Genomic DNA, 72,089 nt, shown 5'->3' with positions numbered 1-72,089 from the left:
ATACATAAATGAAGAAGATAAATAAACCCAATTAGCTTTTAAAAAACACCATATGAAAGAGGACTTGGAAAAATGATACCAGATTGTAAAAGTGAAATTAAAAGTTTAGGAGCTGTTGAAGTCTCCTTTTCAGGCATTTACCACAATAATGTTCATGGAATGTTTTCCTCTTTTCTAACTTAGAGAAATCTCACTGGTATTAGCAAAGGCCAATAAAAGCTATTTTTATTGGGAGTGAAGAGACACTGCTGCCTCACATCATTAGAAACAATTTCTAGTCTCCCAGAAGACACAGTTTAATTGATAAAACATTAGTGTGATAGAGAACATTTGTCAAAAGTTAGACTTGTGAACTTACTAGAGCTTTGAAAATGAGCTGAAGTTTTCTGTTTAAGTTTTTAAGCTAGTGCTTCTTTAAAAAGAAGTTTTATTTTTATTTTTTATATTTTTTATTATCTGTAGTGTTTTTGTGTTTTAAAATGGGAAATAACAAAAGTTGGATTTGATGCATTGGTTTTTATCCAGTAGTGTATGTAATTTAGCTTTTTATTATGAGCAATCCCTTTGGTAGTTCTCTCTGGTTTTCTAATGAAGTGTTAGTATGGATATGATTTGATTTTAACTTCTGTAATTATTTTCTCAGACATTATTGCTTCTCTGCATAACATTACAGCCTTCAGGTTTATAACATGTTCTTCTCACACATTTTGATTCACCTTTGAATGTGAAGTAAGGCTCCATGGCCACCCTCAATGCAGCAATCAAAGACCATATTATATCTTTCTACAAAAAGATGCCTGTGAGGTATAATTACAGAATTACAAAATCACAGAAATGTCAGATAGAGGAAAATATGAAAGAGTTATTTATGTATTAGAAACCATGGAAATGCCTGAGAACAGTCACATAGGAATGAGGGCTTCTTCCCCTAAGCAGGTGGTGGGGTCTGTCACCCAGCTGAAGTGCATCTAACAGCAATACATGTAGTTTGGGCAGTAAGCAGGAGGTGGAAAGCACCAAGTGCACCCTCAGTCAGTTTGCAGACTGTGCCAAGTTGGGAAGGAATGTTGTTCTGTTGGAAGGCAGGAAGGCTCTGCAGAAGGATCTGGACAGGCTGGATCAATCTACTGAGGCCAGTCATAAAAGGTTCAGCAAAGCCAAATGCCAGATCCTGCCCTTGGGTCACAGCAGCCCTTGCAGTGCTATGGGCTGGGGAAGAGTGACTGTAAAGTTTCCCAGCTGAAAAGGACCTGGAAGTGCTGATCAACAGCACCTGAACCTGAGTCAGAATGTGCCAGGTAACCAAGAAAACCAGTGCAATCCTGGCCTGTATCAGCAATGGTGTGGCCAACTAGGGAAAAAATTGTCCCTGTGCACTTAGCATTCGTGAGGCTGCACCTTGAGCCCTGTGTTCAGTTCTGGGGCTGTGACACTGAGGAGTTGGATGAAGTCCAGAGAACAGAAACAGAGCTGGTGAAGGGTCTGGAGCATAAGTCTTATAGAGGAGTAGCTGAGGGAGATGAGAGGAGGTCCCTTTCCCAAAGTAATGAGCAATAGGAAGAGAGGAAGCAGACTCAAGCTGTGCCAGAGGAGATTTAAACTGGATATCAGGAAACATTTCTACACTGGTTTGTCAGGCTTTGGAAAAGGCTGCCCAGGTTGTGGTCTCTGGAGGTATTTTAAAGATGTGTAGATGTGGTACTTAGGGATGTGGCTTAATGGTGGCCTTAGAAGTGTTAGTTTATGATTGGACTTGATCACCTTAAAGGTCTTTTCAACCCTAGGTTATTAAATGATTCTAGAAATTCTAAAATCCTTACTTCCTTAGGAATTTGCATTGAATACAAAAGATGTCCCCAGTTATCTAGAAGGAGAACCAATGTTGTTTTTTTTTATTCCAAAACTCCTCCTAATGAATTCCAAGTTACAAGACTGAACTGACAAGAGATTAGGTTTTAAAACCTTTCCTTTTAAACCACTGTGCAGACACTCTCTTTTAATACTCAGAATCGTGGTACAGAAGGACACTTATACAAAGTTCCTGTGATGCAACAAGGCTCTGCAAATGTTCAGCCTTATAGTATAGAACAATTTATCATGGAAACTGTAGTATAAACTTGCATTGACATTTTCCCATACATAATATTTCTGTAATTATTCTCATCAGAAAGAACTAAAGCTTCAAGATAGATAAATTAGATCAGATACTTCTAACCATGAAAGGAACCCTACTTAATACAGAAAACTACACCCTGAACTCTTCAAGTTGATCTCCAGAATAATGACTGAATTTGCAATACTCTAAATCACATTATCAATGTAATCAACACTGAGCAAATGAAAAGGAGGAGCTCTCATGCTCAATAAAATGACTGGCCCCCCTACTTAGCAATACTTGATCACTGTACTTTGCAAGAGATGAGATTCCTTCTGCCATTATTTGTGTTATAGGCAAACACACATGCTACTTACACCAAAAGCTACTTTACAGTCATTTTATTTTAATAATTTTTTTCCCCTCTTATGGCTTCCTTTTTATTACACAAGCTACCAAGAAATAAAATAACTTTTCATCTAATTTTTATGTCTTATATAAAATTCCCTCACTGATCTCAATAGAATTTTTGTCTAAGACATGAATAAAAGCAAAGTAATGACTATCATTTGCCCTGCTCTTTAGGCTTCTGATCTGAGGGTAAAAGTATCACACTTAAATAAATTTGTATTGATTTTAGGTGGTCTGAAACCAAAGACCTTGGCTGGGTTATTTGATGTTTTTGGTTTGAGTTTTTTGTTTAATTTCTTCTCTGAGGTTCAGATGCATGCTCATTTAAGATATGTTTACAACATTGTTGTTTTGCTGCTAACTTAAAGCACTGCAGTCAAAGAGCAGTTACCATTTTTGAAATATCCCATATTACATAAAGCTTCCCATGAAGTATTTATAGTATTTATTTTATTTTTTTTATATTTCTATTTTGTATTACCTGAATAACAGAAAATATTTATTTTTATTGGCTTAGGTACATTTTGTCTTCCATTTTGACTTCTTTACCCAAAAATTCTTTGTCCATTAGGTTATGCTAGTTACTTGTAAGATAGTACAATGAAGAGACAGTTCCACCTAATGCTACTATTTAGAAGAACAGAAATTATTTTTCCTGACCATAGTTTTAATATAGTGAAAATTTATTTTTGATGTACTGCTTTGTGTCTTAGTCTGCCAATACTTAAGTCTAAGAATTTAGTTTTCTGTTCTAGGCTTCTCCCCCTCTTCTAGGGTCCTGTAACAGCGTTCACTCACATTGGGACAGCCTGAGTTTTCCATTTATATTTTACTCAGCTGTCTGCTCATCTCTCCATGTTTCAGCTGTCTTCAAAGACAAATAAGTCATTAATCTGACTTGTATTTCAGAGCCTCTTTTCAGATAGGATAAATTTCTCTAGTGTGTCTATTTTCCTCCCCATTGTTTTTTGAGGAATCCTTTGGTAACTCCAATGATATCTTAACACCAGAGACTTGACACTGTCAAAAGAAACCCACTCCTTGTCTCCCCATTTTACCTGCTGAGCTTTCCCCAGCATTTCACTGCAAATCTGCAGATAATCAGTCACTGTCTAAAACCAGAACTGAAGCTCAGCCTCAGAACTGGGGTTATGATCAGGTCCATCGGGAAGGTCATGGCCATGCTTGAATGAAGGGCATGGACAGATGCAGGGGTAAGGGCCAGAGCTGAAACACAGTTCCCAGGTGGAGGATGGCCCTGTGGACTCCTCACCACGCTGGCTCACACAGCTCATCTCATTTCATCCTGACCCCAGCTTTGGGGCACCACCCTGCATCTCCATCCTGGAGCACAGGCAGACAAATCCCCATGGAGCTGGGTTCTAATTCAGCGTCCCATGCCTCTCACTGGGAAACACTCAGGACTGCAGCTTGTGTTTGCTGAATTCCATGCTTCCACTTCTCTTAGGAATCTAATGACCCCTCACCACTGTTGGTATCATCTTTTCCACAGACTTTTTCTCATAGTTGCTGGTATTAACATCAGCTAGCAATGTACAGTCTATGCCTAATAAATGGGGCATAAAACACCCTCCAATATTTCCCAAAGGTAAAGTCACAATTTCATTTTTCATTTTCAAGCTATTTTTTGTCTTACCAGTTTTAGCTTGCCCATATATGCTCCTTGAAGGCTTTCACTCCTTCATTATTACTACTATTTGGGAGAAACACAAATCCCATATTCCATGATGCTGTCCTCACAGAGGTGCAATTAAGGCCTGTCAGCAGTACAAATGGAAATGTTACCGATGGACTATAAATACAAAAACATCACAAGAATAATGCTCCACAATGTTGGCTCTCACGCCTCAGTGACAAAGCACTCTAACAATAATTATATACAGAGATTTATTCTCTACTCCAGTGAGTTAACAAATTCTAACCTACAGACCCTAAAATAGAAGAATAAAAAGCAATTTTTCTCCATCTGTTGGACTTTCCTCTCCTGCTCTAGTGACTCTTCATTAGTTTTGAAACAACCATTCTCATTGCATCTGATAGAAATACATCCGCAAATATTACTACTCTGTGTGCTGTTTTAGAACTATCCAAAGTATATTTATTGCCAAGTTAATAGTAAATGATATTAAAATCTTGTTCAGAAATAAAATTAGCATCAGTGTCAAAATCTCATTTTACATCTTTGTTTTAAATTAGCACATTCTAGTAATTAGTGATATGCAGTGTAACTAAACAAGGAAACTCATATTGAGTAACAAGTTCAGATATGAAAATAATACACTTTTCTGCTTGTTAATTAGTTTATAAATCAAATAATCTTCAGAGAAGAAATTAATTTTTTAAAGAGATTAAATAATAATGTAAAAATAAACACAAAAAATATATTGAATTATATTGTGCATCAAAAATTTTGAAATTCATTGTGCAACGTGACATAGTGGTTTGGACATTCTGCATCACATTTTCTGAGAAAAAATTCAGGATGGTGGAAACTGTAAAGGTGTCAAAAAGGTGTTTCAGGGATAAATCTACCAAAGTCGACATGATGATCTATACTGACCTTTTATCAGACTAAAAAGACTTTAAAAGACTGTGAGATAACATCATGACTGAATGTAAATAACCTCACTCATAAAAGAAAATTACATAACAAGGGCTATAACATCTCTTAGGAAAGAGGAAATAAATACCAGAAACTTAAACTGAGTATTCTGAATTAGAGAGGTTGATGATGATCTTTTTAAAACACAAGAATAATAGATAATTGCAATAAATTAGCAAGGAAATTGTTAGATCCTCGCTATATTCTGATGCCTCAAGAACAGGATTTATTTCCAATGGATATGCTTTAGACCAAAAAAATGGCAAATTCCAAGACATGTAATATACAGAGGAGGAGAGACAGAATTCCTGGTGTTCTTTATTGTGCTTTGCCTTTATGCATCTTGTTGAGTAGAGCCCTGCAAGATGCAGAAATCTATTTATGAAACTAGCTGTAGGAATGAGACCTATAGGAAATACAGAAAAGAGAGACAGAAAACACAGTGAGTAGAAAGTTAACAATCCTACTTTTATTTATGTTTTGAGTGTTGCAATTTACCTTGCATAAGTAAACAAGGTTGCAATATCAAGGAACATCAGTTATACATGCCTGAGCATACTTTTGTCCCTAATGTATATTTGGTATGATGTATTTAATAGCATTATCATACATTTATTTTCAAAAGATTCATTCACAGTGCACAGAGAATTGTGAATGAAGTAACAGAGCAAAATTTAATTTAATTCTATTTAATGGGTTGTTCTCTGTCTTGTGTATAGTTTATCAGCAAATCCACATGCATAACACTTAGAGCTGTTCTCAGTAAAATTTTTGGTCTTAAGTGTTTATCACATCTCGTTTACATCTTTATTATAAGAAATGCAAATATAATTTGGACAAAAGATTTAACATAAACTGATGAATTGACTTTATTGCATAAGATTGTAAACAAATACGAAGGTGACATTTTGGGGAACAATTTAGAAATATCTATTTATTGCCTGAACTTACACATGACAGCTGGTCTAAATAACGAGAAGGAGAGAAAAATACTGAAACACAGGGATTGACATGGATTTATTGTAGGAAAACCGTGTCTGACAAAACTAAAAAATAGAATGACTATTTTTATGAATGTGGAGAAAAGAGGAGATGCTGGTAACTGTCTCACAGGACCAGTATGGTTTGAATAAGTTCACTGTGTGATGGATAGACCACTGGCTGTTGCAGTTGCCATAAAGAAACTGAAGTTCTGAGGTATCTCATGGAAGGCTTACTGGTTCCAGAAATTACTTTCTTTATGAGAAATTATACACTTTTTATGAGAAGCTCCAAGCTCTGATCAAGAATAATTTTTTCTTCTTTTTTTAATATTCTTTTTTTTTTCTCTCTATTCACAAGTTCATATGTATTCTGAACAGGTTTTTATATAAAGGAATTGAGTAGAAAAACTGTTATAGTGAACACAAGAAAACTTGAGAAAATTATGATCTGCTTAGTAGTTCTTAATGAGTTCAATAAAAGAGAAAATAAAACAAGGATAAACTAATACTCGAGTGTCATGCAAGCCTCAGCATTTTTAATAATGAAAAATGAAATATAATGTTGCTGTCCTTAAACAGGACTTTGCAGAATAAGCCTTTAAAATAGAAATGCATTGTTTTTTGCTATGATACATTCCAAGGTGATGCTTGTGTTTCTCTACCTTCAAGTTGCCAGGCTATTTAATCCATTGGTCTGTAGAGATTCAGAATATATTCTTCTCCATAGTATTAATTCAAAACTAGATTACCAGAGAATAAAGCACTATAGTTTCACAGCTGCTGCAACAGTACTAAGCAGAAGTATTAATAAGATGGATTTCTGTGGTTAGAATACATGACACCTTGGAAATTAACACCTAAATTAATTTTACTGACTATGAAAGCATCAACTGATAACCAACAGTGTTGCTGCTCTCTGTATTGAATAATGAGAGAGAAGTACTGCAAGAACTGGATTCCTCACAACTCTCCAAAATGGCCCAAGGAAAGATGAATAATGTTGTTCTGTTTAAAAATAAAGTCGTTTTCTATTTACTTGCAAATCATACATGTGAAGACTTACTTCCTGAACAGCAGAGGAGTAAAAGATTCTAATCCATAATTTTTACCAACTTCTAGCCAAAACTTTAATACAATTTTAAAATGCCTTCACTAAATGCTTTATATAATAAACTTGTTACTCAGTCTCTGGCTAAACTTCTCAAGGGTTCTTTTTGATCATCTTTGATTACCTTTTAAAATAAAAAATATAGTAAAATATTTCTTGAAGATCTGCACTTGAAGACTACATTCCATGATGCTGTGTAGGATTCTTTATCCATTTTGGAAAGAAAAATCTGAAAAATTATTGACAAGCACCGGAGAAAGGTCAGAACTATTGTTACTATTAACTGACAGGCACTCCACAGTGGGATAAACACTACAGGAATTACAAACCCTCTCCTCAGGCTTCAAACTGCCGATGTGTGACCATCATTGGAATGTGCAGCAAGGAACAGTATGGTGGGACACCACAGTTTCTGTATGTTTTAGCTGGAATTCTGAGCTAAAACTTTGAAAACAGATTTAAGGGTGTTCTCCCAACATGACTGAAACAGACATGCCATCTAAAGTGAGATAGAGATGAAATAGAGATGTACAAATAATTTGTTGTTTTTGACTTGCAGAACAGTGCTCTGTGGGTATGATTCCTATGTTATCCTTTTAAAGAGTACACATGCTGATAACAAATTTGAGAAGAAAATTCCTGCCATGACTTTCTTCACTTTTTTGACAAAATGAAAGAAAAGGCCAAGCTGAGTCCAGATCAATTTTTTGTTAAAAATATTACAACTAAAAATGAAATATATTGAAGTGGCAAGGCTTCAGAAAACAAGCTCAGAGACTGATTTATTATTTACATATTTCAGGTAATAATATAAGACTAAGGTTTGTAGACATAGAGAAAAGTAAATATTTTAAATGTCCTGTATACTGTATTCTAAAATATACCTGTTTGTGAGTGTGTGTTGTGTTCATACCTTGACAGGCATCATTTATTTTATCAAATTTTAGCCACTTAAAAGACTGATAGTCAAGCTTCTTATATGGCTGGGAATTGTCTTCTGGCATGGTATGGAGTTTCTAGACAGTGCAGTACATTCCATTAGCCCAGACAACTCTCCTAAGAAGACACTGATGGTCTTCAACCATTTTCTTCCACCAAGCACTGAGGAAACCTAGGATAATCTTTCTGTAACGTCTTGAAACCTGTTGCTCCTTTTCTTTCCTAAATTTCCTCTCTCTATTCTGTGTTCATATCAAGACACCTTCATACAAAGCATTTCAAGACATCTGTATACAATGTGCCATCCATACTGTGCCATCCAAATGTGACATCTCTATTAGCTGATGACACAGAGCTGTGGCACAGGTACAACCCTGGTCTGCAGCCATCCAAGCAGTTAAGTTTTTAACACAGTCTTGACTCGTGCTGACTTTCCCCCAGATAGCACCCAATGCTGCAGGGGTGGCATGATGCATACTTAGCATACTTACAGAAGAAAAATAACATATTTGGAGACTTAATCAATTTAAATGAATGTTTGCAGTACATTTGCAACACAGCATTTCTAATTTTAATGATACATTTCAATTAGTGTAACTCAATCAGAAATTGAAAGTTTTCTGTGGGAAAAGAAAAAAGTAAAATAAATCAAGCCCATATAAACCCCTTTAAAGAGCACCACAACATGAAAATGAGTGTACTTTTATAGCTTGTTAAATAACATAACCATGCCAAATTGAAAATCCCTTTTAGTAATGAGCAATCTGTTTCAAAAAAAAATAATCTTCAGCATGAATTTTTAAGATGTCTGCTTTTGGCTTTCAGGTTTGTTTGTTTGCCTGTGATTTCAGAAAATACAAACATGTACTGACACGTAACACTGAAACACTTCAAAAAAACTGAGGTGCAGGCTCAGAATGGAAAATTTGAACCAGGTGGTTTAGTTTGGAAAATGTAATGAAATGTAATGTAAATGTAATGAAAATATAATGAAAACTCAGTAAAATGAATTTTGATTAGTAATAAACCATAATGTAATAGGATGTGGTGCTGTCAGGTGATACACTTGTAAATTCAAATAATGACAAATGACTTAAATTTGGGGAAACTTTATAGCAATCTCTTAAACAGCAACTATCTGACAGGAAAGAATATTGTCAATTCACAATCTACATTTTAAACAGAGTTGTTACATCAAGTTTAATAATTTGTGTTCAGCCTCCATTAATTTCTACAGTTCAGATTATTTGTAATGAAAATAAAAGAAGTGTGTTGTTAGTAATAGTAAAATGATGCAGAGAATTCTCTGAACTGCTGTTGAACTCTGTTGTGGCTCTGAAAAAGTGGACATTATACTTACTGTACATGGTAGTGTCAGTGAAATAATAAATATTAAATGTCCCTGCAGGGAAAGAGAAGACTTTTCTTTAATATGAGCTAAGTACCTGGGGTTATTAAAGTATTGTCTTCTTATCAGCTTTGAGAAGCAGAGTAAAAATTAAAGTTGCCATAAAAGTACTGAATTAAATTAAGGAAAGCCTTTTTGCTGAAGAAGCTTATAAATATTGGTGAATTAGAATATTGTAGCAATACAACAAATTCATCAGAGCACATAAAAGACAATTCTGATTAGAAGTAATGGATAATGTAATAAGATGTGGTGCTGTACAGTATTGCATTTGTACATTCATGACAAATGACATAATTTTGGGGAAACTTTATAATAATCTCTTAAACTGCAACTGTCCGAGGGGAAAGAATATTCTCAATTCATAATCTATCTACATTTAAAATAGATTTTGCATTACATTTAATCATTTATGTTTAGCCTGCACAAATTTCTGTGGTTCAAACTACTTGAGATGCAAATAAAATGTGTGATGACTAGTGAAATTTTAAACCAACACCTTTGACTCTCCAAATTTAGTTAATATTTATTAATATTATTGATATTATTGATATTATTAATTATTGTTATTGTTATTCTACCTCTGTATGTATAAATCTGAGTAAATTCTGAGTTTCATTTTTCTGTCAGATTATTACTGGTGTCACTTGATAAAATATTTCTATTCTCTAAAGTCTGTGGAAAACAATCATCTGCAAGTCTTCTGAAATTCATATTTAGAAATCAAAAATAATATGCTCTTGAAGACAAAAAAAAAATGTTATGGGATAATGACACAGAGGTTTTAGTACAAATATATCAAATATATCAGCTTCACTTACCATGTGGAGGACTGTAACCCAAAGTAAATGTGTTTATTTGTATACCCATATTATCTATTGCTACAGGTTTGAATTCCCAGCTTTAAACATTCTGGAAGTGGAGAATAGTTCAGCAGTGTATCTGTAGGATTATGAGGTCTTTTCTACCTCAGCATCTGTTTGCATGCAGCCAGGGAATTCCAGTGTCTCTGACTTCTTCACAGCTACCACAAGGGAGACCGTCTTTCACTCATGGTGAGTTAATTATGATGTTTTTGGGTTTTTTTATATACACCAATTATTTTGCATCTTGAAAGTGTGGTGGTGTTTGGGGTTTTTTTGTCTTATTTTTAGGTGGCTTGTATTTTGGTTTTGTTTTTGCTTGTTTCTTGTTTGGATTTCTAGGGAGGATTTTTTAAGGTTTTTTTGTGCTTTTTCGTTCCAGATATTTTTTCTTCTGTTATTTGTTGAATGTCTTCAATACATCTCATGGATTTCAAGCACTTTGTTTTTCACTAGTGGTGGTGATTTCTTCAAAGCACAGCATCTCACCTATCTGTGATGCATAAAACATTTTACCACTCAAATTTGTTTTTAACCCACATGCCCAAGGAGAATTGTATGAGGCAAAGCAGTGCAAAGTCCCCAGGCAGGTGCAAAGGAGAGCTGCTTTATTGCAAAACCAGCCCTTTTTAAGCAGTTAGCCCATCATCAATTACATTTTGTTTAAGTCTAACAAATGTCATTCAACCAACCACCATAAACCATAATATGAGCATGTAATGGTTATATAACTTGTTTTTCTACCTCCAGTTCAGCTGAGCCCTTTTCTGCTTTCCCAAAGTAGCAGACCTGAGCCATGATTTTACAGGGGGAACAAGGCCCTCATTTTCTAAGGCTTTACCTATATGCAGCAGAGAATGACTGACAGATGAAGACATGTCACTGAAACCTGAAGAAAGATTAAATCCTCCTGAGCATTTTGCGTATTTTTTTCCTTTTATACTGGAAGATCTAGGTAATTTCAGAGGAAAACACAACTCCTCATCCAGAACTGGGACTTCTAAGGATTTGGATACTTCAGAAAAAAAAATACACAGGTGGGCATGCCAACTTGACTGTATTTGCCTCTGTGAGAAAATGATGAAGGAGAAACCCTTAGTCAGAACAAAGGTGTAATCCAGCTCCAAGCAACAGTTTCTTTGCTATGTTTCTAGTTATACCATTGGCAGAAGAAATTCTTCTAGATCTTTAGCAAAATAAATACTGTAGGATTCTCCTTTGGGTGACTCTTGTAGAATACTAGTGCTTTTAATCAGAATAAAGAATCACTCAATGAGAAAAAACCCCACCCAAACCAAAACCCACAACCATTTCTTCTTTGTTCAGAGGTATTCTGTATAGCTGTTTACACAGTCCCTACTTCCTTTCTGTCCAGCTCCCTAAGGATCTGAAAAATCTGAGCTTGAGAGGTGCTTTGAAGGACACTTCACTCTTTTCTATGAACAGAAATTTGGAAGTATACTGTACTGTCTTTTGACTTAAACTATGTTAGAGCTAAATATCTTCCTAGTAGCTGTGGTATAGTGCTGTGCTTTGGATTTAGGATGTGAATATATTGATAATATAGTGATGTTTAACTTCCACTATGTTTTCAGCTTCAAGGTGTTTTCAGCTTCTCATGCTGCCAGCTGTCATGTCAGACATCCACAAGAATCTGGGAGGGGATGCAGTTGGGACCAGCTGACCCTGACTTGCCAAAGGGATGTTCCATTCTGTGTGCTGTCAGCTGAACAAAAACACCAGGGTGTGGCAGCCACTGCTTAAGGCTGGACTGAGCATCTGGCAGCCTGTGCTGGGCAATTGCATTGTGCATCTCTTGTTTTCCAGATTCTTTTGTCATTATTTTTTCTTAATTTTCTGTCCTGTTCAATTTTATTTATCACAACTACCTGTTTTGCTTTCTATCCAATTCCCTCCCCTATCCCACCATGAGAGTGTTAATGAACAGCACTGTGGTTTTTAGCTGCCTGCCAGGTTAAACCACAACATACACATGTGAAATTACACCATGGATGCAGCTAGATCAGCTCTCACCTCTCAAAAAGGCATTCAGCTTCCTCCTACCTCTGCATTATATTTGTATGTGCTGTGTGTACATAAACTGTGTAGGGAATTTTATAGATCAGGCCCAGATAAATTATCCCCCTTTAAATTACCTGCCATCTTATCCCAGGTACTATACAAAAAAAAAAAAAACAACAAAAAAAAAACCTTAAAACAAAGAAAATAAATGTCAAAGTTGTGAAAAAATGCATTGGTAAAACTCTATGACTAGATTGATTGATTGATTGATTGATTGAAAATGTTTCCTTCCAGGTTCACCCCACCTGTGCTTCTGAACTGACTTATTTTCTCTAAGTTGTGAGAACTTTATGATTTGCCATGGCTCAACGTGGCACAGCATCACGTGCAAAACGCAATGTTCATCTCTTTGGTGGATTGATTTTTGGTCTTGACAGCTAGTCTGATAAAGATAGATTTCAAGACTCTTTTTGGACATTGGGTGTAACCAGTATGTTAATTTGTAAGGTCAAAGGTGCATTTCCTGATCTTTGTCTAATATGTTTTCAATGTAGATCACAATCCTTTATTTCTGTGTTTGACCAAAGCTTTGCAATGCTTATTTTACTGCCAAAGTAAATGTCATTAATAGAAATGAAGTAGAATAATATTGTTCTTTTGAGTAGATGCTCATTATAAATGTCTACAATACACTTGCCAGTTGAAGGATGATATATTGATTTATTTTCTAATTTCAGCTGTACAACTGCAAGACAGCTAGCTGGGTTAGCATTTTCAAATTCAAAATGTGTTCCCTCTGTGAAAGAAATAGATTTTCTTATTCTCTCTGATGGAGCAATTGTTCTGACTACATTAAAAACATGCTACTGCAGTTTATAGTTTTTCAACACTACTGTACATATCTGTCTAAATTTAAACATGCTATATCAAGGCAAAACCCAATTATTTATATTCAGGTTTGGATATTAATCAAAAAATGTTCATCTTGACTTTGTTAAGGTTAAAAAGACAATATAAAATAGTGCATCACAGCAGTGTATGTAAAATAATAGTTAGACTTTACAGAAAGGGTTGTGAAAATAATTATAATTCTTAACTTCGGCAAACATGACATTTAGGATTCTGTTCTTGTTTCTAAAACAATTTTTCCATATGGATTTTCTCAAAAGTATTGAATGATGATTCATCATACCCAAATTTAACTCTGAAAAATGAGATATTTAATGCATACTCCCTTTCTCTTCCAAGGAGAGGGATACATACTCGGGACAGCAACTCATGTAGTCTTGGGCATGGGGAAATAAGCTAACAGATTATTGAGTCTGTTGTAGTAAACATGTTTGCTGTTAGTGCTGCAGCTTACTTTTCATGGATCCTGACAAGAAGGAACAACATAATGCTATTCATTCTGTAGATAAGCCATAACTTGATAACTGTTTGTGATAAATTGTCTTTGCAGGTTGTATTGGCCAGAAGAAGAGAATAAATGTATCCATGTCTCCTCTGTCCTTTAAATTCTGAACTCTTGCCATTTTGGAAAAAGGAATTCTGCTTACTATAAAATCAATCGCTGCCAATCTGGGCCAATGACAAAATATCAAAAAACTAAAAGTCTTTGATTAAGGAGAATCCAAACTGCAACAGCTGAAAAAGTCTACTGAAAATTAAACATGATTGTGCTAGTCTGTGCTGGGTTCAGAGGCATTCACAGAGGAGCAGGAAATAATAGGTCAATTTTACTATTCCAGCTTCTGAGAAGCACTGATATTTCCTGTAATCAAACTTTTCCTTTGCAAAAACATGAGTCTCAAAGTCAGTGCATTGAAAAGGCACTGTCATGGGAAATGACTATAGGTGTGCAGAAATCCTAAAAATAAGATACTGATTATGAGTTTGCTTTTCAATGGAGAGATTAAAAGATATGTCAGAATTTTGAGAGGAGGTGTTATATGCATTTATAAATTTAACACCTCTTTCATGAATTTACATTTTTACTAGGTATTGAACCAACATTTATTTGGTACTTCTGCTCACACATATACACACATTTTGATGAAAAAAGAATGACGTAAGTCAGAATTTCTTAGATACTTATATTTAATTATTATGATCTCACTCATATTTCAGCCAATCTCACTCTAAGAACAACCCATAATATATTGTGTGCATTTCAAAGAAGGCAAAAGTCCTCCTAGATACATATAAAGATGTGCCTTCAGTTTCCAGAACACGTGTGTCTTAGATAGCTGTTTTTCCACATGCTATCATATCAAGTAACTGTTGTCTCTACATTATTATGATGACTGCAAAGGTCTTGCTGTTATAGTTCACAGATAAGTTTGTAACAACCCCCACATTTGTCTCAGGGTTCTGTACCAGATTTTGAAACTGACATTATTACAGAGAAAGAAAAACAGAAATTTATTCTACTAACTACTGTTAATTAAACACACAAATAATCAAATTATTAAAATTTTATCAGATGAAGAGTTTTGTTCTGAAGACTCTGCTGTCAGTATTAGAATGAATTTCCCTCAAGGCAACCCAGGTTCAATATAATTCTTAGATGATGGTTTTTCATCTATGGCAAGCCTGCCATTTGATAATTATTTATAATTATTTATATATATTCTCAGGATGAAGGTTTTTCAATGATAATGTTTTCTCATTCATCTGAACAGTGCAGTCCTTTGTCCAGTCTTGCTCCCTAATTACCTGGCAACAGAAAACAAGGTGGTTCAGCCATCTCATTAGTCTGAAAGACTCCATAATACATTTTTTAAAAAAAATTCTGATCTATGTTTTTTAAAGTAAGATTGGGATTTTTTTTCTATTTTGTTCCCTGCCAAACACTGGACTCAGTTTCAACATCTTGCTCAGTATCTCTAATGTCCATATGCTTTCCTAGGTGAAACAATGCACACTGACAATGCAAGTTGCAAGCTGGAAACAACAAAATTGTCAATTTATTTTTAGATCACTTCCCTGATATTACTGTATATCTTTATGTCTGTGTTGCTTTCCTCCTCTTCTCTTTACATATGAACATTTGAAAAAGATTTTAAAAGAAAATTTAAAATATTTGTGAAGTAAAACTTGAATTAGAGAGAAAATTAATGGGTTTTTGATCACCAAAAACAAGGCACTGATTTTTAAACAGAGAATTTAGAGCCCTTCATTTAGAAACTACAGTTTTATCCTGGAAATAAAAGGCTGCTGTAAATCTCTCTCAACACTGGAATTGGTGGTCTTAAAGTAGACCTCTTACACTCTTGACAACTTGCAATAAAAACTATAAAACAGTTCCATAACCACACAGTAACAGATCATTTTTAAAACCTTGCAAAACAACCAAAAATAAAAATGGACTTTTAAAAACTCTTTCTTTTGAAAGTTACTCTTTTTTTTTTTTAGCCCTAAGTTTATATGTAACAGCTTCTGACTGTGAGTCACACATGTTCTTGCTCTCTCCATACTTCTGACTCTATCAGAAAGCTTAATTCAAACTCTCCTCCCAAATTTTTATCATTGTGGCAGAGAGAGCCTTACACCATGAAAAACATTATGGGGAGCTGCCAAATTCCCCAGACACCTGGACCTGGCAATTCCTTCTGTCTGTGTGCTGGAGCCCATCTGGGCATGGATGTTTTCCTGGCTCATGTTTTTGTTTGCACTTTCAACCACTAGCAAAGTTGAGTGGGATGGATGGAGGGAGGGAGGGAGGGAGGGAGGGAGGGAGGGAGGGAGGGAGGGAGGGAGGGAGGGAGGGAGGGAGGGAGGGAGGGAGGGAGGGAGGGAGGGAGGGAGGAAGGGGGACTGTGTGTTTTTGCTAGAAAAGACAAAAAAAATCAATACTACTACTACTACTACTAGTGGTGGTGAAGTGACCATTCAGACTTTTAAACTAATTAAACAGATGTTTACTCGCTTTTGAACCTTAAAATTAATTTAGAAATGACAATTATATTTTTTTCCATTGGATATTAGCAGGCTTTTTTTTCTGGTAGATAGGAATGCTCATGACACTACAAGGATAATAAGCTAAGCACAAAATGACATTTATATGGATACATGAAAATACATTTCATGGAAATCTACAACCAGCACAAAATTTTCCATTAGAAAAAATCAGGTACTCTGTGAAAAGTGCATTTTTAAGAATCCTGTCAGAGTCCATACAGAACCCTATTAATTGAAGTAGTTTGGCTTGCAAGGGCATAGTCAGCTGGAGCTTGTTTTTAGAGGCAAAACAGGAAATAATTCAGCTGATGGACACCACAAGACAAAAATCTACTCCATCACACATAAAGTCTGTTAGCACAGCATGGCTAAAAAAGTTCTAAAAATTCATTCTTGTCACTAGGCAGATAAGAGTTGAAGAGTAGATTTATTGATTAAGAAGGTGACAGTCACTTTCCAGATTATAATGTCACTCTAACCACTATTGCAATACTGTTTTTCCAAGGAGATTCTAAGGAAACAGAAACCTCCAGGAAAAAACTATTTCAGATATGAAAAGGATTTTAAAAAGGATGCATTCTAATCAATATTTAGTCATCTAGTAATATCAGATATACAAAGCTTAAAAAAATAGCCTTCTAGCTATATTGACAATTGTTATCTAGGAAAATATTCCTTCAGGTGCTTTGTTTGTGCTTTAGCACTTTACATAAATATATATTTCTTTTTATCAGTATAAATTAAAAGGGTTGTGGAGTGTGAATTTTACATTTTTTGTCTGTTTTCACATTTTCTTGCTAATGGTTTTGATTATAATGGCCAAGTATTTAGGTGGTTGTCATTATGATTTTTTTTTTTCATTCTATATCTTATCACAAATTAAAAGGCCTTTTTGGACAAATCATTGTGCTTTCTGACACAAGTATAATTCCTGAATGCTTAGAAGCACAAAAAAGGATCCCAGTTTGAGATACAATGTACCAATTCACAATAACAAAAGTAAGCCTTAGTCCATACCCTCCAACAATTCTGTGTGATTTGAACGGTTCACTACAAGTAAAAAATACTTATATTTGTAGAATTAAATAAATACTTCAAACAGATTTCAAATGGTCTGAACTGGAATATTTCTAAAATTGACAGAAATAGTAACCAGTAACAGGTTTGTCCTTATGACCTATTTTATTAACAATTTTCTTAAATAAGTCTAAAGAAATATACAGATTGTTAGAAACTTTACTTTTTAGTTTTGCAGATTTCTTTATCCAAGGATAAACATACTCCCTTTCACTTTTTCTTTTATGTGGACTTGATCATGCCTAGGAAGTAAAAACATTTATACTCAAAATTTTAATTTGCATTTAAATTAAATCATTAAAACATGGACATGCTCATTTTTTGCCTCAAAAGCAATAACTATTTCTAGGGTCGGAAAAATCAAACATTAAATTATTAAAACAACTTAAAAGAGTGAATGATTATGTCACAGTGACACATTTAATTCAGTAGCTGAAGTAAAGAATAGAGACTTAGCTGAGATAAACAAAAGTTGCATGATTAGGTGAGCCTGTGAGAAGAAATATTTCTATATTTTACTTCTGAGGACAGAAAAATCATAACAATTTTACCCAAAATGGGTAAAGATAACACTAAAGGTTCTGAGATAGCCCTTCCTCAGGATGGGTTTAATTTCTGTGATCCTAAATGACATTTTAAAAATACAAATTTTCTTTAAAATGTTTTACCTGCAAACCTTTGATGAGTAGGAGAAATATGATATTTTCACCTTTGGCCAACTGATGAAACAGAAATTTATGAGCCAAGTAAAATCTACAAGGGTTTTCATATTCTAATTTAATTTGTTTTAGAAGGGAAAAAAAAGAAAAGAAAACTAAAAAGAAAAAAAGCAGCCAGAAACCTCCATTGGCATGATTTTAAGAATCATTTCAGCTGCATAATTTGTATTTCAGAATCAGGGGAATTATCTTTTTCTACTTTAGACTATGCATTGTATTTTGAATGTGAAACTGACAAAACCTTGTATACCTAGTACTTAACCAGATTTGACAGCCCTTGTTTAATTTAACAAACCCCCTCCATGAACATTAGTCTCAACAACCCCCAGCAGGTTTGGGGAAGAGTGTTTGGAAAGTGACTCAGGGGAAAAGGAGCTGGGAGTGCTGGTCAACAGCAGATGAACACAAGCCAGTGCATGCCCAGGTTGCCAAGAAGGCCAGTGGCATCCTGGCCTGGATCAGGAGTAGAGTGGCCAGCAGGACCAGGCCAGGATCATCCTCCTGTACTTGGCACTGCGAGGCCACACCTCAAGTCCTGTGCCCAGTTCTGGGCCCTCAATGAGAGACATTGAGGTGTTGGAGAAAGCCCACCAACAGAGCTGGTGAAGGGTCTGGAGCACAGGTCATAGTTAGGGACATTTAGCCTGGAGAAAAGGAGGCCCAGGGGACACCTTATCACTCTGCAGCTTCCTGAAATGAGGTAGGACCTGGGTGGAGGTAGGGCTCTTCTCCCAGGCAACAAATGATAGCTCAAGAGTAAATGGCCTCAAGTTGTACCAAAGGAGGTTCAGCTTGGACATTAGGAAGAATTCCTTGACTGAAAGGCTTGCCAAGAATCGGAACCGACTGCTCAGGGAGGTGGTGGACTCACCATCCCTGGGGGTGTTCAAGAACTGGCTGGATGTGACACTTAAGTGGTGGTGATTGGACAAAGGTTGGAACCAATGATCTTAGAGGTCTTTTCTAACCTAAATGGTTCTGTGATTCCATAATTCTATAATAAAAATATCTATCCTTTAATAGATAATAACAATACTTGTGCTTTTCTGATAAAGCAGATAGGTTTTTTTGGGTTTTCTTTTTGAGGAGTTTTGCAGTTTTTTTGTAAAATAAGGATGTCTCACTAACAACTGATGGAGAGGAGAGGAGAGAACCAAAAAAAGGAAATTATAGAAATTATATCAGAAACAGAGAGCTTGTTAGACAAATGACAAAGACTCCAAGTTGGGAGAAAGAGAAATACCAAACTTCCAGTTTGGAACCATCAACATAGCAAGAGATGGATATGGAGTCAAGAAGATTTGTTTGAACAAGGGAAAACAAGTTGAAATATTCACTAAGGTTTTCAACTGTTAGGTACTCTTAAATGTTTATGAATCCAGTTGTCCACAGAACTGATGCTTTAAGAAAGCATACACTTAATCTGCTGATGAGCTGAAATAAGCCTTGAGATTTTAGATGAACCAGGGGACACTTTTTTTTGGTGATCATTATTGCTCTAAAGTAAGTAAGGCTCAGAGGGAATAAAGAGGGAAGTTGAACATATGAAGAAGGCAGGGGTAAGGTGCAATTTTTAAAATTTGTTCTCATTTCTCCATAGCTTGTTCTGTTTGATTGGTAAGAAATTGATTTCCCCAAGTCGATTTTGTTTTGCCTGTGACGGTGATTGCTAAGTGCTCTCCCTGTCCTTATCTTGACCCTCAAATATTTCATCATTTTTGCCCTCCATCCTTTTGAGGAAGAAATGTGACAGAGTGGGTTGGTGGGCCCTTGGAAGGTCAATCTACCACCCTCCCTCTCTGCATCTTCTCTCCTATACCGAAGATTAAAGAAGTTATCTTCCTCTCATCTGACACTCCTCAGCCCCATATAAAGGGACACATAAAACAGAATAAAGGTGTGAAGTTTTAGTAGTTTCTTTAAAAACAAGAATCAGAGATTTTACAAAATCAAATACCTCCTCCTTGGACACGTTTCTCATCTTGTATTTTCAGATGATGTGAAGATCACAGCTGGTTCCTAGAGGCTATAATTTCCTTTCCCTTGTTTTTCAGTTTCAAAACTTAATTGCCTATGGAATGCAAGGTTGGGAAGGGAGGGTGGGAAAGAGAGAGCTGCAGAGAAATGAGGTGGTAAAAAAAAGAAAGATGGAAAGAAGAAAAAGAAACTTGACTTTGATTTAAATATCATCTTCAGAAGTCAATGCCAGGGAAAAAATATTTACAAGTTTGGTATTCCAAAATTAAGAAATGTAATAATTAGCATCACTATTCATCTTCATCTTAATTCCCGTGTTTTCATAAATTTTGAAAAACTGTGTAGTAATATGAATATATTTTAATAAGACCACTTTCTCACCTGGCCAGATATGACAGTTATTTTTCAGCTGATATAATATGCACTCACAAGACAACCATCTGCCAGGGAGCTGAGTGCCCTTCCAAACCTTACTGTCCCTGACTATCCCCCTGGGACTTTTTCTTTCTTTAATGAAAGGATAGGCTTGACCATAGCAAGCATATGCTGTAATCTGGACTGTGCCCAGTCTGGCTTTCTGCTGTCCCAGCTGATCTTGGACCAGTGCAATAGGTCACATTGTTTTCAGTCTCTGGACCTGCCTGATGGATGGCCTCAAGACATGGCTCATTTCTATACCTTCTCTGTGACTGTAGGTAGAACTTGTCACTGTCACCAACCTGGTACAGCTCAGATCATGCAAAACTGTGCCCAGGACACTGCCCTGCTAGTCACCTTTAGCTCCTTGTGCATCTCCCTCATGGACCAGTCATGCTCCTGCTGATGCCTTTAAAATGAAGCTTGTTTCAATGATTCTTTTTGTATTTCTCATGCATCTTATTCAAATCATGCTTTTAATATAGAATTACAAACCCCAAGTTATACTGAAATATCACTATAATACTCATGCATGTGAACATATATGCTTCCACAACACTGCTATGAGGAAGAAGGGTGTAGGAAGACTTCTTCTCAAGGGTGTAGGAAGAAAGCCTCTAGAAGGCCTCAGTAAAATTTTCCTTTGTACAAAGTAGAATTTTAACATTGGATAAAAATGTTATCTACAGATGTCCACTATGAAATAATTGCAACTTGATTTTTCAAAGAACTCAGGACTACATAGAATCATATAATCATTTAGGCTGGAAAAGACCTTTTAAGATCATTAAGTCTAAGCAGTAATCTAATGCTGCTAAGTCCACCACTAAACCATGTCCCTATCTCACATCTAAACACAAATCTTCACATCTGCACAATTCCATAGTTTCAAAGTATGGTTCCTTTTAGTATGAAGCTACAGACTCTTATCATGTCTACCTATCAGACTTTTAATTCATAGACTATGTACTCCTAAGGAACATGAAAATGTAATAAAAGTTCATTCAGCTACAAAGAAATACTAGAGGGCTTGCTTCTGAGGAAGCTTCTGTTTCCTAATGCCTTCTTCCTAGGGTAACTTAATTCTACCCATGCTTTCTGGGCTGAATACATCGTATTTTGGCTTGCCAAACTTTTAATTGGTAATATTACTTTAACACTTATTGCATGTTTATCTGTTAGTGAAAAAAATGTAAAAAAAGAATCTTTAGAATTAGAATCAGAAAATCTGTTTGCATCACACTATGTTAAATATTGCTAAAGAGTTAACAGGATCAGCTTTCAGCACAAGGCCCAAGAAAGGTTTTATAGCAGTGTCCCAAGACATTTCTTAAAAGCTGTATAACATCTTAGTCAGGAACACGGGCAGTGGGACTGAGGGTGCCCTCAGCAAGTTCACTGATTCCACCAAGCTGTGTGATGGAGTAACACACTGGAGGGAAGGGATGCTGTCAAGAGAGACCTGGACAAGCTGAAGAATTGGGCCATGATAATCTCATGAAGTTCAACAAGGCCAAGGGAAAGGTCCTGAGCCTGGATTAGGGCAATTCCAAGCACAAATGCAGGCTGGGTGGAGAATAGATTGAGAGCAGCCCCTGAGGAGAAGGATGTGGGGCTGTTGGCAGAAAATAAATTCTACCTGAGCCAGCAATGTGCACTCAGCCCAGAAAGCCAGATCCACCTTTGGCTGTATCAAAAGAAGCATGGCCAGCAGGTTGAGGGAGGTGATTCTAACCCTCTTCTCTGGTGAGAGCCCACCTGGAGTTCTGCATCCAGGTCTGGGGACCCCGAACATAAGGACACAGATCCATTGGGGCGAGTCCCAGGAAGAGCTCTGATGATCAATGGGCTGGAGCATCTCTGCTATGGAGACAGGCTGTGGGAGTTGGGTCTGGTAAGCCTGGAGAAGGCCCAGAGAAGGTCTTTTAGCACCTTCCAGTAACTGAAGGGAGTCTGGAAGAGAGCTGGAGAGCAACTTTTCACAAAACATTAGTAGTAGGGCAGCAAGAGGACAAGAGCTTATGGCATCAAACTGAAAGAGGGCAGGTTTTTATTATAAATAAGGAAGAAATTCTTTATAGTCAGGGTAGTGAGGCACTGGATAAGCTTACCCAACAAGCTGTGAATGCCCAATCCCTGGAAGTGTTCAAACAAGATTCAATGGGGCCTTGAGTAATCTAGTCTAGTGAGAAGTGTTCTTGCCAATGGCAGGGGGTTTGCAACTAGGGGAACTTTAAGAATTTTTTTCCAAGTTAAACCACTCTACGATTCAATGATCTATGATGGTGTGATCTGGCCCTGACAAGATTTTCAGTCCTCTGCCTTGAAAGTTTCAAGACCCATCCAGATAAAGCCCTGAGCAGCCAGGTCTAATCTCATAAATGACTCTGTTTTAAACAGGAGATTGAGCTGGAGACCTCCTGAGGTATTTTCTAACCTAAATTATTACATAATTTTATGATGCTAAAAAGAAGTCCAAACCTCCAGTTACCTGAAATGAAATGATCTCTCCTTTTTTTTTTTTTTTTTTTTCCTTACAATGCTCCAAGTACTGTCACTTTTAGTATTTTCTGGACTGTGAGTGGGAGAGCCATGGAAACCAGACTTAAGTGCATTTCGAAGCAATTAAGCTGTTAGAACATTTAGTACTGCTGGGTTTTCTGGCTGGAACTAAACAAATATAACCTTAAAACACACTAAACATGCATGGTGAATGATCCACATGAACATTCTAATATCTTCATTTTGAATGCTATTTCTTTCCTGTCTCGTGAACGAATACCATTTAAAAGGCATCGTCTTTCTCGAAATTACTCAGATATGTGTTGATCTTTCCTGTTTAATAACTGCAACAAATTGCAGTGAAGGAAAACATACTTGTGGTTTTTGTTATTTAATATGTTTTATTATATTATGTTATTATAATATTTTTTGTTATTATATAGATGTGTAATAATGAGGCACTGATTAATCAATTGCTTAATTTTAGCTATTTAGAAGCAAGTACCTTCCTCTAGCTGAAGAACACAAAAGAATATCACAGAGGAAAATAAGTTGTTTTTTTTTTAAATCAGGTTATTAAACCTTCTCCAACTTTGCCCCTATTTAATTTATAAAACATTTCTGTGAATGTTACCTGAACCTTGGCTTTACCTTTACATTGCCAGAGATCAATGTCGTTGTAACCAACAATAAAGAGCCAGCATTATTTATTCTCCTCTTTTGAGAGGTCCTTCAGCTTCATTCCCTTTGTTCATCTACTGCAATTACTGTGCAGCACAGAATGTTAAGATCAACCTTTTTTCTTTGAGCCACTTGAACAGGACTGAAAGGAAGCACAAATCTATAGTTTTTGTTAGCAAGTACTGCTGTTTTGCCCTTTTTTTTTTCTCCTCGGACATGAAGACAACTAAACACCAGTCAACACAAAAATTTTTAGAGGTCAGAGAAAAATGTAAAATTAAACATAAGAAAGGTTTTTTTAATTTATGCATGTATTTGCTATTCTTCAAAGAGTCAGTTTTCCCTTTTTCTTAGGGAAAAATGGAAGCAGCTTTCTTTTCCTTAAAGCAATGTTTTCCCATTACTGATTTTGTTGTATGTGACCTAATTCCCTAGGCAGTATGCCACACAGTTGTGCTACACTTACTTTCACAATCTGACTTTTCATGCATATCTGCACCCCTATGATATGCACTCATGTTCCACATATATTTTTTACCAGTTATCTACACTTGCAATAGTTTTTCAAACTCATCTCTTTCCCTTAAGAATAGCTTATTGAAGATACAAGATCCTTAATGATGATTTATGGTTCCTTTCCAAAAGCTTAACAACCAATCTTTTGTGATCCCATTTCACAGATCCGTGTACAATCCTCATGACCTTGCTAGTATTTGTTTTACCCTTTCACAGAGATGTTTTCTTTAACACTAGCTACCACTGTTGTAAGTTCTATACAATTTGTTATGGAGCATAAATTCAGCAAAGAAATCCTGAACCTCTGTCACAGTCTTGATGGCCACTTTTTCTTTCCCTTTCCCTTTCCCTTTCCCTTTCCCTTTCCCTTTCCCTTTCCCTTTCCCTTTCCCTTTCCCTTTCCCTTTCCCTTTCCCTTTCCCTTTCCCTTTCCCTTTCCCTTTCCCTTTCCCTTTCCCTTTCCCTTTCCCTTTCCCTTTCCCTTTCCCTTTCCCTTTCCCTTTCCCTTTCCCTTCCCCTTCCCCTTCCCCTTCCCCTTCCCCTTCCCCTTCCCCTTCCCCTTCCCCTTCCCATTCATAACTATATTTTCTGTGTATTCTCACAAGGCTACAGGAATGGGAGGCAGTTGCTTTTGCTGATCCATGGTTTGTTGACCATAATGTCACAGCCAGTGCATGTCTGGCCCTGTGATCTTTCTGTTGAAGCAGAATTTTACTCTCCTGTGAGGAGTTTGTGCAGTGGGACATTTTCAGGCAATGTGCTGTGCTCCATTTCTGATGCAGATGGCCATGGCTTCACAAAACATGCATAAACCATGGTACGTATGCTGTGACAAATTCTGAAGTACTTATTCTATCTCTCTACCTAAGACTATGGTCACAATAAGACCATTTTACTCTGTCAAAAACCAAAGCAAAGTAAATCAAGAAGAAAACCCACAGAATATAGACAAAAATGCAGCCAATGACAAAGAAACCCTGCAGTCTGTGATATATATGCTATAATATGGCTGAAATACAGTTAATCCATTAACACCAAACTACAAACCTAAAAGTGAGGAAACAAAGTGAAGGTGTGGAAAGTTTCCAGTGTGGCTGCACAGCTTGATGTGAACTCAGTGAGGTCAAACATCAATTTTGCAACAGCAGCACTTCCTTGATGAGAAAATCTATTTACTGTTTTCATGTGCTTTAAGGTAGTAGAGATTATTGATATATCTTTTAGCTTTTGAACCTCATGTAAAAAACACATAAGAAATGTCAGGCCATAACTTCTTTTGTCTTTGTAGTTATGTATTATTTGTTTTAGTGTTTTTCTCCTGTGTTCTGAAGTATGTGCACTATTAGAGTGTAGCAGCTAGAAAGTCTTCCTTAAACTTGTCTGGAAGAAGGAAGTGTGGAAGATTCAGGCAGTGAAAAAATTACAAGCAGTAGAAAAATATACTGAATAAAAAATTCCATAGGTTATTTCTGGGATTCAATATGCATTTCTTAGCTCACAAACATTGTGCTGTTTTAAAATGTATTTTATTATGATAATTTTTTACTAGATGTCTCATCTTTAAAACTATTGCAATTTTCTTTTTCATGAATTGTGTAGAAAATGCAAATGGGTTCTAATGATGAATATTCATTTTTGTTACCTACAGAAGAATTTAATTCTCTTTTTAGAACTTTACCAGTACTGAAACTTACATTAATAGTATGCATATTTTTAATGGTGGATGAAAACATGTTTAGAGACTTTTTAAAATCTTTTTTCAGACACATGAGTTTAAAGAAAATTTTAAACATGTCAAGAACATAATTTTCCTGTGGTTTGATACATATGAAGAGCATAAAAATGAAATATCTGGGTACATATACTAGTGAAATTGACCCTGCTTAAAGCTCATGTACATTGCCAAACTCCAGCATGAAATATCATATAGAGCTCAATTGGGGCACTAAAAAATGCTTTCAAACCATGTTAAATATTGTTGGCAGCAAATCCTTGCTATGAACAACCAAGTCAAATTTAACCCTACTGCAACTTCATGAGGTTGTACGAGGTGGTTGTTGTACAAGTAGCAAAGGAAAACCAGGTTAGAGATTATATGAACTTCTGAGTAACCAGAAATAGTAAGTCTGTGAATTTTACAAATAATTTGCATTGATATGAAACAGGGTATAGGGAAGCAAAATCAGTAACTCTGTGTTGTTAGGAATTGAAAACAAAAAGGATTTAATTTCAGTGTTTTCATAGATAATATGTTCTTCTACAGATACCAATTCTTTTCATGCACAGACAAGATTTCATAAAATTTACATAAAATTTGCATAAGAATGATTTAAAGATAAAAAATAACATTCATTAGTGAGTTCTAGAATCTTTACCACCCTCTGGGAGCTACTCCTACTTCTTTGTCCCCCCATCTCTGAATATCCAGCACAATAAAACAAAAAAATCACAAACAAAAAAAACAAACCAAAACAAAAAACCCACACCATTCTTGTGTAAACACTTCATAATTCTTAAAAATATTATATTCCCAGGAAACTCATGCAGGCCTTTATGGCTTGTTTCATTAGAAAAAGAATATGATCCCTGCCATCTCTGAGATAATACAGAAGAAAAGCATACAATCTCTCCTGTATGTGTCTATACATGCACAAACATTCACATAAATGAATTTATTTATATATGTCAATATGTCAGTAAAGATTACAATGACATAATTAGATTATATAAAAATCCAAATGCCAGTAACATTGCTGACAAATTTTAGAATATGAGATACCAACCCTTTTGGCATTGCTCTTAGTAAACTTTGAACATCAGAAGGAATTTTTGCTTTACCTTACTTTACTTTACCTTACTTTACTTTACCTTACTACAAAAGAATTAAAATTATTTTGATATTTTTATTGAATACTTCCAAAATGGTGCATACTGGGAGAACAGGGAAAATATGGACTGTTCTATATTGTCAGACCTTGATGAATTCATAATATTATTTCATTTTGAAAACATGATTTACAAAGTTCTATTAAGAAATATTACACTGACATTTAGGTAGTGAAAAAGGATGGCTTTCAAAGAGTTTTCTAAATTCTACTAACTTAATTCTACAACTGCTAAAGCATCTTTATTCAAAAACTTATGAGTAATAACAGAAACTTTCTATCCAGAACATATTTCCTATAAAGTCCTTTGAAAGAACTGTGATATCAAAATACAAAGTCCAACTAGGTGATTTTAATACAGCTCATAATTCCATGTACAGTTAAAGCTTGAATTCTATCATTTGCTCTTTGTAATTTTGTAATGAGCAGTAGTTGCAAGGTCTTTTATAGTCTTTGAAACATAAATGCTCAGAAGAAATATTTAAAATTTACTGAATTCAAAACATCAGATCACAGTCTGAAGAAAGTCTGGAGTTCATCTTCTGGACAGGTGGCTTTGGCTTATTATCTTGTCTCTCTTTCCAGGATATTTATGCACAATTTCCCTAAGATCAAAAAAAGATAAGATGGAAAAACTACAATGTGTTTTCAAGGTGCAATGATAATATCAGGCTGTACTTTGATTGCTTTCAATACGTTATGTCAGCTGTCCTGTATAAAAAAAGACCTCTTGCCTCTGAATTAATTATAATTCTAGAAAAGGTTCCTTACTAGACTAACCACAAAATTTGTTACTATTCTTCCAATTAGTTTAATGGGCAGAAATTGAAAAGTTCAACAGCATATTGCATATAATATTTTTGATAATGTGCAAAAATATGTTCCATTAGAAGTATAAAGTTGTTTTACTGTAAAAAGTTTTGAATCAGCATAAAATATATAAAAAGTATATCATAGACAAAGTTATTTAAGATAATTTTTTGCACTAGTATTCTCATGATAGATCTTTTCAGAGAGGTTCCTTCACCAGAGTTATTAGCTATTAGAGAGGATCCCTAGGAAAAGTTTGAAGAAGTTTCAGTATCAGTAGAAAATGTTCTTATTAAAATAAAAATGAAAGAATACTAAAATTTCAAGATTAGATTGCAATAGTCCTCAAATACTACTCAGGATCTGCACTGAAGACAAAGATTTTTGCATCTAACATACATGCTAATAATTAAGTTCAATGTTTAAATATTTTTAGGTCGCCAATTATGAATTTGTTTATTTTTTTTTATCTTTCTGTGGATTTTGGATAGGATAGAATTAATTTGCTTCATAGCTATGTTTTGGTTTTGTGCAGTAAAGTGTGTTTATAGCACAAAGCTACACAGAGCCAAGGCTTTTTCCCTTATCCCAGTACTGGGATATGAGTGAGTGAGTGTGTGGATGTGCACAAAAGGCTGGGAGGTGGCACAGTCAGGACACCTGACCCCAACCCAAATGGACCTTCCCTGCTCTATGGCATCATGCTCAGCACAAAAACTAGATGGGGGCTTGGCAGGGAGGCCACTGCTTGGGGACTGGCTGAGTGAGCATCAGTTTCTTGATTATGAGCAATTATTTTCGTTTGCATTCCTTGTCGTTCTTAGGATTTATTTCTCTCCATCTGTTATTTTTCTTTTCCTTACAATCTATTATTATTTTATTTAATTTTTCCCCTCAGCTATTAAACTCTTTTTATCTCAGCCCATGAGCTTTCTCACTTTTGCAATTCTGATTCTCTCCCCAGTCCCACAGGGGAGGGGAGTGAGTGCGTGAACAGCTGTATGGTGTTTAGCTGCTGACTGTGATTAAACCATCACATGTACTTATGTCTATTGTTGTTTTTCATCTGACACATGAAAGAACATTGTAACATTACTATTCTCCATTTTAGTTATGAAATAAATGAGAGCTAGAAAATGTATGCAATAAAATATAACAAAAAATACTTAAAATAGAAAATTCAATTAACGTGATATATCAAAAAATTCAACATTTATTTAAAATCATGAGATATGTACCCAAATTTCTAAAAGTGTTACTGAAACTTCTCTAGTATGTTTCTGGCACTAAGATGACTTTTATCAATACAGTGGCAGGCAGTTTCTGTGTATCCTTACCTATTCTGTAACAATTAAGAAAGATAACATGGATGTAACCATGTCATAACAGTATTATTGATGGTAACCTAAGGACAAAAATGTCAGTAGATGAGAGATGGAACTGAAAATATAGGTGAGAGAAAGCAAAAAGTCTAGTGAGATCTTAATTTAAAGTCCTAGTAAGTTATCTCAGGTATACAGAGCTGTTGCTTACCATACCTCATGGATGTCCAAATGTTACAAAATTGTCTGTAGAAAGTACTTGTGAAAAAATAACCCTCTGAATCCTTTTTAACTTGCATCCAAATACTGTTGGAGTCACTAGAGCTGTGTAACTTGCCACTGATTCATGCTGCCTAACCACTCTGGTATGCACTTCTGCCATCACTTTTATTTATGTGCATCTGTGTTATATAGGTGCTGTGTTATGTCTGGAAATAGTAATGCAGTTGTAAGTGACTTGTCAAAATCAGTGTGAAAAAGAGGCTCAGTTGTCTTCTGAGGTGTGAGTTAACTATTTAATCTTGAAGACTGAATCAAATTGAAGATTAAAAAACTCAGGAAATTAAAAATACTCTGTGTGTTGTAAGTGAAGACCATTGTATATTAATAGAAAACCTCTTGAACTTCTCATTATCATTTTACAATTGCGCAAAAGAAAATAAATTTGTCTCTTGCTTATTTCCATAGATAATTAAACCTTATATTATTATAACATGCATTTTCATTTTTGTTTTTTTTTTTTTTTTTTTGTAATAAGAACTATTTCTGCAGATGTAGTTCATGCATATAAGTGACCATGAACATAGATTGCTGTCGATTTCAGAAAAAACAGCTCAAAGCATAGAGGTCTTGGTTAGAGACAAGTAAATCCCCTGCTTAAATCCATAGCCTAAGGTTAAAACAAGTGATTTGGCTTCATAGCAGGATTCTTCTGTGAGCTATTCCTATTTGTCTAGCTCCTGTTTATAACTCTTCCAATCAGCAAAATGTGGACAGCAGTTTTTCACAGGGGTGATGGTATCTACTCAATTTATATAGAACCAGAAACTACCTTTTGTATTCTGAGTAACTGCACTGGGTTTGTACACTAGACAAGCCAAATCAACATATTTCTAGGTAGATACTGCTATTTTAAAATTTACAATATTCTTGTCTAAAACGTGGGGCATAAATTATTACAAAATGTTTAAGGTGAAATAGTGCCTTCCATCTACAGGGTGCTAAGGAGGAAATTGCCATCAAATTTGAGAAATGTTAAGACACCATGATCCAGGGAGTTATGTAAACACAGATAGGTCAGAGTTGAGTTTTTTTGGAATTCAGGGATTGAGGGTTGGGGAAAACAGACTGTCTTACTGAAATCCAAATGAAAACCTTGAGAAAAAACTACATTAAATTAGTTCAAATAATTAGGGGGCAATTAGGGAACAATTTGTTTCCCCACAAAGAATGTAGGGAAACAAATGACCATGTTCAGGAAGATATGTGGACTTTAATTTAAACAAAGTAGCATAAATTAGATTTTCAAATTGGGAATGTTGATTCCAAAGCTACTTCTATTTTTTAAGATAATGAAATAGTAAACAGGAGAACATATATCTGGAAACAAATTTTCAGGACTCAGTAATTTTATGGAATAAACTATTTTATTAGAAAAATAGACCATAAGACTTTTTAATGTTATATTTCCATTAGAGCTATATCAGTTCAAAGTTATGCTTGTCACTTACTTTTCCTTCCCAAAAGGTTCCATCTTCATTCCACAAGGATAAGGAAAAACAGATATGAGAACTCAAACACTTCTTATTTTCTTGCAAATCCATATACATCCATGCATAGGCCTAACACTCCAGGTTTGGAAAAGTAGAATTCCTCAGTAACGAAAAAGTGGCTGATTTTTTGGTCAGAATTCAGAGCTATGTGGAATTTCTGGATCTTTTAGAGAAGCAGTAGAGTTGATATGTAGCCATTCTCAGTGCTCCTCTACACTTGCCGCTCTCTATCCTACCCTAGGAGGCTCTGAATCTTCAATTGCCTTTGCACACTCTCACAATATATGACTTAGCTTTGATATCCTCAGCTCCATTCCATAAAAAGCTACTTAAATGAGCATCTATTTCTCTGCACTTTATTTCGTACTGGAGGGCCTTCCCTTGAACAGAGGGCATTTTTCCTGCTCTGGCTGTCAGCCTGAGGGGCCGATGTGTCCTCCTGATGCACATACTGGGACTTGCAAGAAGGCAGCTCAATTCAGCATCATTGTTTTCAGTACCAAAACTCACTCAGTTATGGGCAGTTCTCACTGCACAACACTGCACTGCTAAAATACAGCAGTGGGATGATACAAATATTAGATGAAGCCATAATGATGCAAAGCATTTTACCATTTGATTTTCTGTGTGAAGGGTTAAGCATTAGAATGTACAGCACATTGGCATATCTTGCAAAAGCTCAAGTTTCCTTAAATATGTCAAGCTGTTACTAATTCAGATAGTAAGGATACTTCTTGAAAAAACTGAACTATGGTTATGAAGAGATTGTAGTTTTGTTGGGCTTTTTCTAATAACTAACAAAAGGAATCCATTCTTTTCTACTTTTCATCATTGATGACATTTTTAAAACCAATTTTGTTGTTTTTTGGAGAACTCTCTAGAACTATAAAATGTATTCATGAGCTAGTTCTGCTCACACTATGTCTTCCATCCTGCTAAAGGGTGTTATTTTAATTTCATCATATTTGCTTGTGTATCTTTAAGTGATAGCCATAAGCTTATGGTTTGGCTTTCTGCAACTGATTTAAAATCAAACAATCTCATAAGTAAAGGAAGAAAAATACAAAAAAAACCAAACTGTGAAGTTGAATCAACCTGACTCCTACACAGCAGCCTTGAATGTATTTCAGGCAGAAATAATTAGTGTTACTCAGACCAAAGGAAAATCACCTTGTTTTCTAGAATGACTAATTTTTTTTTCTTTTTATACTGCCAATACCAAGACTAGTTCCATCATTATTTTTTGTAGGTAAAGCATAAAGCATTCCATACAGCATGTTATAGAGGTATATGAAAAGCAAAGACCTAGAATCCTTTATTTTTAGGTCCACAAATGCAATAAGTAATAATGGACAGAAATGCTAAGGAAAAGGTGATTTAAGACTTACTATAAACAAGAATTAATAAAAGAAGTGAAAAATCCAAAACCCAGCACAAGAAGAACCATTTCTGCGAGGGAAAATAAAGTCTCGGTGCAATATTGAATGTTACTGAAGTGAGAGCCACCAGCAGAGATAATTAACAGTGTTCAGAACCATCTTGCCTTTTTTTTTTGTCTTAGAAAAGCAGACAAAACTTTAGATAATATTTCTTTCTCAAAAGATTCCTTCAGAAAAATATTAATAAATGTTCCATTACATTTCACAATTTATACACAAGTTGTCATTTTTTGGAATAGAAGCAATGAATTGCACAATAGAAGCACATGCTTCAAAGTGCCTTCAGGAGATGATGATTTGGTCTGTATCCCTGGTCAAAAGAGTCTGGACACAGTCTAACAGAATGCTTTTGGCTGGTATTATCTGAAGATGCCTGTTCAAAATAAAGTCTAATCCAAATTGTACAGTCTCCATAGGTAATGCATTTAATGATGATTTTCTAATCTATATCAAGTATTTTTAATTATTTTAGGCTTTTCTATTATTTTTATTGTGCACATCTACCATTGGTGGATATAAAGACATATTTGTACTATCTGTTTTGTATCTGTAAGAATAACTTTCATATAGTTGAATATTACAGTTATATTCTTAAATCCCTTTCCCACTTCCTCATAGATGATCTTTTCTAAATTAATTTTAGCAGTAGATCAATGTTTATTATCAGTTTTAATGGCCTCAGGCAGTTTGCTTTTTCATAACCCATTTAAGTGAAAAAATCATCTCTCCCAAAGTGTTGATAACATAGATAAGAGATCAAATTGTGTCCTGAATATTATGGTCATATTTTGAGGCAGGCAAAACTGTCACTTTGCAAGAATCACTTAAAGAAGCCAAATGTCCAAACTGTGTTGTTGCTACAACCTTAAGAGAGATTGCACGTTTGCCCTTGCATCAGGCTGATAAAACGGCTTAAAAGATACTGGTGTAGAAGAGGAAATGCATCTTTGGTACCAAAATGATCCATTATCCTTCCTTTATATTAAGGACCTTAAATAGAAAAATAATTTTTTGGTCTTGCTACTCCATCTGTAGCTGTAATTTAGCTACCTATTGAAATCACTCACCCATTTTTTGGCTAGTTGGACAAACTGTTAAATATGAATTACTATTATAATTTCTATGAACAACTGATACAACACCAGCTTTTCATTTGCATTTCAGGTGACTATAAAATAGTTATTTTTTTGAGTAAATGCATTCCCAGTAGTTTATGGACTTTTTTATTGGTACATTATCAGATGTTTTATAGAATTTCATCACAAATTCTTCACGAAGAACATGCAGAAATATCTGTAAATATGGCTGCAGCTACCTTAATGAACAAGGGTCTGTTCGTACAACTACATTCCTGTGTCCCCAAGAAAGTCTGCATTCTTTAAGCTACAATAGGAAAATACCTTATTTATTATTTTTTTTTAATTGCAACAATTCATTCCAATCTCAACTATTTTGAAATTGAAAACCACTGTATTAAATAGATTTTTTTTCTAGATTAATTTTAATATTAGCCCAAGTAGCCGTTTCAGTTGTTTTATGATTTTAATGTACATAATTGTTGTTATGGCTTTTACATTCTCAACCAAAAAAATATCAGTTTACTGTCTTTCTGTTTACTGCCTGTAGGTTTTCTTTTCCAAATAAGTACGCATGATTTGTATGTACATTGAAAATACCACTGTTTTAAAAAATTAAATAACTGTGTTACAATAACAGATGCCTGGACAGAAATGGCAAGTATTCCTGGATACAGGAATACTATTCAACTTTACAGTTGTGTTAGTTTCTCACATGATAAACTATGACAGGGTACCAAATCTGTAATTAGACAAATGTCATTATTGGAAATACAAAGGCCAGCATGTTAAACACTTTCTAATAGTATTGATCTGACTAAATATTTTTAATATATATATATATATGTGTGTGTGTATATCTAATTTTTGGTGTGAGCATATATATCTCTGTGTAGGTACACAAAATATATTTGCTGTTTTATCACAGTTCAGTAATTTTAAAACATCTCCTTAAAGGCTTTTGCAAAGATCTGGATCAAACCTTTTCTGAGGAAGTTATATTCAAGTTCATGTGAATTCATTCTTTTTTACTTCTCCACAGGTTTGTTTAATCACCTGCTGAATTCAGTGGGATACACCATCTGTTAAACTGGAGTCCAAGACTCCCCTCAACACCAAAACTCTCCTAACATCCACATTTTAAACATTCAAATTCATATTAGAAACATTTCTTCAGACTGTATTCCAGAGGATGTTCAGGGCCTTGGACTTCGTCTATACTTGTGAAAAAGCAAGATACAGGGTTAAGGAGTGGTACGTGGTTTTCCTTATCACTGAGCTGCTAATCAAAAAACGGCTGGGTTTTGGCTTGGACAAACAAACTCCCTCTCACCCTATGTCTGATCACAGAATCATAGAATAATAGAATTTCTTTGGTTGGAAAAGACTTTTAAAATCATCATGTCCAGTCATTACCCCTGCACTCCCAAACCCACCATCACCAAATCATGTTCCTAAGCACCATTAAAACATGTCTTTTAAGTACCTCCATAATTACTGTTAACCAACAGCCTTTCCCAGCTGCCAGCTTGAACAGGACAGCATGGTTTCACGGAAGAGTGGGGAGATTAGCTGCATTTGCACTTATCATTCTGTACTTGGAATCACTGTTATTTTCTGATAGGGTTTAGAAAAGAAATACTCTGATATTGATTTCTTGTTTCTGGCCTCCAGAAAAAAACATCACACACAAAGTCTGACTTATATCTGGACTGCAATCAACACTGCAAGACAGACAATTTAAGAATGGTCCTGGCCCCCAGCCTACTGTCTCTTCACATCCTCTCTTGCTGGTGATGGAGGAACTTCCAAGGTTTGCTCTGTTGGCTTCAATGGATTTTTTTATTTGAAAATTTTCAAATCTTACAGGACCATTGTTAAGAGGGGGTGAAAATATTTCCAAAACAAGGCAGAGAACACTGAAACAAGGTCCTGGAGGCCACTGCATTTATTTTGCTTTCAGTGTTAAAACCTGTGTGTTTGTCTTGGAGTTAAAGACTGCAAACCAATGATTTTAATGTATCTCAAGCTGTTCAGCTACTTTACTTGAAATATAGGCACCTATCCGTGATGCAGACAGCATTAGTGACATTAAAAGCAATGAGGAGTTGATTACAATTACTCAAATTAGTTAAAAAAAACAACAGTATATTTGCAGCCAAGTGTTATTTGTTCACTTTTTTTCATGAAAGACTCCTTTTTAAAACTGCTGTCAGGCCTAGTCCTTTTAACCTTAGCAATTCCTAGTGCCTATCAGCTCTGCTGGCACCCTTTGGTCAGAATCAGTTAGCAAGCCCCAAAATTACCCTGGGAAAATTGCATTGCAGTCTGGGCATGTGGTGTTTCTTTATGTCTACCTACATAGCTGAAGTAAAATAATCCTCGCTAGTAGAACAATAAGTACCTCCACTCTTTTAGTATGTTTTTGGATAGCAACATTTTCTTCAGAATTGTGGATTTTTGCTACATTTCTTGTCTTCATATTTGCTATAAGAATGTAAATAAACTGTATCTTAATTTCTGTCAGACACTCAATTACAAATTCTTCCATCTGTGGCCTCTATTTTAGAAGATTTTGACATTATATGAATTTTTGACTATGATTTAAAATCGTAATAGATTTTTGTGCCTTGAGACCCCTTGGTGCCTTTTGTATCCCACCCCTCACAAGGAAGTAGTAATTTAAAAGAGCATGAATAGGAGAATTAGGCTAACTTTTGTGCTGACCAAGTTCTAGCTCAGAGACACAATCTGACATCATGATAGATGAGACACAGCTTTTTGCATTTGATGCAATGACGGTGTGAGAGACTGAAATGTTAAGGGTTAATGACTCAAATAATTGGCCATTTTGCAAAACCAGAGGGTTTTCTGCTGATGATGTGCAAGGTAAAAGCCCAAGTACAGAGAGATTATGCAAACAGGACTGGAAGTTATTTGCTGAGTTTTGAGGCAGAGAAGTGAAGAGGCAGATCCTGTGAAGGTGGAATAATGCTTTATCATGCTAAAACTGTCTCTTACACAACTGAATCAGGTGTAAAAGTCCCCTTCAGTGAAGGGTTCTATACATTCACATGAAGGCCTGAGGATATTAATTCCTTCTGATGGGTCATAACCAGCTCAACTAAGCTGGGTGAGAAGGAGCTGCCATGTCCCAAAGGTGTCATAAACCACCAAATATCCCTTGCGCACCTGGGCATTCCACCTGACCCTGACCCTATATTAACCATTGACCATTGTGCTTCATGGGCTTTCCCACCCCTGAGGGATCAAGAGGCCACCATCACTTCAACCAGCAGACAATGAAATTACAACAATCAAGTCTTGTCACTGGACCCATGGGTGGTGATATCTTTCTACTTTTATGTTGCAATATTGCTATCGATAATGATAATCAAAAAGACTACACACCTCTTTCCATTGTGGGAAAATTGTTCTAAAAGAAACCTTATCTATCTATCTATCTATCTATCTATCTATCTATCTATCTATCTATCTATCCCCCTGTCACTCAGTGTTGTTTCACTCTTATCTGCCCTAAGGGATCTATTAACAAGAACCTCAGTTATCCTCACCTTCAGGGGCTGGGCCAAACCTACTTTGGTCTGGATAACCAAGGGCGTAATATTTTGCTAAATATCCACACATTTTTCTATAGATTCATTTGGCATATATTTGAAATTTGCAAGGATTCATACTTAGAATCCAGAATGTTCTTGAAAGCAGTTCAGTAATTGATGTAAGGAATGGGTTTGAAATTACTATTCCGAACTGGGTGTTCAGGCAGCTTTGTCAGATCCCGAATGAAGAGAAACTAGCTTCCTATTGCATTTTGAAAAGTTTATCATCTCCATTCCACTGCAGAAGAAAATAGTTCATGCAATAAAATCAGTCCATCACGCTCTAGGATGATTAAAATCCAGGCAGAATCTCTTTACAGAAACTAGGGGAAAATCTAACTCTGATAAGGAACAAAGATCTCTCTAGATTGGTTAATGTCTACTAAATATCTATTTAACATATTGAGGATACTATTTTTTCTTGTGCTGTCTATATCACCAACCCAAGAGCATTATCAAATGCCCTTCTTTTTTACCTTAAAGGTTTTATTTGATTTTTTCATGGGACACTATTATTGCCATGATCTCATGGAAGAGTGTTTCACTAATCATTCTGTTCTGTTGTCTTTCTTTATCTTGCCATTTCATCACTGCTATATCCTATAAACTTTAGCCTTGCAGATGGTTTTGTATGCACATTATCACATCTATTAGTTTCCTTCTAAGGCATCTTACTCAACCAGCATTCCTAATACATCTACTTCTTATCTCATGATATAAGATTAATGACAAATTGTGTTGTACGTGAATTAAAAAGTCTGGGAGTATAGGCAGCACAGAAAAAGCCAGCCTGAGTCACATGAAACTAAACATAATCTATTCCAAACAATATCTGGATATTTTTCCCTGCAATACTGGAAACAAATATACTGGAATCAAGGGTTATAAATGAAAGGACTGGAAGAAGTAACATTTCTTTGCAAATTGTTTATTTAGCAACCAGTATTTTTTTTCTGTGTGCATTATTTGTGAAGAGAGTGCAAATAAAAAGGATAGCCTGTTTCTAAGATATACAAGTTTAGCAACCATTCTGCAGAATAAATGAACAATTTATACAAAATTTGAGTAGTGAAAATTGTGACAATAAGACCATGTCTATAAGCATACATCTCTTAAAAATCTGCAGACAGTATTCATTTGAAATGTATTACTATAAGCAATATTCATTTAAATACATTACTAAATATAATCACATTTTGTATGGCCTAGAAATTCCATATATGAAGCTGAACTGAGATCAGTCTTAATTGGAATTGTTATGGGAGTGTGTTTGGCTCATGCAGTTTAATGTTAGAGCTATTTTCACCTTGAAGTCATTATCTTGTGCATTTCTTCTTTCATTCAAGAGGGGCTATATTTGATTGCTTTATTAAGTAGGAATGAAAATTCTTTTCGTGCTCAGTGTACTACTGTTTGAATAGCAGTAGATTCAGGAAAACTTGGGGAATTTGGGAGCATGGCTGGAGCACTCAGATGTTCAAAACCACTCTAGAAGCAGTGTTTTTCCCACCTTTATGGAGGAGCTGGAATTCAGTGTCCAAGTATTCACTCTAGGAAGGAAAGAAGAGGAAAGGACTGTGGTGAGGCTGGTCATCCAGTTCCAACAGAACGGGTGAAAGAACAGATATCAGGCCATGGAGAAATTAGATGTGTTTTTTTATTAAATTGTATTCATATATGTCTAGGATTGTCCCTCTAACTAAGAAAAAAATTCCATTGAGAATACATGACTTATGAAGTGACAGTCTTTAGCATACAGGAAAAAATATATACAGATATATTAAAATAAAATAGCAGCAATTGGACAACTCTATATAAATGAAATTAAAAATATGTTCTATGCAGTTAATGCTATTGTTACCTCTGTCAGTTGAAAATTTTTAAATGTATACAATTTTTTATGCGGATGGGGAGAGGGAGACCAGGAATTAACAGGTACTGCTTTCAAATTGTAAAAGATTTCTAATAACTAATCACTAAACCAGAAACTTGACAATGTAGACACACAATTTTCTGTGTTCTTGCAGTCTATTTTTGAAGACTAACAAACTAGAAAATACCAGACTTCACTGTATCAGATAGATATTCAGAGTTCAAGGTCATTAATATTTTCCTTTTATAAAAGAAAACAGATTCATTCTAACACCCTTGTCAGCTGTCAAAGTCTTCACATGTTTCTATTCATTGGTCCAGATAAAAGCCTCAGATAGGTCCGTTAATTTCAGTAAAAGAATAGAGTTTATGATTGGTTAATCCAGCCTTCTGCTGGAACAGTTCTATTCACTTTTGCTCCAAATTAATCATAATTTCTGAACAGAAATGGAGAGGAATAGCATCAAGCACAGCATGACCCTTCTGCCTCTAAACCAGACCAACATTTGCTTATGTTATAGTTACATTGCTTTATTTCTTCCATGAACTTTCAATGTCTTCTTCCCCTTTATAAGTCTTCATAGCTGCCCTTTGTTCTTCAGTTTTCTCATCATGATTCTTCTGCAACTGACATTTCTGCCTGACACATTACATGCATGTGATTAATCTCTTACATGTGGCACCACAATCTAATCTCAAAACTTATACTTATTTTCCATGTCATTCTTATGGAACTAATTAGGAGGGTATAATTCTATACTGATATGACTTTGGCCATAGCTGAACAACTTTGTTGACTGATTTATTTTCTTTTTCGTAAATTACATTTACTAATATAAATACATTTATATTGTTATTTTTACTCTTTCCACTAAACTGTCCAATAGATAGACAAAATCATAGTGAGTATGGAAAGTTAAATTTAAAAGAGAGATATAACTCTGCTGCTCTGTAGTTGTCAACTTATATTCAATGGCAGTTGATGATGGACCTTAATTCTGCTGTTTGAGATTACTTTTTTGTCTTTATATTTTTACTCGTTTTCTATCTTCTCAGCATTTTACATTTACACATTTCTTTCCCTACTGTTCACATTATGTACATTATATGCAGTACATATTAGAGAGACTGTCAATGTCTTTAGGTAGTAATCCATGAAAATCACCTTATCCACTATAGATAGTATGGGTGGATTGTTACATGGATAAGAAAGTGGTTCGAAGGTCAGATCTAGAGGGTAGTGGTCAACAGTTCAGAGTCCCAGTAAACATCAGTGACAAGATGTCCCTCAGGGATCTGTATTGAGACCAGTGGTGTTTAATATCTTCACTGATGATGTAGATAAAGGGATTGAGTGCCCCCTCAGCAAATTTACAGATGACACCAAGCTGAATGCTGCTGTTGACACATCTGAAGGATGGGATGCCATCCAAAGGGACCTGGATAAGCTTGAGAATTGGTCCCATGGCAATCTCATGAGAGACCAGTGCAAGATCTCAACAAGACCAAGTGCAAAGTCTGCAGATGGGGCACAGAAAACCCCAGTATCAATCCTGGCTGGGGGATGAACAGATCGAGAGCACCCTAGCTGAGAAGGACTTGGGGATGCAGAGGCTGGACATGACCCAGCCATGTGCCCTTGCAGCCCAGAAAGCCAAATGTGCCCTGGGCTGCACCCAAAGCAGCGTGGGCAGCAGGTGAGGGAGGGGATTCTGCCCCTCTGCTCTGCCCTGCTGAGACCCCACCTGCAGTGCTGCATCCAGCACAGGAAGGACATGGACCTGTTGGAGTGACTCCAGAGGGGATCACTAAGATGATTTGAAGGATGGACCACCTCTCCTGTGAGTAAAGGCTGAGAGAACTGGGATTTTTCAGCCTGGAAAAGATAAGACATCAGGGTGATGTAATTGCAGCCTTCCAGTACCTGAAAGAAGCCTACAAGAAAGGTGGCAAGGAACTTTTTATAAAGCAGGGACAGGACAAGGGGGAATGACTTCAAACTGAAGGAGAGAAGTTTTGGATTAGATATAAGGAAGAAATATAGATAAAAGGAAGAAATAATAAGGAAGAAATTCTTTAGTGGGAGGATGGTGATGCACTGGAATAAAATCCCCAGAGGAGCTGGGGATGCCCCACACTTGGAAGAGTTCAAGGCCAGCTTGGATGAAGCTCTAAGCGAACTATTCTAGTGCTAGGTGTCCCTGCCCATGACAGGGGATTGGACTAAATGATCTTTAAGGTTCCTTCCCTCAAAGTATTCTATCATTTTTCATTACATATAAACAGTAAGTAAATAGATGAACTTCTAAGCATGTCCAGCCCATTTCCCATTTGTCTGATTCTAGTTTGGCTATATTTGGTATCTGCAAAGTACTTTGCCTGCTGCCTGTCAATTGTTTTAACACTGTCAAGGAATTCATTAATAAAAAAAAAAACTTCAGGCAATGTTTCCTGACCTTTCATCTAATTTCATAACCAACTGCTCTTTAGTATTTCCAAATATAATTTTCAGACCATTTGGGTGACATTTTAAATCACAATGCCAGAGCATGCAGTTAATTGGTTATGTAAAAATACCTGATAAACTAAAGGTTTCCTTAAGTTTGCCCAAAGAGGCTGAAAGACAGCAACCACTATGTTAACCTTTCCTCCTAAGACTCATTTTGGACGTTTTGAACAGGTTGCTAATTAGGCCATCAAAAGTACAGGGGTTCACTTGTCAGACTTCAAGGTTAAAGACACTCTAGATGACAGACATAATTTTGGCTACCTCAGGAAATAAAAATGTTAACCAGCTTCACTGATTTTAAATTGCTGTTGACAGTACCTGAAAAAAAAACTCAGACCCTTGTCATATTGCATTCATCTGTTAGTCAGACAAATGATTATGGATGGGAAGACTGACAACTTTCGCTGCCTTTGATGTGTTTAAGCTTGCAGCTTATGAATATGTGCAGGGCTTTTACAAGGAGGCACTGAGAATACGAAAGATTGAAGAAGGTTATGAAATGTTGTAAGATGGCCTGTTTCTTCAATGGTCATTTGGCCTAAAAATCCTATATTTGGCTTTCTCTTACAATAATGCTGCTGTTCAGGAACATAGTGGCTTAGAAGTACCAAACAAAAAGCACTTAATCCTTGCTCAATTCTTGCTTAGAGAGAATTTGGCTTTTCTGAGGTATGACAGATAAAGATTACCCGATTTCAATGTTGCCAACAATATTTATTTTTTTAGTTCTTGAATAGTTTAAGGAAACACTATCTACAAAGAGAAGAAAACTATATAATTTTTTTGTGTTGTTAAATATAAAAACAATTATGTGATTTTTTTTTCCTACTTTTTCCCAACTATCAATTTGTCATTGCTACCATAGCCCACAAGGAACATCTGGGATATCTGAAATCCCTCCATTTACTCCTTTTCTCTTTCTTTTTAAGAAAGAAAGCATTTATTTCTTATCTTTTAATTTTATCAAACCTCTCCATAAATGCTTATATATAAGATGCCTATAATTTTTAAGCCACATTTTGGGTCCTTTGACTCTACACTTACCTGCTGTCAAATATTATAAACTTTTAAAACAACAACACATAGGAAAAAATACTAAAAGAATGAATGCTAACAACCAGGCATAGAGGCTGTTCTGCAACCTAGACCAGAAGGGCTACTGGTTATGCTGCATAAACTAACAGGACTTCACCTGAATGAAAGAGACTCCTCCACAACCCAGAGGGAAGAGTATGCTACCAGTAGGTTTGGGTTGACATCTCAAAAAGAAGTAAAAGAAATAAATTTTGACATCAGCCTTTTAAGTGATACTTTACAAAAAAAACCAAAAAACAACTTTTTCAGGACACACTTTAAATGGTTGACACATTTTGACTTTTGGTCAAGTGGCAGGGAGAGCAACTCAGGATTGTGACTCCTAAATAGGAAGAGGCAAGTCTCAATATTGCAAGCTTGGGCATTTAGATTTGAGAGTGTGAAAGGACTTCACTTACACTTTGATGAATGTGATTCATGCAATATAATACAAATAATGCATTAAATGCTTCAGTGAAAATAATATGGGCCATGATATACTGCAGTCTAAAAAGACCTGCTCCAGGGAGCAGCTGACTCAACAGCTCAGTTTCAGCCCCTTACCTCCTTTCAGCATCTTGAATATGAAAACCATTTCCTTAATGCTTCAGCTCCATTGTAACCAAAAAGAAAGCTTTTTTAGCTGGTTTATTTTTCCTGGGTCTTGTAAGTGTAATTGGCTCCCTAGAAAAAGGAATGGGTGCAACTAAGAGTAGACAGAACATGAGGGTATGAACTCCTCATTCTGACAACAATAAGTTGTTGGATTTGTTTGCCACAAATAGGGTTTAAATCTTCAAATACAACATTTGTATTTTCCCTGCAGATTTCCAAAGTTAGAGAGTAAAATCTTTACAGAATTTTGGGGGCTAAATGTTACTGTTTGAGAGGGCATAATTGCAAGGAAAAATGTCCACTTCATCTCTTGTGCTCCACTTTTAGTTTAAAAAATACTCTGAAAATATATACCTAAAAAAGAAATAGAACAGGAGATGGCAGATTTATTGTAGCTGTTCACAACTTTTGATCATGCTTCAAATACCAGTTAGCATGAAATGAAATACCAATGATCAGAAGTTCAATGACCCAGAGATGCATTAGCAAAGTCTCATTTCAAGTGTGCCAGCTTGAACATGGTGCATTTTCAAGATGCCAGGCATGCACAAGTCCATTACTGGAGCTCGAAGGGCTACTCTGTTGTACTTGTGTAGGAGCATAGAGGTATAAACCTGACTCACACCATGGGCTTATAGGCTACTGTCATCAGGAACACAGTGTGAAGATGTACTCAATGTCTGTTCCAGTCATTACTGGAACAGGCACATGTTATTTTAGTCTAGTCCATAAGGCAGAAAATATTTAAAATAAAGAGACACAGTAGGAGAAGTAGTAGAAGTATATATGTCAGCTAGCTCCTGAGATAGAATTTTTACTTTTGTATGATTGCTCTCATGTTTTTGGACATTGCAATTTCTTTAAAAAATTCTGTGGGGTTTCCAGTCCCAAAACTTGTCATTTATAACTGTTCTATACACAAGAGCTTGGTTGAAAATGAGTTGCACTTGTTGAAATTTTCTTTGTTTCTCTATAAAACTAGGGAATACAAGATTCATCATATCAATGATCTATAATGTTCTTTACAAACATACAGAGGAAGGTTCAATGACCTTTAAAATCAAATAATCCTTCATTTCAAAGGAAATATGTAATGATATATCATAAACTGCTGTCCATAGTTTATTATCAGTGAATGCAAGGCAAAGTTAGAAGTCATTTGCTACTTTCAATATTATTCTTCTAATATAATATTGTACCAATATTTTTCTTAGATGTAGTTCAAAATTTCCTAACTGAGGTAAAATAACAATCACGTGGCTCATTGGCTCATAATTACGGGCTTCTCAACTGGTCATTTTGTTGCATGGTGTGGCAGTTTCAGTGCAAACTGGGCAGAAACACCATTTTAGTGTAGTGCTTTTGGTTTGCCAATTTGAATTTCCTGGCCAATGCACCAATTAGTGCCTTTAACACTGGCCAAATGCCAGTGCATCTACTATAATTATTTACTCATTTCTCTGCTGTGAGATATGATTTAGGAGGAGAGCAAAGCAGGGTCAAACTTTAAAGGGTATAAAGAAAACTTTATTAACAGGACTAAAAGAAAACTAATAAGAAATCAGAATAACTTCCAGAACACTTCTCCTCCCCCTACCACAGCCTCTTTTCTTTCCCACTGACAATGTAAAGAGACAAAACCTGGGACTTTCAGTCAGTTTACCATTTCTAAAATAGTCTTTCTTCAGTTCTTTGAGGGAGAGGAGTCTCTCTCACCACGCCATGGAGACTTCTCCACAAGAAACAATTCTCTCATGGCATCAATATCACAGCAAACCAGCCACCCAGGAAAGGAAAAATCTGTTGGTAGGGTTAAAATCCTTCCCATGCTTTTCAGCCATCTCACAGCTGCTTTCATGGGCAATGTCAACTTATGAAATATTATTTTAAGGATGAGTTGTTCAGAAGTGAAGGTTCTCTTCATGTATCTCTGAGATCATCTTCATCTTTGGAAACAGAGGTCCTTTTCTTCTTCTTCCCTGGTGGCAGAGGGTCTTCATCACTCTTATCTCTCTCTGTTCAAGCTTCTCATTTAGATCACAACTACTTCAATATTGTCTTACTTCATGGATGCTTTTGCTCATGTCTACAGTTTGAATGCTCCATCCCCCCATGTTTCATGAATTACAGGAATATTCTAATATGTCATAGTCCATCACCATGGCCTTACAAAGAATTTCAGCCCAAGACTAATGCATCTCCTCATTCTCCTCCTGTCTGGGATTCAGCTCCTTCTTTACTGGCCTTCATATCTCATATTGTTTTCTGTGTATGTCTTCACTCTTTCTTCTTTTCTCGCTTGAGAGAAAGTTGATGTTTTCAGATCTCCTCTGTACACTAGAGGGGTTAATATCTCTCCTGGGCCTGTGGATGGCCATGTCCTCTCTGCCGGGCAGTGACAGAAGCAGTCACGGTGATGGACTTCAGGCTGTGCTGGGGGCTGTGCCAGGATCTCAGGGGCCTGGGCCGGAATGGCAGCAGCCGCTCTGGCCACGTGGCTGGTCTCTGGCCCCTGCTACATTCAATTCCAGCAGCAGGACCACTCTCTGCATGGTCTGCAGAGCCACCCCTGCTCTCAGCCGTATGATCTCTGCAGCGCCACAACAGGCCCTGCAGCCAGAGTTGTTTACGGTGGAGGATCCTTCAGCAGCCACGCTGGGGGGCGGCCAGGATCTCAGCAGCCAGGCCAGGACTCAGTGGCCCATGGCCTCCTCAGCCCCTGCCCAGCAGCCACGGGGGCTCGGCCTGGCCCCGTCAGGCCCCACCAGGCCATGGTGGAGAAGGGCCAGGCCGCGTTTAGTTATCCCTTCAAGGCTGGAAACACAGAGAGATTCCCGGGCTTTACTCATTTTACATGGATCTCCACAAAGGTGTTCCTGGCTTTCTTAGTGGTTTAACAGTGTGTCAGTGTTCAAAACTAGACAGCGATTGGTTTTGCTGGGCATGGAGGAAGCTGTTAGCAGCTTCTCTTAGGAAATCACTTCCTCACCAAAAAATCAATTAATACAAAACCAGAACACATGGTAATAGTTTTAAGGTTTATATTTTACATATATTTTCCAACACACAGGTTTCTTCTGGCTCAGGTTATTCTGAGCACTAAGAGAGGAGTGAAACAAAGCAGAACTGAAAACCATAAACATGGGTTTGAGGCTATGTCAAAGAAGTCAAGGCAACCTAAAAATTCTCTTCATGCTTCCTGGTCTGATAAAACCTTGTAAGAATGAGAGTGTAAGTCATAAGAGAAAAATAGAGCTCACCAACAAAATAAATTCAAAAAGCCCAGGTCTGCACATCTGTGAAGTTACTGCAACCATGTAAAAATGTTTCTTATTGCTGAGGAGATTTTGTAGGAAAAATATTGTTGATCCAAACCACACTATGCAATTTCTGTAAGGAAAAGAGGATGTTGTGCATCCCTTGGCTCCAGCCCAACCTTTCATTTATTCTCAACTTTTCCACTAAGGAAATAATTTTGACATATGGAGATAGCATCTTTTGACATAACCTTCTTGTTCCACTTTTGAGAACAACTTTCCTTCCTGTGTGATTTGAAAGCTTTATGATGAAAGTGAATGTGAACTACTCTATAAAGCATGATAGGTTGTACATAATATGGAGAGGACAGTCATCTTCTGTGGAAAACTTCCCCTAGAATAAAAAATAACTGCCCTGCTAGAATAAAGATAAAAGCTTGTGAGGTGGCTCAATGTATGAAAGTGAGCATCTGTGAGTCCCAGGTGTAGAAACTTCCTCTGCAAGAATTTAGCAAAGAAAAACATGATGATCTGCTTTGCATGCTTGTCAACATCAAAATGTCCCTTCCAGCAAATTTCTGATCTATGAACTGTGCTATACCACTGCAATTCTTTCCAACCAAGGAAGAGCTGCTCCAGGGAATATCTGAAGTCACAATCTTTACTATTACTGCTGTTATCACTATTGTTTCTACTACTACTACTACTAGTACTACTACTACTACTGCTGCTGCTTCTATTTTTATGACTACTGCATTTTCTTTTCTCTAAAGGTGAAAAATATCTTGGTTTTATAGCACTGCCCCATTTAGAAATGTGTCTTTTTAGACCTCTGTAAGGAAATTTATATCTATTTATGTGTATCCTCATTCCAGGAGGAATTGTGTTGCATTTCTCTCATGTTGTAAGACTAGCAATGGCTATTTTCTGAAACTCCAGACTTTTTCTTTCTGGGCCTCTTTTCTTCATCTGTTTGAAGAAGTGGACCATATGTTCCTGATTCATAAGACTCATATTAGAAAAAAAAGTTACTGGTCATGAAAACAGGGCTTCATATTCAATAAGGGAAAAAAAAACCCCTGAGAATTATAATGACATACTTTTTTTAATTTTTTTTTAATTTTTTTTTTAAATAATTCATCTGGAACTAAGTAGGGCATATAGTTTGTTTAGAATATAGATTCTGAAAAATAGCAAATCTTTATTTCAGAGAAACATCATCATCATCACAGATGCAAACATCTATAAAGTATAATAAAGACAAAAGCAGCCAAATAAACAATAGCTAATGTTTTAGATCCATGATATTCCTTGACACTAATATGGAAGTGTTAGTGCCATTCCCACAGCATGGGAAAACTGTTTGTTTATTTCCATTTTGTATTTCCCTAAGGACATTTTGCTCCACCAGTATAATTAGGATGACATTTGGAGCTGTTGCATTTCAATATAAGAGCAAGAGACACTGTGCAGCTTGACAAGAGATTATGATGTCAAGTCAATTGCTGCAGTAATATCAATATTTATTCCCTTGCTCCTTGTGTCTTGTTTTATTTTTGTTCCTCTTTTTCTATTAGGCATAAAATAATATCTAAAACCTATGCTATTGTGCAGTATATTTGTTTTTGTTCTAGACATCCTTGCTTTTCCCTAGTTAATTTTAATCTCAAATCCTCTCCTTTCTCAGGTAAACAGTAGTTAACTCTTTCAGTAGTGCAATTACTTTCATAGAATGAATTCTCAATCAATCTAGTACAACATTCCTAATAAGTTCTGTATCTTATTTAATCAAAGAGTGACCTCAGAACTATATTATGTATTTTGAGTTTTAACTGCTTCACTACTGGTGAATACATAAAAATAGTATTTATCCATTGTATTCACCAGCAGCGAAGCAACCAAACCTAAAAAGTGTCATTATTATAAAGGTATTGAACTGTCTAGAAATGTTGTACTTGATACATCAGGTTACATTCTTTTAATAAGAAATATTTGCCTGCCCCACGTAGCATTACCTGAGATTCCTGATAATTTGTTTTTGTGAAAAGTAAAAGAGTGCTCTGGTTAGCAGCTCATCCATGCATTCTTTTTATAGAGCAGCAGAGATGATTTGCCCTGGAGTGGAGTCAGATTAACAGGTACAACATCATATCCTGCATTTCAGCATTGTTCATGTGCAATAATATCATAACAGCAAAGCACAGCAGCACAGATGCTAGAGTTCAGAGCCAACAGTGAAGCAATTATGTATAATTGTTATTAGTTTAGCCTGATTAATTTTCTTTTATATTTGCCTGATTTTGTTGTAGAAAAAATGAGTATATTTATGTTCAGCAATTCTTTTTCTAAGAGAATATTACAGTTGCTTTGAGATATATGTCTGTCTCTGTATAAGCAGATTATCTCCTACTGAAGCACAATATCATTGATAGGATTACTTTTTAAATGGATGAGAAAATCAGCCTCCCAAATTAAGGATCTGTTGAAGTTTAATGCACTAGGTCTTGTTTGAGAATTGTGTTTATTTCTCTTTAGCACCACCAGGAATTTTTTTTGATGTATGATTTGATTAACTTTGCATGACATCGCTAGAGGGCAGTGTCACTTCCAGCCTTGATTGGTGTTCCTACGTTTCTAAGATATTTAATTGTGATTAATAATCCTTCAAATTCTATTAAGGATACATAATATTAATATAAAATTAATTTATCTTCACTATTAAACATAAGGTAAATATCAAAGGGAATAATGTTATTTCCTCTAGTTACTCTAAGTTTTTTTACAGGTATTATAACCTTGGTATCTATTGCACTTTTTATCAGTAAATTAGATCAAGTTGTGAAATATCTGAACTTTCCTGAAATGAATGCTTCTAATTTTACATTTGTAGGGTTTACTTTTTTTTTACTTTTGTTTCCACTATTAGCTGTTCACATGGGGGTCCAGATAATTACTGGAAATGGAATTTTTTTAATAATAACTTTTTTATGTATAGGAGAGATTAAGAGAAGGGACAGGGAAAGAGAAGGCAGTGGTGCTCTAAAGTCTTACACTACATTGTGCTTTATTCTAGAGGAACTGGTGCTAGTAGAAAGAGTCTCAAACAGGAGTTTATATATTTAGACCAGTGAGGCTGGACTTCCATTATACTCATTAGAAAAAGACACCTTTTAACAAATCACATCTGGAATGATGTGATGGTCTTAAAACAAGCAAATTTGTCCAGTCAGAATATGCTGGCTGTCTCCAATGCCTCTGGAAAATCAAGCACTTCCACAGGTTTATTGTGTGCTGGGACACCAATTCACTCCTTCACGACAGCCTTGAGGCAAGCCAGATCACCCATTTTAGATAAATTGCTTAGGATGTGTCCTGTAAACCTATGAAGACACCTGTCTTTCTCTATCAGTAGTTATATTAAATGCACCACAAAATCTTTCACAAATTTAGGAGGTAGTCAGGAAAAAAAAAAACAACAAGAAACACTTTAAATTAGACTCCTCTCCATTAATTAAAATTGAGTACAGAGGCAGTTTAGGCTACGTTTGAGCTGAGCTTTATGAGTATTTCCCCTAAATGATCCCAGGAGTTTCAAATTAGCCTTTCAGTGTGTGCTAGCAAATATATATCTGTGTTTCTTTACCAAAGGAGTACCTCTGATGTTCATGATTTGTTCAAGTTCCACCAAAGAATAGACACAACAGAAGTAATTCTGAATTACTAGTCTTTTTACTTAGAACATGGATGTTTCTCTTTGTGTTAAGTAGAATGTTGCTACTCCTCTCTGTCAAGTTTTGCGTGCCACCATAATTATAGTGTCATCACAGCTGTTTGGAGGAGCTCTGACACCATAAGCATTTTGGCAGCAGTCTAAAATGTTACATTATTTCAATCTAAAGACTGAGAGGTACTTCAAGAAACATTAACATTTAGTTTGATGCCTTTTATTCAGCGTAAGTTGCAAACAAAAGTGAAGCTTTCAGTTTGTGAAATAGAATAGTGTTTCCTCCAAAAATTACAGTGAGAACTGAAGTTGTTCATTTGCAGGAACATCTGTCTCAGTCATTCACAAAAGAGAACTGCACAGTATCTGTTTGAACGTTACCAGTTCTTCCAAGAGCGAGCAGTCACAACTGTATCAACATAATCAATATGCCTAAAGAAATTAAAATACACTCTTCTGTGGTAAGGATGGTAAGTTTATGACTTATGCATATTTTGTGAATATATGCAGTTAGTTAGTTCTCAGTGTTTGAAAGTTTTGTTTTATTATTTCCATAAATCTTTGTAAATAGTAATGATTTATATGCAAACAAAGCCTTGCATGTGCCCAAAACTTTAAACTGGATTGCCTAGTGGCAAAAATCCATAAGTTTTATTGAAGTTCCTGAATAAAAAATAGACTCACTTTCAAAGGTTATGTGCATCAGAGTTTTTAATGGCATCAACAGTTTTGGTAAATGAAAAACTATTAAGGTGCACCAGTATAGAAGAAGCCAACTTAAAAAGTCAAAGATTGTCTTACCTTCAGGCCAAGTTAAAAGGAGTTTTGTCATTCTATTGAAACTCTTGATTTGTTGTTTGTTTTTTTTTAAATATAAACTTGCTTTCATTCTCTTTATTCTCTACATGTTGTTGATATCTCCCTGTTTATATCCAATTTTTAGTTGTTTATGCATTTCATTCTGAGTTACTTTTCCCTCCATATTACTTTTCCCTATGCAATTTTCTAGATACATTTCATTTATATTTTGCTATTTATTTTATGAAATTCAAAGCAAACATAACTTCACAAACTAAGGCTTGTCTTTTTTACCTCCTTTTTTAAATTAATTATAGTTAAATATGGCTAGTAGTGAAAAGAATTAATTTTTGTTTCTTTTTCTGTATTGCAAGAAAAGATAACCTAGAGACTGATTTAGAATGAAAACTGAAAAAAAGTAACAACATTAAAATCAAGAGTCATTGTTCCAGTATTTATGTTACCAGTCACTTAGTAGAGAAATATTTATGCACTATTAATGATTGAGGATTAAAATTTTTTTCACACTCATTGATAGAATTATTTTACTTTTTAGTTTTTTTCAACTATATCCATAACTGGAAATAGAGTTTTAGGAACATAAAACTGTATTCTGGGAGTGGTAAATAAGCCATATAAACAACCCACATTTCTGTTCTTACCTTTTGTTTATGCAGAGTACTCCTACCTCTTGTACACTGACGTTAACACTTATTTTTGATGTTAACACTTATTTTACAGGGAAAAACTCATGTTTTCTCTGTTAATGGAAGCAGTGGGCTCTGTCCTACTTGCAGGCTGGGAGGGCATAGGGGAAAGAATGAATTTTTGTAAATTTTCTGTAACAAGTGAAATTAAATTATCCACAAGTAGTATTTTAAATCTTCCTTTAACATCAAAGAATCAGTGATTTTATGAAAATTTTATTCTTTGCTGTTTTAAAATCCTTTTTTTCCTCTCTTGATTGTATAATATTTTAGAATCTCTCTAAACATGTGCTGCTGGGTTTTTTATTCCTTTAGGTTTTCTTGCTTAGAAACCATTTTCATGAGCATCAACTCCTACCCTTTTGCAGAGGCCTGTAAACTATCGATAACTTCCTTTCTAAGGGCTTTCTCCATGGCTGTTGGGAAGGATGAGAATTTAACAGAAAAGTTTTACAGATATGAATGCTTAGCAGAAGGTTCTCTAGAAATGAAAGCAAGCTTTGATATGTAAAAAGATGTTTTTAGGGTCAGTTGTTGCTGAAACAGCTGAGAGAACAAAGGTTTAGTCGAGTTGGAGGTTTTAGAACAAAGGTTTAGTCAGTTAGAAGGAGGTTTTATGGATAAAGTCCAACAGGTTAAGTGGTCTTCAAAGCAAGTAAAAAAGCATAGGCAGACAGAAAGATGTTTTTTACCAAAGCAAAAAGAATTTTCCACTGCATAACACATTTCAAAGTTTAACATGTCATTACTAATTCAGATGATTGGTTAGTCACTAACATAGTATGGTCATTCAAGCAGTTATGATAGCTAATGATAATATGATAATATGCATAGCACAAGAAGGAGATATAATACATTGTAACCAGAACTAAATGGGCTTTAGGACACATGGCTTGCCTATAGCCAGCAGCTGTAGGAATACCCATGACCCCCTGGTGTAATCTATGGAATCAACAGCATTAAAAAGAAGAGCCATCTGAAGTCCCCATCTCCCCACCAGCTCTTACACATGGCCATGGCATAATTGCATCCAAAGGGGTTTTTTGTTGGTTTATTTACTTTTTTCTCATCTGCATAACATTGTGTTGAGTCGAGAGCTGATAAACAAAAACATTGCAGAAGCAGTTTGAAAAATAATTGAGTGGGAAGTGTGGAGCATTTTGCATTACTGAAAACCTGTCAAAGTGTCTTGATTTGTACCACCTTGGAAGTATTAATGAAGGCTTTGGGGAAAAGAAAGACTATTTGGAATGTTTGGGGTTTTTTAACTAAATTTTGCTTTTTCCATTTTGTGTTTAGTTTATAATGGTCAACTATCACTGTTTAAATCTCATTCTACTCAGCCTCTGGACACAGCACAGAGAGACATCTTCTTTTACTGAAAACTATTAAGCCAAATAGTAGTAATAGAAAGGTTATCTCTGTAAGAAATATGAAGAACAAAAATAAATTAACAAATGGAATATTAAGGAGAATAAATTTATCCCAGTTTAACAGAATCATTGTGTGCTTTAACAACGTCTGTTCTGCAGCTTGAAGTTCCCAAATGCAATACAGCATCAATTACATTCCAACTCACGTGAGTACCTGTGACCATTTTAACAATACATAGTCAGAATATTTTCATAACTAGAAGTGGGTGTACTCAAAATCATGAGTTATTTACCCATATGTAGCTTTCTGTACTCTGTGCTTTTCTTCTTGTCAAGACAAAGCTGTATTTAGCACACATGGGAGTCTGTCATACCTGAGCTACAGGTGTTTCCTCCACACAGAATTTTACTAATTTTCTGAAAAATACAAAAGACTCTTTTCTCTGATTCTTCTTGCTGAAACTTTTCTTTTAATTACTTCATTAGAATCAAGCAGCACAATATGGCAGCAGTGAACCACAAAGATGGAGATAGAATTCTATTGTATTTGATCACAAATGTCCACAAAACAGACCATATTTCACATAAAAATGTGTAGTCCTTATGTTACATTTATCCCTTAACTTTCAGAAGAAATTACTATACCTCTGCATGTTAATTCAGAATATTTAAGTGCCAGACTCATATACCAGGTGATCCATTTTTGTAAGCAGAGGATGATAAATCTGTTTATAAAGTTACTTTTGCAAGTAATTGGAAAGAATATAATTCATAAGCACACTATTTTTGATCCAAAGTCACAACACTTTTATTCTGTGCAATAAAACTAAGAACCGTTTTATCAGAAAAGTTCAGCTGTAGAGGCAAGTATTTTCTTACACAGCTGTTGAATCAGTATCACAGTTTAAAAACAAAAAAAAAAGACAACCAAAAACCAAACTTCAAAACCTACTGACTAAAGGCCATATCCTTTTCAATCTTGGCATAAACCGAGACTTATTTCAAAAAATTACTCCAGGAAAATCTTAGTTTCCTGATTTTATCTGTATATAAGCTGTATATATCAGCTGTGAGGAGGAATGACAAAATGGGGTTTCTGCTGCTTTTTTTCAGAACATCTCATTTTTTAACTACTTAGTGTTTTTGGATAAAGTCACAGGACACTTGCTGTATGTTCTGGTTTGTCTTCATCCTCTATAACATACATTCTATCACTATAGAAAAATTCTACAATCACATGTACAATCATAATGGGTTTAGTAGAGTATTATAGAGTATTTGATCAGTTATGAAACCCAACAATTAAACTGATTTGCTCTTGTAAATATATGCACTGTAACTTTTTTTTTTCCTGAAAACAGTTATTCTAATCCAGGTTCACAGAATTCTCCATTTTGCCTTAAACAGAATAATACCAGGTATATCTTCAGGTTTGCTTTCAGGCAATTAAATACTGGAATTTTCATTATGGCTTAAAAAAACCACACTAGATTTTGTAAAATATTGAGAATGAATCAGGCAGCACCACTGTATTAAAAAGCGAAGTGGAACCAGAAACATGTTTTATTTGATAAGGATCCAAGCCATCATTTCTTTTTCTTTTTCAACCCTTGCAAATAAGTAGAGAATATATTTCCTTCTTTAGTAGGTTTTGTTTTTGTTTTTGTTTTTGTTTTTTGTTTTTTTATCTAAAGTTCAATGTGGAAAAATAATAAAATATTCAGGCATTTTATATGGTCTTTTCTAAGCTTTAATAAATTACAAGTTCTAAACTTGGGAGGTAGCTTGGGAGAACAATCTTTATTTACCTAAGTTTTATAATAGCTGTGGTGGTGAAGTATTACTATAATAATGTGTTGACATATTGACTGCTACCATTCTATAATTTCTACAATTACGATTGGATGAGTAGATTCTACTTGTGCTTCAAATCAATTTGGTGATTTACTCAGGACCACAAACTCTGTCTGTTGTGAAATGAAAGATTCACCCCAGAACTGATTTTAGGTTACTAGAACAGAGTTCCCAGGGAATTGTGTCCAGGGCACTAATTCTGTTAGAGTTCAAGAAGTGGTTTGATGTTGATATATTTTATATATTAGTAAAGGCCTGTCTGTGCAAACCAGTCTTTGAAATAAGTCATGATATTAAAGGCTAAAGTCCTTGAAACTTGCCTGCAGAAGAGAGAGTAAAGCAAAACAATATCCTTGTGTGTAGGAGAAAAAATGTAAACCTGTGTGTTAGCCAATAGTAGCTTGCTCTGCCTGTGGACCCTGTAAAACCCTATAAAAGGTGTGCTAAAGATAGAAATAAACGGCGTTCACATTTACTTCTGTGAAGGCTGGTGAATAAACTGGCGGACTCTCAATAGTTTGAAAATTCTCTAAGGTATGTGGCGTGATTCTTGGGGCTGTCCAGTGCAGGGTCAGGAGTTGGATATTGATGACCATTGAAAGACCCTTGAAAATTTCAGACATTTCTGAATACCTAAAAATCTTTCAGAATTTCTTTCCGCATTGTCTTCAAAACTTAAAAAAAAATATTAATCTTGGTATTTGTCCTGCTTAAAAAAGTTATTCTGGGAAGCAATAAGTAGCATCTTAATCATGGAATATGTTATACAATCCAAAATATTTTTAACAGAATTTTAACCAATAAACTTTACAGGAATAAGATACCCCTAAGTTCATTAAGTCCCTGGATGAATTGTCTTGACAATGACTTTCATGTACAGAATATTGCTATCTCCTTGTCTATGGGCAAGTAAGAAATCATGACTGGCTCAAGTAAGAAATCACGACTGACTTTTCTTACACTTTATATTGCTTGTGTTAGAGCATTATCATTTCTACTACTTCAACATCTCTAACTAAGTTTTCACAGGGCATTCAAAAGCAGTTAGCTTCACAAGAAGCTAAGAAAGAAGATACTAAGAACAAAGTTGTAAATTTAAGCTCCTATATATTCAGGCACGTTTCCTCATAAAAGAGTACCTAGCTGCAAAACCATTTTTGATGTACCATCAGCAATAAAAGAGAATCCAGAAATTCCAGTCATATCAGACATGGGACCCTGTGATTAGTTCAGTTGGTTAGAGTGTTCTGTGCTTTCTGTGATTGATTTATTTCCAGAATAAACTGAAAAATAAGAAGTGGTATTTCTTGCTCACAACACTCAAAACAGGTCTCGTTTTGCAATAGAATGGCAATTTCTGTAACCAGAATGATAGTGCTTGAATTCTTCCTTATGGAGCAGCAAGAAGGAGCACAAGAAAGGTGAAACTCACTTTTCACCAGAAGTTTGATTTCAAATTATGGTATTACTCACATCCAAGTGATTAAAAAAACCTGTCATTGTGGAAGAAACCAGATAAAACTGAGGTTTATTTACTTTTAAACTTATTTGTTGTGGCATCACAGTGCATTATCCTTATCTATATCTGTATTTTATGTTGTCTTGTACAATCACCCATCCACAGCATTGTATCTAAACAAGGATTAATTTCATATTCTTCTGTTGAAAAGGAGACAGTGCAAAAGACAAATGCATATTCATAACAGAACTTACGCACAAAAAAAAGATGGAATTTTTTTGTTATTTCTTTACAGTTTTAACCAACATAAAGGTTTGTTTTTTTTAACCCTGTAGATAGCAAAGAGATCTATACTCTGTTTCTCCCAGTGTTGTCAGACGCTGTGGAGAAAGCAGCATGGGTGCAGACCAAGCTCTACCCGATGAGTGGAGAAACATTTTGTGCAGTGGGCACCATGGACCAAAGTTCTGTGAGGAGGAAGGCAACAAACCCCTCCCTCCAGCTTCCCAAGCTTTTAAATCTGCCAACAGGACTTTGTAAGAGATTGAACAGGGGCATCAGCTCTGCCTCAGATAAAAGCAGCTGTCAGCACACAGTGCCTTTACCAGGGCTATGTGTCGAATGGTCACACACAATTTTACTTAATCTTTGGAAAACAGCAGTGACTGAGAGCTATGTTACTGGGAATTTGCAGCAACTTAGAAGTTTCTGAGGATGTCATAGGAGACAATAAATACTAGAGCTGCATTTTCTGGAAAAATCTCTTGTCTTTAGACATCAGCATTCTGTCTCATTTCCATTTTAGGTGCAAGTCTGTGGACAAAATTCTTCATAGGGGACCTCTAAGCTACTTCTGAAAGAGCTGGGATCCTTCACAATAAAGCCTCCTGAAGAAATGCAGAATTACAATTTTCAAACCATAAGATAATATTGTCATTGGACTGCATTCAGTAGAACGCTTCTGAAGGTGCATTTGGGAGCCATGTGCTATGACCTCTTTAGAAAAATATAAAATCTAGACTCCTGAAGCCAGCAAAAAACTCTGCAATTCAAGTGTGTTTTATATTGTTTTGTGCTGTAACCTTGTAGATCACAGCTTTGCCATACTTAAAACCACACAAGTAATACAACAGGGTGCTCTGACACTTGGAGAACAATTAAAATCATCCATATGGCACACTTGCAGTTTATTAATGTGCTTTTGCTTAAAATAAATACATTCAGTGTCTCTAGGGAAACAGTCAAGGAATAAAGCAAAACATTTATTTCAAATCAAATCAGCACAAATACAAACTGCTCTACAACTCCAGTGTGTGGTGGTAAAATACTTGATTCTGGTTCAGGTATGCATTTGAGGATTTTACTATTGTGTACTTTCCTCATATATATTTCCCTTCCATATAAATTTCCTGGATTTGTTTCCATTTCATCTGTTCTTCTTTCTCTTCTTCACTGCTATACAGGATACATAATACAATGTCTACATCATTAACCTACAGCTAAACTGTAGCTCAGCTTACACTGGTCTTTGAAGTAATGCTTGTATTGCTTTAATAGATAGCTTATTACTTAGTAAATAAAACCCTGAACTTTAAGGGTCCACATAAGTATTAAAAATACTTAAAAATACTTATTAAAAATAAATAAACTTTAATTTATCATTAAAAATGTTTTTATTAACATCAACTCATTCAAGAGTTCCTCCATCATATACTTATTCTTAATTTTACTTATTCCTTAGTGGACATTTGAGAAAATAAGACCAAACTTTGTTCTGCAGTATTAGGCAAATACTCATAGTCTTCATTTTAATAAACTTAACTGCACTATACATCAGTTCAAGGGAAGATTCAGCAGCAGCTGAAATTACTTATATTGAATCTCTCATAAAAATACCTTAGATATTGCCAGAAATTCTTCAGGATGATGCCCTTATAAATACTTAGGAGAATGATTCAGCTTCTTGGGAAATCAGCAATACTTTTTCTCTTGAAAAAGAAAAAAGGTTATTGATTATTGGTTTAAAACCATAGTTTATATTAATGGGAAAATGTGGGATGTAGCTCACAACTACCTGTATTAGTAACCAAAGAGGGCAGGGGTGAAGGCATGTTACCTCGGTTCTGCTAAACTGTCCTGGGAAGAGCCAATGGGCATGGGTGTTCACACTTATTATAGATTTTAAAAAAAAAAAATGTTCCAAGCTGTTTGCTTTTTGTAAATTTGCAATACAGTTCATGAAAATACTTCATAGTCTTTTTTACCATTCATAAAATGTATTGCAGTTGTACTAAATTTAAGAGATTGGGATTTAAAACACAGATAAGCAAATACTTTCAATGAATTACATGACATGTTGACAGAAAGACTGTTTTCAATGATTCACACTATTGCAGGATCACAGGCATTGTGCTCAGTGATCGTCACACAACAGGGTATCTATCCTTTGCTCACAAATTCCCAGGACTTACCCCATGCTGAGGGGTAATGGCTTTCTCTGCTCTGTCCCATCAGCAGAACATAAAAGAAGGAGCATCATTCTGTGGAAAATCTGCAGTTCATCTTAGTGCTGGAGTAATTAAAAACTATGGCTAATTGAATGGCCCTCTATAGTCATTATGGATGGGAATGAGGACTTTGAGTTTGCTCTCTATCAGTAAAACTTGTCCCTTCGTGGCTTGCAAACTTTGGCAATTTTCCCTCTTAGGGCTTTGATGGACTCTGGAGTAACAATGAGGAGGAAGATAAATGTGAGATTTCTCCCATAGAAAATCTTAAACAATCAACATTTTCAATGCATTTGGGAACACTGCATTTTCTGAATTACAAAGGAGATTGCTTATATATTCTGAAGGAATGCACCTGGAGAATTTAAATGCATTTTTAACTCTACTCCAGAATTCAATATGTCCACACTGTGCAGCTCTACAGAATGATATAAATACCTTGTATATAAGGTCTCATTCATTGCATGGTTTCTTTAGTTTAAAAAATAGCTTCTATAGACAAAATACAACAGCTCTTTCATTTCTGTGGTTGCTTCTATATGTAGAACAATTCCTTTTCAACATCCATTCCATTATTGTGGTCATCTGGACTAGGACAGACACTTATTAACATGGGTCATAGCTGCCTTTCAATCTGAGTGCCTGAGTTTATTTGAGATACGCAAGGACATAGGTGCAGGGCAGGGATGGATAAATGTAGCTGGGATGCATCCCAAGACAATTCCACAGCATGGAAGAGGTGTGTACCAAATACTAGTGCCTGGAAAATCATTCCAGGGCCCATTGTAGAGACTTACCGTAACGGGCCACTACACTTCTAGATAAACCAGTCAAGACTGGGCAGCTGCCAACTTTTCTAGTTGTCAGGACATATTGGATCAAAATTTCTTCACTTTTATTTCCAGAAAGTAAAGACATAATTTTACTCTGTACCCTCACCATCCTCATCTTTGTTGGATTAAAAACTGGTTATTATCTCTTTTGAGAGAACCATTTTATCTAAAGAAAGGAAGTTTCCTGTTAAAGAAATCAAAATGGGAATGAGCATATTCATAGACAAGAAATTGTGAATGATCTTAAACAAAAATACTGTCCTGTGTTTCAATTATATCTCTTGTTTTGTAGCTACATCTTCAACGGTTATGTTATCTAAAGTCATGGCAAAATGATTTCAAAAGTTTAAATGCTTTTACCAGATTAGAAAAATGCATTTCTTTTGGAAATTAATAAGACAAAGTAACTTTAAAAAAGAAGAAGAAAAAATGAAGAAAACACTTCAAACTTTTCAGCTTTAATTAATTCCTTCCTCATTTTCTCTTCAGAAAAGTATTGTAAAAACTTGCTCAAAACTGTCATGTGTTGACACTGGCAGGATGCTAGGCAGCCATGAAATCTTCTCACTCACTCCCCTCTGCAGCTGGACAAGAAGATGAAAAATTGACCTAACAGAGGATTTCTGAGTTGAGATAAGGACTGGGAGAGAGATCACTCGTTAAATACCATCACAGGCAAAACAGGCACAACTTAGAGATCTAAGCGAATTTATTGCTAAGAAAATCAGAGCAGGATAATGAGAAGAAAATAAGCCCTTAAAAAACAAATTCCCCCCACCCCTCCCTCCTTCCCAGCAGTGCAAGGGGACAGGGAATGGGAGTTATGGTCCGTTCATCACCCAGGCTTCTCCTGCTGCTCAGGGGTCGCTCCCACCGGAGACAGTTCTTCAAGAACTTCTGTAACGTGAGTCCATCTCATTAGCAACAGCTCTATGCAAGCTCTGCAACGTGAGTCCACCCCACAGGCACAGAATCCTCACCAAAACTTCTGCAATGTGAGTCCCCCCTCAGGCACACAGTCCTCCCAAAATTGCTGAGATCTGAGTCGCTCTTCCACGGGGTCTGTCCTCCAAGGACAGGCTGCTCCAGCCTGGAAGCAGGGCCTACTCTGTCCTCGGGGTCTCCCACTGGATCACAGCCTCCTCCAGGCATCCACCTGCTCCAGTGTGGGCACCTCCCCCATGGGCTGTGGGTGATCTCTGTATCCCCTGTGATCCCCATGGGCTGTGGGTGATCTCTGCATCCCCTGTGATCCCCATGGGCTGTGGGTGATCTCTGCATCCCCTGTGATCCCCATGGGCTGTGGGTGATCTCTGTATCCCCTGTGATCCCCATGGGCTGTGGGTGATCTCTGCATCCCCAGTGATCTCCATGGGCTGTGGGTGATCTCTGCATCCCCTGTGATCCCCATGGGCTGTGGGTGATCTCTGCATCCCCTGTGATCCCCATGGGCTGTGGGTGATCTCTGTATCCCCTGTGATCCCCATGGGCTGTGGGTGATCTTTGCATCCCCTGTGATCCCCATGGGCTGTGGGTGATCTCTGCATCCCCTGTGATCTCCACGGGCTGCAGGGCTCAGCTGCTTCACCATGGTCTCACCATGGCCTGCAGAGTAATCTTGGCCCCAGCACCTGGAGCACTGTCTCCACTGACCTTGGTGTCTGCAGAGTGATTAATCTCACATGCTCTTTCTCTTCTCTGTCTGGAAATAGAACTGCACCACAGCTTTTGTTTTGATTTCATCTTAAATATGTTATCACAAAGGTGTTACCACCATTTCCAGTTGGCTCAGCCTTGGCCATCAGTGGCACATGCATCAACGGAGCCATCAGGGTTTGGATTTCCTGGACATGGGAGAAGATTCCAGCAGAAGCCACCTCTGTTGTCCCCCTGCTACCAAAAACTAGGTCATGCAAACAAACAGACAAACAAAAAAAAACCAAAAAAACCCACAGCAAAGACAAAACAAAACAAAAATTTAACCAGATCACAAAGAGGAAAAGAAAGGTTAAAGGGTCATGACAAGATGAGATCACACATAGAAAATTAAATCCTGGGAAAAGAAAGGTAGTTTTTTTGAGTTATATATAAAGTTAATATTGAAAAAGACCTTTATGTGGAAGTTATTATACAACCAAAGCTCAACACTACTGCTATATATATATGATGTGATCTATGATATTAGTATACAGTTTTAAATTATATGCTTGGAAAACGTACAACAGAATAATTTAAAATTGCATTAGAAACCATACTTTTTTGTAATTCCCTGAATACAGGATTTGCAGTGATGACATAATCACATCAGAATAGGGTCAGCTTGTTATGTATATTTAATCCTAAAAGGAAAAAAAAAAGCTATAAAAAAAGCTATTTGAAAGCAAAAGTGAAAGCAAAAGAAAGAAACAAGACAGGAAGAAATAGGGGGAATAAAGCCTCTATAAATTTCTATTTCAAATTAAGACAGTGATACCTCTGGACCAGTTAGGGCAAAATTGTTATGTCAGTGCAATGACTGCTTTTTCTTCAAAGGAATTAGAAAATAAAACATTCACCTTTGAATATTCATGTTAAACTGTGCTTTGTTTCTTTTCAAAATTTTTTTCTTCTGATGTTCTGGACAGACTTTAGAATTCCATTGTTTACTCTGCACTTTTACCGTACATAATATTCCATTTACTTTCCACAAAGAAAGATCCAGTGTCTCTTGCTGATTTAATTTTACTATTAAATTGAATTTAATATTAAAGGTTCACTCTTTAAACATTACTTTTATTTATTATAATTAAAACATCAATAAGTACATCAATATTTGGTATTCTCAAGCCATTTACAAAATCCATGTGTACACATACAGGACATATCTAATTAGAAAGAAGTTGCACTGAACCCACCCTAGTATTCCATCCATGTGGATTTTCTGTTAGCATTGATTCCTCTCGATACACTAGTATAAACAGGTATTTATGTTTGTATGTTGTGTTATTTATAAAGTTGTCTTTTGTCCAAAAAATATTTTATGTATGCATGCACTTGATAAGACACATTACGTTATATAAGCCTAGAGAAACCAGAGGAAAAATTCCAGAACATGGGAGATTTCTTGACCTAAAAATTATAACAAAGAAAAGGGAAAATGTTCAATTGGTTTTCTTGTACTTTGATAAAAGAAGCATGGTTCTGTTTACACTGCCACCTGTGGTGATAGTCCTCCATGTCCACAACAAAGAAGAATAATTTGAAGGATTAGAAAGACTGAGCTTGATCTTGAATGAAGTCCTAAAAAAATTATCACTTTGCCAAATGGGAGGATGCAGTTCAAAGGTCATCACAGGTGACCCCTTGTTTATGATAGAGGCAAAATAAAACCACTTCTGCAGCTGTTAAAATCAGAGTATGGGTCTACATGTCAGTTCCGTAAATTTAAAAAATTCTCCTTGTACAGAACCAAAGAATAAGATCTTAGCAGTGCCTTGAAATGTGATCATTGTAAAGTGAATTTGTAGTAATTCCTTTCTAAAGTGAATTTGTAGTAATTCATTTCTGTAAGTGAAATCTTAGCCAACTAAATTTTCTGATACAGTAATTCTACTAGCCCTAATATAATTGCACAATTCTTAGTTACATTCCAATTTTTTTTCTCATTATTTATATTATCATCTCTTGTGATGTCATTTGAGGAAAAAAAGTTAGAATGTGCTTCATTTTGCTACAAATGAGTTGTAAAATTAATGCAGGATTTATCATAATCACCTGGAAGTTTAATTTACATGGTCTATTTAAGATTTCTCTGAAATCATAGACAGACTTGGGCCTGAGAGGTGGAAGTACAGGTAGGTGGCATGACTTCTGTGGAAAGGCATTATTCTCTTTCTTGACAAGGAAGTGTCTGTGCCTAGCTTAACTAATTTTCTGGTAAGGCCCTGTCTGATGGATGTCATGGATAGGAGAATTTGTAACTCAAGGCCCAGTAATATAAATAACATATCACTCTTCTTGTCCTCGTAAGCAATTAACAGAGTATCCCAGACAGAATTAATAGTGTTTAAATATTTTTTTGGAAGCCATTCATGGAGCCCAGTGTTCAGCTAGGAAGAAAAAAAACTACTTAAGTCTACCCTGAGTGTTATGATTATTGTTATTGTACCACTAAAATACAACTGCAACAAATATATACAAAGACAATTAGAAGAACTGTCCATTAAAATAACCTGTCAGAGAGGATAGACAAGAAAACAAGATGCTTTGAAAAAAATCAGGATTATAAGTACATCTGAAACTGAAAATCTTATACCCAGTGGGTAAATGTCATTCTTTCAAGGGGAAGTTTTCTACCACATTCCATGTGACTAGTGCTTTTGTTTGGATAATACATTGCAGTCATTTTTTGCTTGTTGGAATAAAATACAGATAATCAAGAAATTTGATCCCATATTTTTTTAGTATTTGCTCTATAACCTCAAATTTGAGCATTTTATAAAATTTCTCTGTCTATATGACAATTATTCAATTATTCATATGTATTACCAATGAATTTTGTAGCTCCATTGCATAGTGTGCATAAAACATATAAACATCTAAATTTTTTTTTTATTATTAGTAATCTCTAGGTGCCAAATTCTCTATTAGGGCTGAAGTCTAGAACATAAACATTTAGCAGCTGTTTAAGAATCAGTTATCTGCTTGGCATTGATGCTTTGAGAGGCTGCCTAGAACAGAGGCTAGACAGTGTTAAAGAAATGGAGTAGGTATTTATTAAAAGGCATTCAAAGGATACACCTTGGGCAGTACAAGAGCTCAACCATGGCTACACCCAAGATGGACAACGAGTCATGAGTCTTCACACTTGTATAAATTTTGGTCCATTTACATATTGGGGATAATTGTGCAATTACAGCTTCAGGTTATGAAGTCCCATCCTCCCAGACTGCTCTCCTCAATTCACCGTTGTTCATACTTTTGTGGCCTGAAGCTGCAATGGTGTCCTTGGTTCTTGGGCTGGAAAAGGATTGTTTTGTCTAACTAAAAACTGAGAGGAGAACTTTCTAACACTTTGTATGAAGTTCAGAGTTATATACCAATGCAGTACAGAATGTGAAAAACATGAAAGCTAAAACTTAAGGCTTCATTCCCCCACTTTAGAGGATTGAAAAGGCCTTTACCTTGTTGAGTCTCTATTCAAAATATCAACTAATAATAGGTATTTAATAATAGATAACTATCTAACAACAGTAAATATCTAACAATAGTAATGTTTTGCACAGTTGGCTATCATGAAAAGAAGAATAATTATTATTATTAACAGTTCTTTAGGCACAGAAGAGGAATCATTTAAAACATGTTTTCATCTGCATCAATCTATGTTTTTTCAGTTGTTTCAGAAGCAGAAGCCTTCTTATTAAGGCATTAACACCAGGGGCTGCTTTCCATTTTAGAAGCACTTTGCAAGCTTTATGACTCCTTTCTGTCAATTTCTGAAATAATATGCTTGCTGGCACAGACTACTTTTTCATGAACTTAAGTACACTGCAGATTTTCAGGGTATTTACATCAAGTCTCAAAGCTTCAACTTTATGACTCATTCCCAATGAACTCTGTTCCCTATCCTGATGTATGCCATTTCCAGTTTATTTGGTTTATTTCCAATAGTATGTTTTGAGAGATTGGCTAGTCATGTAAAATATGCCTCATGGATGTCAATTTTAACAGAATAGTAGTAGTAGGTCATGTTTAAATAATGACCTTGGTTTGCAAGTCCATAAGTGTATGGATCTCACTGTCTAAGAGATAATTCCTGCTGAAGTGTAGAAATGACATCCAGGAGAATGCTTGGACAACTTTCTTCAATACAATATCTCAGGAGAGCTGTAAATTGTCTTCTTAACTAGTCACTGAGTGATAGAAACAAATATAGCCCTAAAATATAGTGCAATTCAGTGCAAGTAGATTTGGGAATTAATTTGGCCCAAAGTAGTCTTTGAAGACTTAGTTCTAACTCTGTTCTTTAGGTGGTGTCTATTAGGGTGCAGTTTGTGGTCAGGTCAGTAATCAGTTAAAATGCAATAGGTGGCTGGAGACTGTTAAATTCAGAGGAATGTTCATAGGCTTAAGAATGACATGGAGACATCTCAGGTTAGGCTTTGATGGCCTGTCCTGATACCTATGGCTCAGTGGAGCAAAAAGACAGCAATGACTTGAGAGTCTGAGTTCAGGGTAAAGAAGAGCAGGGACCTGATTAGAACCCAACTCTCCAGTGGGAGAACATTGTCTACAGAGACTTCAAGGCAAAGGTTGGTATTTAAACCTGAATTAAAAAAAGAAGATAGAAAAATCCTACAGAACTGATTAGGTAATGTGATGTAATTTTGAGATAAACATCTAAAGAAATTATGTTATCTGCCCCCACTTTTAGGGTCTTGGTTATCTAAGAATTTAAATAGGGCAAGTTCTGGTATTATTTGCAAAGCCATCTGCTGTGGTAGGGAAAAAAAGACATATTTTCAACAGGAACCTCTCCTAGGAGAAGGATGTGCCTAGGTGTGGAGATAAGAGCTGAAGACAAAACACAGCTGTGCAGCCAAGGGGCTGGCCCCAGCTACCAAAATCAGAGGGTGCTGGGATTGGGGCTTCACTCTGACTGGGTCTGACATGTTCACACAAGCAATCAAAGGATCAGTCATTTTTCAGTAGAAAAGTACATATTGAAAAATAACTGCTCAACCTAGATCTCTCACTCTCAGAGAGAGCTACAAAAACCTTGAGAAGGTGAGCCTGGGAACCCAAACTCATCACTCCTGTGGATGCCAAGTCATGGCCTTGATAAACTTATGGGTTTCTGACGTACCATAACCTTGTTCTTGCACTTTCACATCCTACCCAATGCTCTGCATCTTGCTCTTTGCTTTATGCTATGAAATATCCTGCTCCCTTTGTCACAGAAAATAACCACTGTATCTCTCCCCTTATTTAAATCCTCCCCACTTGAAGTGTGCAATCTACATTTTCTCTCAATAATCTAACTGATAGACTTCTTAAAAATATCAAAACCTGGCATTTAGGTCTTAGGTTTGTTGCTTTTCTTTCAAGTTTGAAGGAAGGCTTGACATGCCAGGAAACACATCTATTTTTGTCATTCAATAATGTATTTTCTTTAGCAGCAAATGGTCATGTTGCATATGGTTATGGAAAGACTCAGTTAAGTTTACATTGACATTTGAAACACTTTCTCTTAATAGCTTCATATCAGCAGTAATTCAGAACCTTGGATGAGACTCCTGGGTCTCTTCTCCAGGGAGGGAGTTTTTGGCTGCCAGATTGCATAAACTCTATTTTAGAAAAAGTTCTTTTTTTGGTGTCTTGCCTTAAAATAAGTTTATGTGCTAAAGTATTTCTGTATACTGTTCTTAACTTTACTTGAATCATGTAGACTGTCTTTGATAGACAAAGAGATCTTCAACCAAAAGATTATCTGCATAGATTACAGTACTCTCTTCTTCTGCTGTCCAGAGTACACTCATGATCTCGTTAATTGCTTCTGAGAGACACATAAGGTAAAAATTATCTAAGTTAAACTCAGTGAAATTTTTCAGGGATAAAAAGGCCATGAATTTGAACACACATTTGTAGACAAATTTGCAGTTCTTCCATGAGAAAACAACTACTGTACAAAGAAAATCACTCCCATCAACAGAAAATCCATTTTACTGGGAGCATCATCAGATTGTGTGCAACTGACTGTTCATGCTAGTCATGGTAGTCACACAATTTGATTTTCACATGCATTTTATACTACTTTTATAAAATAATCTCTGATAACTGAAAATTAAAGAGTCATCTAAGCAAAATTCAATAAATAGAAAAGACATCTAAGGAAAAATTTGATACCACGTTTGAATTTATTCAGAGACCAAGAAAGACTGTACTTTTGTTTTCTGTTTTTGTCCTGGTTAATTCCTCCTCTCTCACAGTATTAGGTAGAGTAATCATGTAAGTAAATTCTTAGGTTAAAGATAAGTAAAACAAAAGGTGGACAGCAAATGGCCATTTATTTTTTAATCCAAATTTAGTCAGATTGTAAATTCTATTTTGAAGCTCAATACATTTATTTTTTTTTTCACTGAGCTAATAACACTGAAAGATATAGTGTTGTGACTAAAAAAAAAAATGGGCAGTGCACATGCCCTTGCTGCATCATTGTAAATAGAGCTGAACAACAGTGAAAAGTATTATTTAAAACAATAGGTATACTTGCATCTAGTGAACTCCTGGATGGTTTGGCCACAGCATGGCTCAAGAGCAAAATGAAATGAGAGAATGTGTGAAAAAAACCCTCATAGATATTGGAAAGAAAGCGACTGAAAGCAAATAAAATGCCCTCTGGTTTTTTGAACACTGTAGTGACTGAGTGGAGGAATCTGGTTGAGCAAATGTATAGTCAGTTCTGCAGTGAGAATGCCTAACTCAGTGAAACTAGGGCTCAGGCAAGCCTCTGTATTGAGATGTGATGCCTTAGGCAAGCTCCAAGCAATGATTCTATCCTCATATGATTATTCAGGTAAAAAAGAAAGTTCTAAGCAAGGCATGAACAGTCAGAAATATGATTAGTGAAGGAAATACATTTGTATGCAGCAATTTAAATGAGGTCAAAGGATGCAAAAAGACAATCTACAAAAGCGGGTGGGGATGAGAGAAATACAATATTGTCTTCCCTTTCAAGTCAATAATTAAATGATACTGCAAAAAAGCAATTAATTAAAATAAAACATTAAGATTCTCCATTAGTCCTAATGCAGATAATCACTAACCTTTGACATAGTAAAACTAGAATGAAGAACACTGGCTCTATGACAGTAGAATGGGTATCCAAGGGCTATAACTTATTATAATACCTTCTTGTCCTTATCCAAATTCAGAAACAAATTTTAAACTCATGTTTTACCTTGCGTCCATGTTTGCCTTTCATGAAGGACTTATATTGTTATCTATGCACTGGTGTATTTTATATAAACTTCCTGTTAATCTTGTGACTTGTACTGGCAGTACATTATAGAGAGAGACTGCAGTTTCTGCCCTGGAGAAGAAGAAACTGGAATTCACTCAATGTTTTGTAGGCAGACACAGCCAAGACATCTGCTCAACTTGTGTCACATTAGACAGTCTACAACAAGAGATTTGTGTGCTGAAATCTGACTATTACAATGAGAATGTCTGATTTTTAACCCAATTTTATGTTCTTAGATACTCAATAATCTCTATGAAGGTTAGAAGGCCAAGCTGTGTGTTTCTGAAGCAGCAACTCTATGAGAATAAGCTTTGGCCATTTTCTTAAGCAATAATTTACCTGCAGTTTATACAGAAAGATTTCAAAAAAAGATTGTATAAAATTTCCCAAGTATGAGGGAGTCTTTTATCTACAAATATTCAGGTTTAGAAAGCTCAAATTCCGATGTCACTATTGTTATTAAGTTTCATTTTGACCTTTGCTAGTTTATAATTGGTGTGCAGAGAAAAACACCAACACAGCACTGTAATCAGTGGAAGAAAGTAGAAAAGTTCACTTTACATATATACAGCTCTACACCTATTTTAACTGTGAGTAGTAGAACTGCTACTGATTTTCAATTAACTTATATTTTAAAAAATTTAAATATAGTTTTATTTTCTACATTAAGGTATAATATTAGGGTAAATCAGAAATTATTTTTCAAAGTGTTTCTTAGCCCTGAAGATGAAAGGCTGCATTTTAAGAAACAGTGAATAAAACATATTAATAGGCCAAAATTCATTTAAGTGAACAATCTTAGACAAACCATATGACAACACAAAATCCTGTACTATGAAGTCAGAGAAACTCTTTGGAAACAGACAAATTAATGAGAACCACCTTATATGAAACTTCAGTTGTGCTTTTCCCTTCTGTTTACCAGGATTATCATATTTTGCCTCTTCAGTGATGGAGTTCACATTTATTTTATTGCTTGAAGGAAGTTATTAATGTTTTCGAGCTACTGTGTCTTTTTAGTATGAAAGTACAAGATAATATGGAATTACTGATATATTTCTATGTGCAGTGGTGGAACACAGGAATGACTGAGCTGTTTCTGACCAAGGGCCAGGTATGTCAGCTTTTGAAAGAAGTGAAAAATTATTTTTTTTTCTGACGTAGCCTCTAGCAACACAGGCTGCAAGACTTATTCCATTCATGATGAAGAAGCAATGCTGCTTCATTCAGTTCATTGCTTTGCTATTTCATTGTTTTCCTTCATGAAATGAAAGCATGTCAGGTAATTAAAATGTTCCAGTGGTGATCGTTAGTTATATTTTATCTCTGTCTTATTTGCTTGTCAAATAAACAACCCATATTTTCCCAAGACTAGCTGAATTGAGAATGTTATTCTTTCATCAATTCATTGCCTTGGTTAACTAGTCTTTGTATTAATATCTCAATGTTTTAATACTAATTTTATTCATCAATATGCTGTAAATAACAAATAGCTCTTTTCTAGTGACCAAAAATTATTACTTGATACAAAAAGGCTGAGGGTTTTTTTCTCTTTCATACTCTTTCAATATTGCTGAGATCTTTCTTCCTAGCCAAAGCTGAAGCATTGAAACTTAGTTGCAAGTAGTTAGGTTAAAAAAGCACTTATTTATACTAAATAGATTACTTCGTTTTTTTTAATGTTCTTTTAAATTTAATTTTGAAAAATCAGGACACAATCTCTTCTGTTATTTTCTATCTTTAAAACTTCTCTGGTTTTTCTAGATTTGATGATGTAATTACATCATGATGTAAGGATGATGAAATACAAACTAAAGAAATCTCCAGTGCGTGTTATATTGCTAGTGATATTGTGATATTGACACATTAGTTCTCAGGCTTGATTTTGAAATATTCTGACATTGTCATAAGTAAGGCATATACCATTTTTATGAATTTATATAAAGATTCTCTTAAAACAAGGTAAATGATTTTCAGAAAATAACTAATCTCACTATGTGAGAACTAAGCAGCTGTTTTTAATAGTGAGAGAAAATGAAAAAAAAGTAATTACATCTTCCTGAAAAAATTTTTGCATCCTTAGTATATTTCTTTCAATTTTTAGGGCTTTTGAGGATTTGTAAAAGATAGGTGGTTTCAATAAAAAGAAATAGTAAAAAATAAAAATTTAAAAAAGCATAAGTTAACACCACCCTTCAGGTATTTTTAAGCTTTAGAAAAGCGGGTTTCTTTCTCCTTGTAAAAGGAAGCAAGTGAACACAAACTGTTTTTACAGTGTATTTTTATGATGGTGACAGAATACTTCTAGATTCGTTCTTCTTTCTGAGGCTAATATTTTCACAGCTTTAAAGACAAAGCTTCTTCCAAAAGTAGATAATTTGGAACATGTTGCTTGAGCTGTAGTGTAGTCTTTAACAAAAGACATTTTTCAAAAGTGCACAGCATTCTGTTTTGAAAAAAAGAATTGTATTATGTATTCATTTTTTCAGGCAGTGATCTTCAGATTTACTGTCTGACATTTATAGGGCTTACTACTTGCTTTGAAAATCATCCATTCAATATTTTTTTCAAAGTCATATTACAATAGTTAACACTTGGGCACAATCTTCAAAATAAAATGTAAAGAGTAATGATATACAGTTTAAATGCAAGTATTTGCCGAGTTTCAGGTTCTCTGTAAATCTGCTCTCTTTCTAGTCAGCAAAAGGTACACCTCTTAAAATTTTCACTGTGAATACTTTGTGTATATAAAACTTAAAAAAATAAAAAGAAAATTATATTACTATCACTTTAAACACAATAAAAATAATCCTAAATATCACCTGAATTCTTAAGTGTTGCAGAAGCAGAGAGAGAAAAGAGATTTTTCTGTTGATTCAGATTTGTACTTTGCTTTTTTTTCTGGTGACAAATAAGTCTTCCATTTGACTTTGTTTAAAATTAGTAACACACCCTCTCACCTGAGGGAATTAACCAAGAGTACATAATGCTCTGAAGCTTCATTCTCGTTAGTGTCTTTGGCTGTTGGAAGTGACATTTGTCTACTGTCATAGTCTAAAGGGGCAGCATAAAATCAGGACAGCCTTTCACCTTCTGGCCACTGTGGAAGAGCCTAGATGCAGTACCATTCTACTGCAAGAATATATATTCTGATAAATGGTTGAACCACTGGTGTCTGTGCCTCATTCTCACAGTGACTGTGACCTGTAAAGAAAGTCGTATGTTTCATTTTCTGTAAGAAGTCAAAATGATTTACTTTCAAGTGAAGATGAATGAGTTGC

At 35.7% G+C, this 72,089-nt stretch overlaps 1 protein-coding gene across 7 annotated transcripts; it reads left to right on the top strand.

The window, feature by feature from the left end:
* The first annotated feature begins 25,012 nt into the window (after window positions 1-25,012).
* LOC111925969 (uncharacterized) lies at window positions 25,013-58,156 on the top strand. 7 transcript variants are annotated; one of them, XR_015282743.1, is made up of 7 exons: window positions 25,013-25,118; window positions 34,648-34,859; window positions 35,280-35,418; window positions 48,648-48,690; window positions 50,600-50,746; window positions 53,314-53,360; window positions 54,516-54,778. XR_015282743.1 is itself a non-coding variant. In XM_086875841.1 (4 exons), exons 1-3 carry the CDS (start codon window positions 45,767-45,769, stop codon window positions 50,710-50,712), a joined length of 555 nt encoding a protein of 184 aa, XP_086731967.1. In that variant the 5' UTR covers window positions 38,485-45,766; the 3' UTR covers window positions 50,713-50,746; window positions 57,273-58,156. The 7 variants fall into 7 exon arrangements, 1 of the variants encoding a protein (XP_086731967.1); XR_002862609.2 differs by lacking the exons at window positions 53,314-53,360; window positions 54,516-54,778 and adding an exon at window positions 57,273-58,156; XR_002862608.2 differs by lacking the exons at window positions 34,648-34,859; window positions 53,314-53,360; window positions 54,516-54,778 and adding an exon at window positions 57,273-58,156.
* The last annotated feature ends 13,933 nt before the right edge of the window (window positions 58,157-72,089 follow it).

Source organism: Cyanistes caeruleus, chromosome 2 (genome assembly GCF_971803275.1).
Source record: "Cyanistes caeruleus chromosome 2, bCyaCae1.hap1.1, whole genome shotgun sequence".
In the NCBI taxonomy this organism is placed as follows: domain Eukaryota; kingdom Metazoa; phylum Chordata; class Aves; order Passeriformes; family Paridae; genus Cyanistes; species Cyanistes caeruleus.
This window is presented reverse-complemented; position numbering and strand designations above follow the sequence as displayed.

Excerpts from the sequence above, each read along its gene's own strand:
- LOC111925969 (XM_086875841.1), top strand. The coding sequence starts at position 45,767 with ATGGCAGCAGCCGCTCTGGCCACGTGGCTGGTCTCTGGCCCCTGCTAC. Across the intron at positions 46,166-48,647 it reads TTACATGGATCTCCACAAAG|AGCAGCAGAGATGATTTGCC; the intron begins GTGTTCCTGGCT and ends TTCTTTTTATAG. Across the intron at positions 48,691-50,599 it reads GAGTGGAGTCAGATTAACAG|GAACATCTGTCTCAGTCATT; the intron begins GTACAACATCAT and ends GTTCATTTGCAG.